This window comes from Podarcis raffonei, chromosome 3 (assembly GCF_027172205.1).
Source record: "Podarcis raffonei isolate rPodRaf1 chromosome 3, rPodRaf1.pri, whole genome shotgun sequence".
NCBI classification, from domain to species: domain Eukaryota; kingdom Metazoa; phylum Chordata; class Lepidosauria; order Squamata; family Lacertidae; genus Podarcis; species Podarcis raffonei.
The window spans coordinates 113,979,533-114,051,621 of NC_070604.1; positions in this window are offsets into that span (position 1 = coordinate 113,979,533).

Here is a 72,089-nt window from a genome sequence, read left to right on the forward strand (position 1 = left end):
GCTCTGGTTGAGGCTAATCTGACTTCCTTAGGGCCAGGGACCTTTAGGGTGTTGCTATTTATGGACATTAAAGTCCTCTGTGGGGCATATCGGGAGAGGCGGTCCTGTAGGTATGAGGGTCCTAGGCCGTGAAGGGCATTAAAGGTCAAAACCAGCACCTTTTATCTGACCCTGTACTCCACTGGGAGCCAGTGCAGCTGGAAAAGCACTGGGTGAATATGCTTCCATGGCAGGGACCCCGTGAGGAGACGGGCTTCAGCATTCTGCACCCGCTGGAGTTTCTAGTCTAGCAACTTGTTGTCCATGATGGTCACTATCTCCAGAAATCCCACAAGCAAGCCATGAAGGCAATAGCCCTCCATCGTTGTCCCACCTCTGACCATAGAGGGGCAAAATGACGTCAAGGCTGAACAGCCACTGAGAGACTCATCCTCCCAGAATTTCTCTTTGTTGTTGTTGTTTAGTCGTTTAGTCGTGCCCGACTCTTCATGACCCCATGGACCAGAGCATGCCAGGCACTCCTATCTTCCATTGCCTCCCGCAGTTTGGTCAAACTCATGCTGGTAGCTTCAAGAACACTATCCAACCGTCTCGTCCTCTGTCGTCCCCTTCTCCTTGTGCCCTCCATCTTTCCCAACATCAATCAGGGTCTTTTCCAGGGAGTCTTCTCTTCTCATGAGGTGGCCAAAGTATTGGAGCCTCAGCTTCAGGATCTGTCCTTTCAGTGAGCACTCAGGGCTGATTTCCTTCAGAATGGATAGGTTTGATCTTTTTGCAGTCCATGGGACTCTCAAGAGTCTCCTCCAGCACCATAGAGAATTTCTCTAATCCCTGTTTAAAACCATCCGTGCAGGACCTGATCCCTACATTTTATAGCAGACGACTGTTTAACCTGTGCTGATAACGTTGCTATGGTTATTATGAGATCTTAAAAATAACCATGGCGGATATCTGGGATGAGGCCATTCGTTGCCTTCTCCCTTGAGTGTCATGTGATTTGCTTTTGGGAAACACAGGTTCTATGAGACTAGATTTGATTTATGAAGCTTTGTGCTGCCCTCGTTCAATTATTTTGCTCACTCGGATCACAGAACCTGCATTGCTGGAAGGGTTGAGGTTTTTCCCCTCTTGTGAATCCACAATAGATTCCTATTAGCAATATTTGTAGCCTGCCGGTACGGTTCCACACAAATATGAGTTTATTCCTGTGTGTCTCATTGAACTATTTTGAACTTTGCCAGTTCAGGCAGAACAGAAAAGAGGAGGGGAACCCACTACACACAATCAGCCAGCTATCAATGTTATTAATCAGAGAGTGGCAGCCTTTTATTTTATTTTATTTTTCTCCCCTTCCCCAGGCATACATTCTTGCAGGGCCTTTAAAATCTCCCTTGCTCCAATATTTCAAGCTGACAGAGTCTGGCTCGCAATAGGAAACTCGTGCACGCTTGATTAATGCTTTGATAAATGATTCAAAGTGACTGTCCTCCTACCTTGGGTGCCGTCGCATCCTCGCCCGTAAGGTCTTTTTACAGAAGTCTCTCTCCCGGCAGTTTTACATGGGCTGTGGGAATTGTGGGATGCGTCTCCCCTCCTCTCACCGGTCTGGGTGCTTAAGTAATAAATCAAGGTCAAAGAGGTAAGTTGATGTTTCTAAATGATGGGTGAGGAACTGCAGGTGCTCCAGAAACACCATCTCGTTTAATGCAACATTGCCTCATGGTTGTTGGAGCTGCTTTCCTGAAATGGATTTATGACAGGTTTATAAACGGGGAGGCGGCAAAAGCTGCAATTTTCATTTTATGGGGGAAGGAAAGCAGTATATTCACAGCTGTGTGCAGCTACCGGCATCAGGGCTGGACCGAGACATTTTGCTGCCAGAGGGACAAGAAGATAGCCTGTCCTGCCCCCTTCATTCCATGTGCAAAAGCCAAATGGAGCGGCAGTTCAGTCTGCTCTAAGAGGCTGTGATGGTCACCAACTTCAATGACGTCCAATGAAGATTAGGCAGATTCCTGGAGGAGAGGGTTATCAATGGCTGCTAGCCTGGATAGCTAGGCTCCACCTCTGCAGTTGAAGGAATCAATTCTTCTGAATATCAGTACGGTGTTACCTCGGGTTAAGAACTTAATTCGTTCTGGAGGTCTGTTTTTAACCTGAAACTGTTCTTAACCCGAGGTACCGCTTTAGCTAATGGGGCCTCCCGCTACTGCCGCACCGCCACCACACTATTTCTTTTCTCATCCTGAAGCAAAGTTCTTAACCCGAGGTACTATTTCTGGGTTAGCGGAATCTGTAACCTGAAGCATCTGTAACCTGAAGTGTCTGTAACCCGAGGTACCACTGTACAGTCATACCTCTTCTTACGTTCGGTTCGGGTTATGTTCTTTCAGGATACGTCCCTCGGTGACCCAGAAGTAACAGAACGGGTTACTTCCGCGTTTCGCCACACTCGCATGTGCAGACACTCAAAACGACATCATGCGCATGCGCAGAAGTGGCGAATCATGACCTGCGCACGCGCAGACGCAGGTTGCGTTCTGCTCATGTTGTGAACGGGGCTCCAGAATGGATGCTGTTCACAACCAGAGGTACCACTGTATCTGGAAATCACAAAATGAACACTCGCACTTTACATTGTGGGTGCCCTTTGTGGGATCGTGTGTGGTGTTACAATTCCCAGGAAACCTTTAAAGCCCTATACGGCCAAGGACCCTCGTACCTACGGGACCGCCTCTCCTGGTATGCCCCACAGAGAAGCCTACGGTCTGCAAATAAAAACATCCTGAAGGTCCCAGGCCTCAGAGAGGTTAGGCTGGCCTCAACTAGAGCCAGGGCCTTCTTGGCTGCGGCTCCAATCTGGTGGAACGCTCTGTCACAAGAGACTAGGGCCCTGCGGGACCTGACATCTTTCCGCAGGGCCTGCAAGACAGAGTTGTTCCACCAGGCCTTTGGTCAGGGCGCAGCCTGACTCCCTCCTCTGGCAACCTGCACAGAATTTTGCTTAATGGTTGCCATCAACTTGATTTTAATTAATTTTTATAATGAAATATTTTTAGAATGTTGGATTATTTGATTGTTTAATTATTTGATTGTTGTTAGCCGCCCTGAGCCCGGCTTCGGCTGGGGAGGGCGGGATATAAATAAAAATTATTATTATTATTATTATTATTGGCAAACACGGGCTGGCCTGCCTCTCAATGTTATTATTTGGAGGTTCACACTCAGCCTCAGTAGTCAAGTTACATTGCTGGGAGTTGGGGCCAGCCCCATTTATAAATAGGGGTGGAGCCGACAATAGCCAGGCAGGAGAGCCACCCACCCTTACCCTCCCTTGGTTTAATGTTTTCTTGTTTGCAGGTTAACTTTTCCTTCCTATTTAGCGGGCGCTGCCACGGTCTTTTACTGATTACTGTTGAAGGACCAGAAAGAAATTTTCCTGCATTGGCAGATTTCTGCATTGCAGAGGGTTGGACTAGATGACGCTCGGGATCTCTTCCAACTCTACATTTCTATGATGCTATGCATTTTTCCCTTCACTTTCCCCAGGTATATCCCCTAGTGTGGAGGACTCCCTGGTCCTGAATGGGATAACTGTGCCCCTGAAGGACCAAGCGCAGCCTGGGAGTCATTTTGGACTCACAGCTGTCCATGGAGGCGCAGGTCAATTCTGTGTCCAAGGCAGCTGTCTACTAGCTCCATCTGGTATGCAGGCTAAGACCCTGCTTGCCTGCAGACTGTCTTGCCAGTGGTGCATGCTCTGGTTATCTCTTGCTTGGACTACTGCAATGTGCTCTCCGTGCGGCTACCTTTGAAGGTGACCCAGAAACTGCAACTAATCCAAAATGCGACAGCTGGACTGGTGACTGGGAGTGACTGCCGGGACCACATGACACCAGTCCTGAAAGACCTACATTGGCTCCCAGTATGTTTCCGAGCACAATTCAAAGTGTTGGTGCTGACCTTGAAAGCCCTAAACGGCCTCGGTCCTGTACACCTGAAGGAGCGTCTCCACCCCCATCATCCAGCCTGGACACTGAGGTGCAGAGGGCCTTCTCGGTAGTGGCGCCTGCCCTGTGGAATGCCCTCCCATTAGATGTCAAGGAAATAAGCAACTATCTGACTTTTAGAAGACATCTGAAGGCAGCCCTAATTAGGGAAGTTTTTAATGTTTGATCTTTTATCACTATTTATTATTATTATTATTATTATTATTATTATTATTATTATTCTGTTGGGAGCTGCCCAGAGTGGCTGGTGAAACCCAGCCAGATGGGTGGGGTATAAATAATAAATTGTTGTTGTTGTTGTTGTTGTTGTTGCTGTTGTTGTTGTTGTAAATGGACCCCTGACCATTAAGTCCAGTCGCAGACGACTCTGGGGTTGCAGCACTCATCTCGCTCTATAAGCCGAGGGAGCTTCCAGGTCATGTGGCCAGCATGACTAAGCTGCTTCTGGCAAACCAGAGCAGCGCATGGAAATGCCGTTTACCTTCCTGCCAGAGCGGTACCTATTTATGTACTTGCACTTTGATGTGCTTTCGAACTGCTAAGTTGGCAAGAGCAGGGACCAAGCAACGGGAGCTCACCCTGTCGCGGGGATACGAACCACTAACCTTCTGATTGGCAAGCCCAAGGCTCTGTGGTTTAGACCACAGCGCCACCCACGTCCCTTATTAATATACAACTTTGCATATATTACTTTGACAGAGAACTGTATTGCAAAATTCAAAAAAGGAAGGGTTTCGAAGGATAGCTACGCTTGGGGTTTGTGTATCATTTCAGAAAGCATGCATCAGGTACATTTGCCTTGAAATGTGAACGGAAGGCAATTTCTACCCCACCTCTGACCGCACCCTTCACTATGACATGAGGTAGGTCCCTGGTGCTGAAACCATTGTGATGCTACAAGGCTGTTACATCTCTTTGAAGTGAAACACCTGCTTCCAGGAGCTACCTGGTGCTTCGAAAGATATCCTGTTCCCTTGCCAGCTCGGAGCTGACATTTTTTCCGCATCTCATTGGCAGTCTGGGAATGGATTTCCATGCCAACAGTGAAAATGAGTATATTTTCTTTAACAGCTGAACAATTCTTAGGCCCACTGGGACACTGCTGCTAGACTGAACAATTATGAGATTAGTGGTGTTTCATAGCAATATTTCCATCTTAAAAAAATTGCAAGGATCAAAACAGGCAACACGGGTGGCAAGAAGTAAATGGGGAAACCTGAATAATGCTAAAGAAGAACCAGGATATGGGGAAAGAGGGAAGAAGAGGAAACAGTTGTGCGACTGGAGGATTTTCATTCATTCATTTTTTAAGAATTTACATACTGCTGAATTGTAAAACGAGCAAACTTCAAAGCAGTTTGCAAAGACAATAAAACAATGTTAAAATCAAAACACAATATATATTTTTTTAAAACAACAACAACAATACAGTGGACCCTCGGGTTGCGAACGTGAGCTGTGCAGGATGCACGTTCGCAACCCGCAGCATTCACAACCTGTGTCTGTGCATCTGCACACATGCGGGTTGCAATTCACTGCTTCTGCACATGCGCAGAGCGTGATTTAGCGCTTCTGCACATGCATGACTGCCGAAACCCGGAAGTAACCTGTTCCGGTAACTTCCAGGTTTCGGCGGTCCGAAACCCGAAAAAAACACAACCTGAAGCGGCTGTAACCCGAGGTATGACTGTAATAGTAATTAAAATGAATGATAAGCCAAAAACCAGATTAAAACACCACAGTCTACATGGCTTGCCTAAACAAGAATGTTTTTATCAGGCACTGGAAAGAGCGCAGGGAAGGCACCTGTCTGATGTCAATAGGTGGACAGTTCCAAAGTGTAGGTGCTGCCATACTAAAAGGTTGAGGTGATACATAGAATCATAGAATTGCAGAGTTGGAAGGGATCCCAACGGTCATCTAGTTTGAACCCCTTGCAATGCAGAAATCTCAATGAAAGCATCCATGACAAATGGCCATCCAACCTCTGCTTAAGAACCTTGAAGGAAGTAAAGTCCAGCACTTTCCGAGGGAGCCTGTTCCACTGTCAAACAGCTCTTAGTGCCAGAAAGTTCTGCCCAATGTTTAGTTGGAATCTCCTTCCTTGTAGGGAACAGTGCCAGTTCTGCAGATTGAAGCAGTCGAGTGGGCATATTTCGCAAGAAAGCTAGTCCTAAGCTGTTAAGAGCCCTAATATATACTATTAGTATATACCAATCGTATATACCTTGAACTTGGCCCAGTAGCAAGTCAGCAACCAGTGTGGATCTTGGAGCATATGCTGACAAGGCCTCGCTCCTGTCAGCAATCGTGCTGCAACATTCTGCACCAACCGGAACTTCTGGATCGAGGGGAATCTTCTAGATGTATGCATTCCTATGTAAGTGCATCTTTGCAATTTTTTTAAAAAAATACTGAATATGTATTGTTCTGTTATCGTATGCATGGTTATGTGTTAGTTTGTACATCTCTTTATGATGAATTAATAAAAAATTAGTAAAAAAAAGGAAAGGAAATGCAGCATTTTTGGGGTTGGCGCTTCGGGTAAGGTTTGGGGCGAACTGAACTGTGGGGGGACTAGCGAAGGGGTGATGGGTTAGGTTTAAAGAGTGGAGTTGGTCAGGTGTGGGGGAATGGCAAAGGGGTATGCAGGATTGGTTCATGGAGTGAATAGAGGCATCAACCCCTAAATAATAAGAATAAGAATAAGAATAAGAATAATGACATTTCTATATTTATTTATATCCCACCTTTTCCCCGATAGGGACGCAAGGTGGCTTACAGATAAAGATAAGAACAGCTAAAAACATAGGAAAAAAATAAGTAAAAAGACAATTAAATAGTGTTAGAATTAAAACTAGAATCTATTAAAAACAAACAGGCAATTACAATAAAAACAGGGAGTTTCAAAGTCTTGGAGCAGTGCACATGTATTAAAAAAAGACTTTTCCTCCAATGAGGCATTTAAGTCAAAATTTCAGGATCCAGAATGCAACATTGATTGTTTTCTCCACTTTCTTGCCATCCACACCTTAGACTAATAAAGGAGAATGAGGTGCTACGCTGTAAATAACAAACTGTGTTTCATTTCTTGGAAGCAGTTGTGGTACCCACTGTCCGATGGCCACAGAATTGAGTGCAAAGCAGAATTTCTTCTCCAAATCATTGATCTCCGGAACTGCATAGTCCATGGGTTAAATTGCAAGGCACTAAGTTAAAAGGTTCTTTGACCCGGTGTCAGACAGATCCCATTAATTTCCCCTGCCCTGGTTACTGGGAATTATCATAATTGGCAACTATCCTCTTGCCGTGTTCCCAAGCAAAATGCAGAGCAACGGAGCAATAGATTGTTAGTGAACTGGGGATTTGACCCGCATATAATTAGATTCTTGTCTCTAATTGTTGCAGACATGATGGGAGCCTGGTGCAACTAGAATATAGGAACTGTCTTCCTGAATCAGACCAAGATCCTTATCAATTATATTTGCACCTCACCTTTCTTGCAAGGAGAGCAAAGTATAGGAGCAGAAAGACCAGTCTTGTGCTTCCCACAGGCATATGGTTGGCCACTGTGAGAACAGGATGCTGGACTAGATGGGCTGCTGGCCTGATCCAGCAGGCTATTCTTATGTGGGCTGGGCCCAGGGCTAACCCGAGTAACGCGGTCCAGGTCCGGTCCCGAATCCAAGGGTTCCACGAGGGGTCAGTGCGACAGGGCCAAGGCAGGACACGAGGCAGGAAACCAGGCAAGGTAAGGCACAGGATCACAGGCAGGTTCTGGCAAACAGTAACGTTGCTCACACAACCTGGTGCGGGGTCCAGCAGCCTTCTATGTCTGCCAGGGTCACACAGCAGCTGCATGTGGAGGAGCGGGGAAGCAAACCTGGTTCACCAGATTACGAGTCCACCACTCTTAACCACTACACCACACTGGCTCTCTGATGTCAAGTATAGGAGTTCTCCTCTCCCTTCTGGTGGCTCACTGATGAGAATTAACAAGCATTTGGTAGATTTATAGTCCTTTTATTTCAGCATTATGCAAGGATATCTTACTCCTCCTTACTTCCACAGCAAGAAGTGCGCCAATGGGAAGTCCCTACTCCCTGCGTCTCCTTCGTTCTCTGACACACTCAGACCTGCGAGTTCGGGGGGAGGGAGGGGGTTCCCCCACTCTTGATTGATGTGTCACCCAACTGTTCCCTCCCTTCTGGTTGCTTAGCTACTGTATCAAAGCTCGGTAGCTCCTCTCTCAAATGTGCAGCTTCTGTGTTTGCCTGTCTCTCTGATTCTGGAAACGCTGGGCTCGGGGAGGGGAGCTGTGCTGGGCCTGGGGGTTAACCCGAGCAATGTGGTCCAGGTCCGGTCCCGAATCCAAGGATTTTGCAAGGAGTCAGTCTGACAGGGCCAAGGCATGACACAAGGCAGGAAACCAGGCTAGATCAGGTCCAGGGTGTCAGGCAGGTTCTAGCAAACAGCAATGTTGCTCCCGCAACCTGGGGCGGGGTCCGACAGCCTTTTATCTTTGTCGGGGTAACGGCCGGTCCTAATCCCCTGGTGACTCACCTCCCTGTCTCACCCGAAGGCGAGCACTCCTCCTGCGAGTACTCAGGTCTCTCCTTCTCTCAGACCTGAGTCTCTGCAGCTTGGGAGATGTCGGTGGGTTACTAGACCCAGAGGCCACCTCAGCCTCTCCTGACCAAACCGGTAGTGGAGCAGCTGTAAGTGATGGCCCAGCTGAAGGCAACGAGGTAATCCCCGCATCTGGAGCCAGGGCAGATTCAGGCCTCTGACTCAGCCCAGCTGGTGCTTGTTGCGGGGGAACCTGTGCAGACTGGGGCTCTCCAGAATCAGGCCCCAGACTTGATTCAGATGCCACCTGAGGCAAAGGATCCGGTGCAGACTGAGACTCCTCTGGCTCCAAGCCTGAGCCCGAGTCCCAGGCCAACACATTATGTACACTGCTCTCCCCAGAACTGTATCCAAGTGAGAGTGACTTGTATCCAGGTGAGAGCCATGCCTGAATGAGGATTTGAAGCTGCATTTCACCATTCTGAGTCCATTCATCCATGCTGTTTCCATTCACCAAATCTCACATTCTGTATTCCACACGGATTAGCAGTTGTAAAAAACAGCTTTCACCTCACTGTTTTAACAGATAGGGCAATAAGCTGCTGTGAATCAAACTGGCAACACAGATTACGTGGGCAAACTTCTATTATGTCATAGGTCTTCATTACCATAAAAAGGTAAAGGACCCCTGACAGTTAAGTCCAGTCGCGAACGACTCTGGGGTTGCAGCGCTCATCTCGCTTTACTGGCTAAGGGAGCCAGCGTTTGTCCGCAGACACTTTTTCCAGGTCATGTGGCCAGCATGACTAAGAGTTTACCTTCCCACCAGAGCGGTACCTATTTATCTCCTTCACTTTGATGTGCTTTTGAACTGCTAGGTTGGCAGGAGCAGGGACCGAACAACGGGAGCTCACCCTGTCGTGGGGATTCAAACCGCCAACCTTCTGATTGGCAAGCCCAAGGCTCAGTGGTTTACACCACAGCGTCACCCGCATTCCACTCCATAGTTGATATTAATAACAATGTCTTTGCGCTGATCAAATACTTCACATATATTGTCTAAATATATGAATGTGTGAATTTTTCCTCTTCCCTTCCCATTTCTTTTTCCTTTTGTGTCATGTCTTTTAGATGATAGGCCTGCAGGTAGGGACTGCTGAATTTTAAAGGATTATGCATAAGCTGCTCCAAATTTATCTATCATCTATCAACTATCTATCTATCTATCATCTATCTATCTATCTATCTATCATCTATCTATCTATCTATCTATCTATCTATCTATCTATCTATCTATCTATTTGGGTCATTTTGTAGCTTGCTGTTTTTGGCTGAAGCAAGGCACAAATGCTGCAAATAAATTAGGCCCAGGCAGGGTGCCGTGGTAAGACAAACAGGCAACAGTTACCTCTAGCAAACCTGCCTCCTTTTAGTAAAAAATAAACTTGTTCACATAGCATATGCTGAAGTTGATCTTATTTCATAGAATCATAGAAACATAGAGTTGGAAGAGACCACAAGGGCCATTGAGTCCAACCCCCTGCCAAGCAGGAAACACCATCAGAGCACTCCTGACATATGGTTGTCAAGCCTCTGCTTAAAGACCTCCAAAGAAGGAGACTCCACCACACTCCTTGGCAGCAAATTCCACTGTCGAACAGCTCTTACTGTCAGGAAGTTCTTCCTAATGTTTAGGTGGAATCTTCTTTCTTGTAGTTTGGATCCATTGCTCCGTGTCTGCTTCTCTGGAGCAGCAGAAAACAACCTTTCTCCCTCCTCTATGTGACATCCTTTTATATATTTGAACATGGCTATCATATCACCCCTTAACCTCCTCTTCTCCAGGCTAAACATGCCCAGCTCCCTTAGCCATTCCTCATAAGGCATCATTTCCAGACCTTTGACCATTTTGGTTGCCCTCCTCTGGACACGTTCCAGTTTCTCAGTGTCCTTCTTGAACTGTGGTGCCCAGAACTGGACACAGTACTCCAGGTGAGGTCTGACCAGTGCAGAATACAGTGGCACTATTACTTCCCTTGATCTAGATGCTATACTCCTATTGATGCAGCCCAGAATTGCATTGGCTTTTTTAGCTGCCGCGTCACACTGTTGGCTCATGTCAAGTTTGTGGTCAACCAAGACTCCTAGATCCTTTTCACATGTACTGCTCTCAAGCCAGGTGTCACCCATTTTGTATTTGTGCCTCTCATTTTTTTTGCCCAAGTGCAATACTTTACATTTCTCCCTGTTAAAATTCATCTTGTTTGTTTTGGCCCAGTTCTCCAATCTGTCAAGGTCGTTTTGAAGTGTGATCCTGTCCTCTGGGGTGTTAGCCACCCCTCCCAGTTTGGTGTCATCTGCAAATTTGATCAGGATGCCCTTGAGTCCACCATCCAAGTCGTTGATAAAGATGTTGAATAAGACCGGGCCCAAGACAGATCCCTGTGGCACCCCACTAGTCACTCTTCTCCAGGATGAAGAGGAACCATTGATGAGCACCCTTTGGGTTTGGTCAGTCAGCCAGTTACAAATCCACTGAGTGGTAGCATAGTCAAGACCGCATTTTACCAGCTTCTTTACAAAAATATCATGGGGCACCTTGTCAAATGCCTTGCTGAAATCAAAGTAGGCTACATCCACTGCGTTCCCTTCATCTACCAGGCTTGTAATTCTGTCAATTTCTTAAAGGCAAATACTTATTTTTCTGGTACCTGTCTCTGATAAAGGGATTTCTATTCCCACTTTGCCTTTGGAGGTTGCCTTACTCAAATTTTATTAGTGTTAATTTCTCAGGGTAACACTTAGGTGAGACTGTAGCAGGAGGGTATCCCATCGTTGAAAAGCAGCCACCAAGCTCACCTTTACATTAGCATAATGACTCCACACAGAATCCTCAGAGTGGCTTAACAATCTGTCTCTTCCCAAGGAACTCTGGGAATTGTGGCTCTGTAAGGGGAATCAGGGTCTCCTAACAGCAGTCAGCACCCTTGACAAACTACAGTTCCCAGGATTCCTTGGGGGAAGGAAGCCAGGACTGTTAAAGCAGTAAAGGAGTGTCTTAAAAGTATGGTGCAGATATAGCCTGCATTTCCATGAATGAAAAACTAGCACTTGCTGAATTTCTGTCTTTCATGAAGACATAGGAGTCTTATCAGGCAGAACAAAAGATGGCAACCCCTTTATGGCAGCAAGACTTGGTTGTTCTGAATTCTGACAAGCCAGTTGGGCAAAAAAAAAAGCAACCTAGTTGAGTGTAACATAACCCAGAAGATTTGTAAGCATTATTACAAGGGAAGCTAAGAGCTTAACAAGGCCTTTGAAGGTATAGTTAAATTTAGTGACGTTTTTACAATCCCCCAGTATGCATAAAGCGGGAGGGAGGGAGGAAAGGTTATCCAACAATCTCTCGCTTTGCGATAATGATATGCAACTGCATGATGAATGACAATGAGAGGAAAATTATGATCTGTAAGCATTTCCAGCTGGGAGAGAGAGCCTGTGGGGATTCAGCCAGGCTTAACAGGGCAGTACGTATACACAGGTCTTCATCATATCCTTATTAATGATCCATCATATATGAGACCTGCCTCCTTCCCTATTGCTATGTTGTGCTTTTTGGCACTGAGCTGTATGGCCTTTTCAGTATACAGTAAGGAACTTGGCTCCCATGGTTTAGAACACTGAAGCTCTGCTCTGATTGGCTAGCTTAAGATGCCAAAGTTACATCACAGGAAGAAGGTTAAAGGTAAAGGGTAAAGGGACCCCTGACCATTAGGTCCAGTCGTGGCCGACTCTGGGGTTGCGGCGCTCATCTCACTTTATTGGCCGAGGGAGCTGGCGTTTGTCCACAGACAGCTTCCGGGTCATGTGGCCAGCATGACTAAGCCACTTCTGGCAAACCAGAGCAGCACACGGAAACACTGTTTACCTTCCCGCTGGAGCGGTACCTTTTTATCTACTTGCACTTTGACGTGCTTTCAAACTGCTAGGTTGGCAGGAGCTAGGACCAAGCAACGGGAGCTCACCCTGTCGCGGGGATTCAAACCACTGACCTTCTGATTGGCAAGTCCTAGGCTCTGTGGTTTAACCCACAGCGCCACCCGTGTCCCTAGGAAGAAGGTTAGGGAGAAGTTAATGCAGAGAGAGGTCGTTGGCGTATCTGTGCAAGAGGAAATGTGAGAGCGATAGGCCACAGCAACTGCTAGTCAGAGGCACACTGCCTCCAATGCTGGTGGTCAGTGGCTCTGACTTAAATAAAAAGTGGTTCCCTGCGTACAGCCAGCGTACAGCTTCCGGGTCATGTGGCCAGCATGACTAAGCCGCTTCTGGCGAACCAGAGCAGCGCACGGAAACACCGTTTACCTTCCCACCGGAGCGATACCTATTTATCTACTTGCACTTTGACATGCTTTCAAACTGCTAGGTGGGCAGGAGCAGGGACCGAGCAACGGGAGCTCAGCCCGTCGCGGGGATTCGAACTGCCGACCTTCTGATCAGCAAGTCCTACGCTCTGTGGTTTAACCCACAGCACCACTCTAAAAGTCTGATCAACTTACATTTGGCTTCATGTGTCACAAGGTGTGTGGAGGCACACAAAAGAGTTTTAAAAGGTGTGTAATGCAAAGTGTTTTTCATGTATAATTATAGCTACCAGGACCCTGTTCCAATAAATTAACCCAAATCTTATTTTCTATAACACAGTGTTATGCGAGGGGGGAAAATACCTCCCAGAAATTAGAAAATGACAGAACATTAATAATCATTAAGCCCTGTTGTGTTCTTTGAAGTTGGCCTCCACTCTGAGGAATGTATCCACTTCTTTTTGCTTTAAGTTTACACAGAGCTTATTTTTTTTGCAGGCAATTCTTTTTATTGGACAATTGGGCTTTGCACCAATGCCCCGATGTGTATATATGATCCTGACATTCCCCTCATCCCCACTGGTGCAATGAGTAAGATATAGTGTCTGGGTTGCGCAGTAATTAATCTGCGTTCGGCTGGCACAGCACACCCTGCATAATGAGATGGGTCAGAGATGAGGAGAACCTAAAGGCAGTGTTCCTCTGCAGAGCAGTTGCTGTGAATCACAGGGTGGGGGTGGAGAGTGCTGTTGCTTCCCATAAGGCACCTGGCTTCCCATAAGGCACCTGGCTGGCCATTGTGAGAACAGGATGCTCGACTAGCCAAGCTTTTAGCCGGATCCAGCAAACAATAAACACACAAGACATAACCGGCTGTACATTTGAAATATATACTATTCATTGTATTGAAGTGTAGATTTCAACAGAAGTAGCTCATAAAGTTCAATTAAAAAAGTAGAAGACCCTGTAGATCAGTTCATTCTCTAATCAGTTTATGCATAAGGTCCATATATGTGAAAGTGTCTATTCCACCTGTATGTTCATAGAGTCCAACAATCCACATGAAAGGTTGTTGCAGTTCCACAGAATCCTTTCACGGAGTCTAAGACAAGGATTTCCAGAATATTAGCCCTGTTTCACCGTCCTAGGCTTCATCAGTAGTACAAATTTTGTACTATGGATGAAGCCTAGGACGGCGAAACAAGGCTAAACAAGTCTTGTGTGTTTATTGGATCCAGCAAACAGGCTCTTCTGGCCAAATACCAAATACACGTCCCACCAAAACATGAGGCAAGTTGAGGCAATTGCCTTGGGCAGCAAAATCCCATGGCCTCCAACATTTCTCCGATGAAAATAGGGAAATCCCATTCCATAATGACAATTTTACTATTTGTACCACACACATCTTACTGGGTTGCCCCAGCCACTCTGGGCAGCTTCCAACATATATCAAAACATAATAAAACATTTAAAAGAACTTTCCCATGCAAGATTGCCTTCAGACAGCTCAGGAGTTGGATAACTCCATACCGTCTAAGAAGAAGAAGAAGAAGAGTTTGGAATTGATATCCCACCTTTCACTCCCCTTAAGGCAGCGGTTCTCAACCTGTGGGTCCCCAGATGTTGTTGGACTACAACTCCCATCATCCCTGAGCTCTGGCCTTGCTAGCTAGGGGTGAAAGAAGTTGTAGTTCAACAACATCTGGGGACCCACAGGTTGAGAACCGCTGCCTTAAGGAGTCCCAAAGTGGCTAACAATCTCCTTTCCCTTCCTCCCCCACAACAAACACTCTGTGAGGTGAGTGGGGCTGAGAGACTTCAGAGAAGTGTGACTAGCCCAAGGTCACCCAGCAGCTGCATGTGGAGGAGCAGGGATACGAACCCAGTTCACCAGATTACAAGTCCACTGCTCTTAACCACTGCACCAGGCTGGTTCCCAACATTTCTCCAGTGAAAATAGGGACATCCCAAGGGAAAGCGGGACATTCTGGGATCAAATCAGAAACCAGGATGACTTCTGTAAAAAAGGGACATCCCTGGAAAATAGGGACACTTGGAGGGTCTGGATCCACAGGTTCAACCTTCTATGATGCAGAAATCACAGCTGAAGAATCCCTGGCAGGTGGCCGTCCAACCTGTTTAACAATCTCCAATGAAGGAGAGTCCATCACCTTCTGAGGTCATATGTTGTGGTCAGAAGCTCTTGTGGTCAGAAGGTTAAGTTGATAATTTTCCTGGGCAACTGATAAATAAGATAGGAGAAAACTGGGGGTGTTATTTGGAGCATTTAGCCCTTGTATTCAATAAATAACTTTCCCTTTTTTGAACAACGTAAATTCCACAGCCACGTTTTGGGGTTTTTCCCTTACTCGCAGACACATTTTGTTCTATTTCCTACTGGCAACCTGAACAAGAATAAATCGTTCAACTTTGTCTTGGTTAATTAACTCAAATGTAATTTGACTTTGCAGGAAAGAATAATGATTTCTGTGTGTATGTGTGCACAGAATATTCTACTCAAGGAAGCAGTTGGGAGCAGATCAAACTAAATTGCCAAGGAAATGGCTGGTTTCTACCCTAAAAGCTAAAGCAGATGGTCTTCATTTCTGTTCAAAGATTAACTGGATATATAACACACAAGCTTCTTGGTCTGTACCGACACAACTATATCTCTAATGAACAACTCCAGCAATCTCAAAATCTGACGGTTTCTATTTTGAACTTAAAAATCAACATTTCTCTTTTGGTCCATGTGCCAATGCTGGCCCTGCAGAGATGGTTTAGATACATGTCCACATGTCCACTCAGAAGCAAATCCCACTGAATTCAAGGGGACATTTCTAGGCAGACAAAATAAAATACTTCTTCACACAGCACATAGTTTGATTATAGTATTTGCTGCCACAAGATGCCGTTATCACCTTGGGATAGTAGTGAACAGCTTAATGAAGATGTTGACCCACTGGAAAGCCTGTCGGAACAAAAGTAAATTCAGTTGTTTCCAGAAAGTGCAGATAGTGGGCTCCTGCTGTATAGAATAATAATAATAATAATAATAATAATAATAATAATAATAATAATAATAATAATATCTTTATTGTCATTGCCCCCTCTCGGGGGACAACGAAATTACGAATAATAGAAATATAGAGTTGGAAGGGGGTCAAAGGGTCATCTGGACTTAACCCCTGCAAGGCAAGGAATGTGATTCCACAAAACAAGGGCAGCCATATTGAAAGCCCTGCTCCAGGTCTGAGTGCATCAAAGCAACATTAAACGCTAATAGAATTATTGCATACCTGATTACTATAGTGGTACCTTGGGTTAAGAACTTAATTCATTCTGGAGGTCCGCTCTTAACCTGAAACTGTTCTTAACCTGAGGTACCACTTTACCTCAGCTGCGCCGCCACTGCACAATTTCTGTTCTCATCCTGAAGCAAAGTTCTTAACCCGAGGTACTATTTCTGGGTTAGTGGAGTCTGTAACCTGAAGCATCTGTAACCTGAAGTGTCTGTAACCCGAGGAACCACTGTACATTCTTAGTTTTTTCTACCCAAACCAGAAACTGCTCCAATTACCGCTATCCTATCCTAGTCTTTGGGGTGTTATGGATGTTAGAGGAAGGGTAGTACCTCTGGCGGGGGACATGTCATGCTCCTTCTGGGGTAGTTTCCTCACCTTTGGTCCTCACCCTGCGCTCAGTTCTCACCCATGGCTCCTAGAAGTTCAGCATGCGACAGCAGTTACACCCAGGGAAACTGCTTCGATTGGCCGGCTAAACCAGGGGGAGATAGCCAATGGGTCTCAAACCCTCAGTGAGGAACTTCCCCTGCATGTGAAGACATTGATTGAGCGGATGAGACCAACAGTAGGTTCAATGGTCATTTTCACACAAGCTATAGAGGGAAATGATGGGCAGATGGGGTTTGCCAACCTGGGAAGGTTGGGAGAAGGAAAACTCTGATCCTAAACTTCTGCTGCCTTGTGGGAGATCTTTTTTTAAAAAAAATATTTATTAAATTTTACAAAAACATAAATACAGAACCACATAAGAAAAGAAAGAAAAAGATCAGGTCACGAGGTCTTGGTTTCTATCCAGAAACTGTTCTTTATCTTGCACTGTTTTAATTTTGATTTTTTCCCTTTGTAGGACGTTTTTTATGTATGCTACAACAGCAGCAAGAGTTCTACTAGCAAAGTATTGGAAGACACAAGAACTACCCACGCTGGAAGAGTGGCAGACGAAGGTGATTGAATATATGGGACTAGCAGAGATGACGAGCAGAATCCGTGACCAAGGGAAAGAGATGGTGGAGGAAGATTGGAAGAAATTTAAATTTTATCTTAAAAACTCTTGCAAAATTATCGAGTGCTAAAATGTCATGGGTAAAGCATAGCAGATTTGCAGCGATAAATGATTGGAAAAGAGGAAAGAAAAGGGTTAAAGAAAGGAATTTATAAGTAATTTAGACCAGGGGTTGCTGAAAAAAGTTTAAAACAGGGATGCAGAAAAGGGAGGCATGGGGAAGTCCTTGAAATTGGGTACACGAAAAAATATATATGAAACTATACATGTTTATATGTTTGTTTGTTAGGGTTTGTCGTTTGTATTGTCTTATATGTTGAAAAACCAATAAAAATTAAAAAAAAAAGAAAAGAAAGAAAAAGAGATACATCAAAAAAGAAAAAGTAAGAATATATTAAAAAAGTACAACTTACAAAGATGGTAATAAGAAAGCTGCATTCAAAAAACAAAGAAACAATGAAAAAAAATTAAAAACAATACCAATTTTCATAACTCTAAACTCCTTAACTTGTTTCTTTGACCTCCTCACACCTCCTCTTTTTGTATTCCCGTTTACATAATCAAGTCAGCAAATCCTTACCGTCTTTCCTTTACCTTCACTCTGTTTCTTAACATTTTATAGCTCTATAATTTCGTCTAATATCTATTCATTTTTACATATTCTTATTAATTTTGTTGTTAATACCACTTATTTTCAATCCAACATCATTTTAACATTCATTAATTTTACAATGTTTCTGCAAATAGTCTTTAAATTTCTTCCAATCTTCTTCCACCAACTCTTCTCCCAGGTCTTGGATTCTGCCAGTCATTTCCGCCAATTCCATATAGTCCATCACCTTCATCTGCCACTCTTCCAGGGTGGGTAAATCTTGTGTCTTCCAATACTTTGCAATCAGTATTCTTGCTGCTGTTGTTGCATACATAAAGAAAGTTCTGTCCTTCTTTGGCACCAATTGGCCGACTATGCCCAGGAGAAAGGCCTCTGGTTTCTTCAGGAAGGTATATTTAAATACCTTTTTCATTTCATTATAGATCATCTCCCAGAAAGCCTTAATCTTTGGGCACGTCCACCAAAGGTGAAAGAACGTACCTTCATTTTCCTTACATTTCCAACATTTATTATCAGACACATGGTAGATTTTTGCTAGCTTGACTGGTGTCATGTACCACCTATATATCATTTTCATAATATTCTCTCTTAAGGCATTACATGCCGTAAATTTCATACCGGTGGTCCACAACTGTTCCCAGTCAGCGAACATAATATTATGGCCAATATCTTGTGCCCATTTAATCATTGCAGATTTAACCGTCTCATCCTGCGTATTCCATTTTAGCAGCAAGTTATACATTCTCGAAAGTATCTTAGTTTTAGGATCTAACAATTCTGTTTCCAATTTTGATTTCTCCACCTGGAAGCCGGTTTTTTTGTCCAAATTATAAGCTTCCCTTATTTGATAAAAATGAAGCCAGTCTCGCACTTTATCTTTTAATTTATCAAAATTCTGCAATTTCAATTTATCTCCATCTTGTTCCAAAATTTCCCAATATTGGACTTCCGGGTTAGCGCCATCGCCTAATGGCGGATTCCCTCCGAGCTCCGGAGGGAATCGGCTTAGTAGGGGTCGGGTCCTGCCGCGGCGGCGACGCGGGGACCCTCAGAAACCACAGGCGCTGAAGCCTGTGGACCTGGTGACTCGGCGGGCACCATTTGCGCCCCCGACCCGCGAAGGAGCCTTTTTAAAGGCTCCGGAATGGGGGACGGAGAGCGGTGCGGTGCTGAGAGTCGACTGCTTCCCCTACTGAGTGAAGCCGCATGCCATGGACGGAGAGCGCTGACTTCTTTCTCTGAACATTTGGACTAAAAGTAACAACCCGTGAGTAATACGGAAATTGGACTTAAAAGGGAAATTTTTTGGGGGGAATTAGGCACGACCGGGTAAGGTGTAAAGAGGAAGTCCGCCTACCCGCCTTGTAAACATCTTAAAGCAAGGATTTTACAACTAAGGTTGAGAGAATACCTTTCTTTTTTGTGGATAAAAGCAATTAACTCCACGTTTTGGCAATATAAGTGATTGTGCTGGAGGATAAGAGCTAACATTGAGAGCGGAATTCACCTCTCCCCCAAGACCCGGGAGCGATTGGTGAGAGAGCCTGCGGAAGAGACATAAAGACTTTGACAGCTGTCAAATTAGCTGCTTACTTACTTTTTCCAAAGTTCCAAAGATTTTTTCTAATGCCGAGGCAATTGAACCTTCTTCCGAAGTCATTCCTTTGAGTCCTTGATGGCCTGGCTCTTCCTCTGTTAGACCAGAGGGCCCAGATACTGATGCTCTTCTCAGCTGCTGCTGCTGCAGTTTAGCTTTTGTCGATCTTGTTGCTCTTTCTGGCGGCTGACTTGCCATAACACCTTATCTGAGGTTCAAGGTCAGTCTCACAGTCCAAACTTTTTTATCAGTGAATTCCCAGCCTGTTGAGAGTGGAAAATGGAAAGTCCCCAGAAGCCAGTTGTAACAGTTTCATAAATCCTCTAGGGGGACACAATAACAATTAAAGTTTGTAACTATAAAGTTCGGCTTTTAAGCTTCTGTTAAATTTCCCCTGGATAAATAGCCACAGTATCAGTCATAAAAACCTTCAGATTTTAAGTATCCTTCTTGCAGAGTTAACTTTCAATCAATTTGTAACAAAGTCCTTAAAAAAGTGCACAACACTGTAACAGTCCCATTAATCTGGCATTCCGATTCCAAGGATTGAGTGATGGTCTTTTCTTTTAAAACTCTTTAAAACAGCAGTAAAGTCTCTTAAAGATCTTCCCTCCCTCTTCTGAGGGGGGAATTCTTGTGCAGATGTCAGAAATAAGATCTTTTAAAGCTCACAACACAGGCTTAGTGGACACAGTCTATGCCTTTGATCTCTCTACAGAAGCGGAAGGCGGACTTCCTATTTTACACCTTTCCACTTCGGTCCAAACTCTTCTTAAAAAATTTCTCTATAGTCCAATCTTTACATATAACCTACTCACGGGTTGTTGTTTCATGGCCAAATTTTCAGAGGAAAAAAGGTTGGCGCTCTCCGGTAACAGCTGCGCGGCTTCACTCAGCAGAAGTAGTGATCAACCCACAGCACCGCGCCAACCCCGCTGCGAATCCGGAGCCCGTTACCGGGCTCCTTTGTCGTTCAGGGAGGGTGCTATTGGTGCCTGCCGGGCCCCAAGACCACAGGCTTCTCCTGCCTGTGGGTTTTAAAGAGGGTCCCCGCTTCGCCGCAGCGGCAGGACCCAGTTTCTGCTCAGCTGGTCCCTCAGGAACGGAGGGATTCCGCCATTACCGATGGCGCCGCCTCCGGAAGTCTAGACTCCTTGCCTTTTGGAGCAACCTTCACCTTGTTCTCTGCACAAGATACACATTTCATGTGAAACTTACAGGGTTTGATGTTCAAACCTTCAACCAACCCAGGCATCTTGGCCACCGCCTGCCAAGAGAGGTGACAAAATCTTCGATGTGCATCGTGAATGCATCCTGCATGAAGAACTTTGTTAGTTTGTGCAACACAACAAGAATCAGCATTAGACACAGCAACATTGTCATCATAAGTTATACAGAATAAGCCATCCATAAACTTTGCATGCAAAATGTCCTCTTTGCTTTTTCTGATGACACAGACGCTCCTCTTGAAGGAAATCTCAAAGCCATGCCCAGTCAGCTGTGGGACACTAAGCAAATTGTCCGCAGCGCCTGGAACAAAAAGTACAGCTCTGATGGTAGTGTGCAGACTTGCAAGTTTCACAGTCCCTACTCCTGCAATCTGCAACGTCCTTCCATCAGCCAGGTGGATCTCTCAATCTTGAGGTGTGAAGGAGATAAACAGGTGCTTATCTTTTGACAAATGGAGGCTCGCACCAGAGTCTACAACAAATCTGGCCTTTGGAGCAGCTTTTGCAGCTTGCCCCCCTGCTCCTGGCCATCAGACTTGCCTTTAGTCTTTGGTGAATCTGTGCCAGCAAACAAAGCCTTGTTTTCCACTGGCGTGGGCTCTTCACCCTCCCTCTGCTTCGGGCCATCTGCAGGCATCTTGCTCTGTTTACCTCTGGCCTTCCGGCCTCTGCAAAGGCGATGACCTTGGTTTCCACGAGAAACAGAGCTCTCAGCTGCCGACTCCTCTGTTCCCCCTGGAGGCTGGAATGCTGCCTGGGATGACGTGACAGTCAGCTCCCCCTGCAGCTTGCAAACGGTGCCCTCAGCATCCCTGCATTCACTCGCATTCTGGGAAACAGCCAGGACCTCCGATGCAGTCAAACTCTGGGCTGGGATGATTGGCAGATGGGCTTTTTTCAAAGCATTCCACATCTTACGTGCAGTCGTGTTGCCAGCTAGCGTGGCAATTTCCTCCAGAGAGACGGACAAGACTATTACGTCTATGGCCCTCAAATTCTGGGCTCTCCATTTCTCTGACAGAGGAACTGGAGGGGCTTCAGACACAGTATGCCACACTCCAAACTGACGCAGCAAACTCTCACACCATTTTGCCCAGGTCTGATAATTGTGCCGATTTAACTTTGGGCACTCATTGGCCTCAGAAGCTTGGAGAAAACCCCATTCCAGCTTTTTGCTTTAGCCGTGAGCCTTTATGCCTTCAAAGACGTCTTATCTCGGCAGCTCATAAGTCACGAAGCCTGCTTGGCTCGGCTCCCAGGCCAATTAGACCAGCCGGAGTTCAAAGACTCTTCCACGGCATTCAGAAAAGCCTCTGCTTTCGCTTTTCCAACACATACCTTTCAGCAGTCTGTCGCAGTCTTACTCTCCTGTAAGTGCCGTGAATCTGGGCCCAAAACCTGTTATTGGGATACTGCCAGGGAGACATGGGTCCATCTGAGCCCCCAAGCCAGCTGCCGGACGATCCATCAATCTCCCGTAGACACACAGTATCAGCAATTAGCGACACGAAGCCTCAGAAACAGTATTCCACATTCTTAGGCTGGTGCACACTCTGTCAGCAGAATTCACACAGCGAGAGATGCACAGCAGGAGAGCATATTTACAGTTTATTTAGCGTTGGTCAGAACAAAGAAAAACATGACCGCCTGCATCGGTATGCAGCAACAACAAAGAAACAAAAGCAACTGAAAACATAAACATCCTGTGAACAGGAAATACGCAGACTCTGTGACTCACAAAGCCTGCTCCCTTTTAAGGTGGAACGGAAATATCCTAACAGCACTCACCTCGCTTTATTGGCCGAGGGAGTCGGCGTACAGCTTCCAGGTCATGTGGCCAGCATGATTAAGCCGCTTCTGGCGAACCAGAGCAGCTCACCATTTACCTTCCCGCCAAAGCGGTACCTATTTATCTACTTGCACTTTGACATGCTTTCGAACTGCTAGGTTGGCAGGAGCAGGGACTGAGCAACGGGAGCTCACCCCGTCGTGGGGACTCGAACCACTGACCTTCTGATCAGCAAGCCCTGGGCACCTTCAGTACTAGACTACAACTCCCTTCAGCCCCAGTCAGTATGGCTGATGTGAATTCTTCTCCGGGACATGTGGAGGTTTTTGTACCCTAACAGGCATATAAACACAAAGCTTATCTTTGAAATCTGTTCTGCAAAAGAAAAACCGCTGGCATGTTTCAAACAAGACTAAAACAATACAGAGTAGATACTCATGGCGAAGACCCATTCAGCTAGCTGATAATGGATAGGCTTGTTGGAGCAAAAATGTATTCAGTTGTTTTGAGAAAGAACAGATAGGGGGCGCCAGTTGTATCTTGACAGGAATGTTGTTCCATGAAACAGGGGCGGCCATAATGAAGGCCCTGCTTTGAGTTACTGTGGAGTGAGTTTTTGAACACATTGAGAAAAACTATCCCACAGACTGTGATGGCCTATAAGGGATAATACAGTCTCTCAAGTATAAATTGCAATGTATTAGGGAAATTATCCCAGTAGTGATGTATGGAAGTGAGAGCTGGACCATAAAGAAGGCTGATCGCCAAAGAATTGATGCCTTTGAATTATGGTGCTGGAGGAAACTCTTGAGAGTCCCATGGACTGCAAGAATTTCAAACCTCTCCATTCTGAAGGAAATCAGCCCTGAGTGCTCACTGGAAGGACAGGTCCTGAAGCTGAGGCTCCAATACTTTCGCCACCTCATGAGAAGAGAAGACTCTCTGGAAAAGACCCTGATGTTGGGAAAGATGGAGGGCACAAGGAGAAGGGGACAACAGAGGACGAGATGGTTGGACAGTGTTCTCGAAGCTACCAGCATGAGTTTGACCAAACTGCGGGAGGCAGTGGAAGACAGGAGTGCCTGGCGTGTTCTGGTCCATGGGGTCACAAAGAGTCAGGCAAGACTAAACGACTAAACAACAACATTAAGGAAATTTAATGTAAAATGCATTTTATTAGGAACACTCGCTTGCACAAATGTGTATATTAGGAAAAAATCATACTGAAATGCTGGCAAATTTTCACGAGGGTACGTCACAAATTGCTGCAGAAATATGGAGAACTGACGACAACAAGAAATCGAGATCAACCATGATCATCTGTCCCTAGTAACACTGCAGTGAGGCTATAAAACAGTGGTAAAAGAGCCCAGGGATAGGATACTGTATCCTTCTCTATGACAGGAGGTTACCAGTTTTCTCAAAGTGTAGGAATAAACAAGGATCAGATGAACAATCTCCGGATCGTTTGGGTTCTGGAAAGCACAGGAGGCACTTCATGAATAAGTCATTAATACCTTGTCACTTGCCAGCAGCTGTCATTGGGGTGATTTAAGAACAATCAATGGACTGGAGCTGTACTTAAAAGTTGCTGCATTTCGAATATTGCGGTCTTAAATAACCAGGAAAATTAAAGCGGGGACAGATTGCGTCGCAGACATACATAATCAGATGATCAACAAACCACCCGCTCAATGAGCAACGAATAAATTTGGTTGATGGGGAAAGGGAAAGCGCTGAAAGAAGCAAAAAAAGGAGAGGACCTTTTATGCTTTCCTCGCTCACAGCAATGCAAAAGTCAAATGAGGATGTGTGGAAGCCCTTGGAGAAAGGGGACTGAATTTCTCCCCTGACTTTCAAATGGAAAAGATCTGCCTTTTCCCAACTATAAACTCCAAGAGTTTGAAACCCATATTCCAGCCATGGTGAACTTCATCCGTTAAGTTATCCTAGCTCATCTTGGAAATTTATGTTCACCAGTCATATAGACTGATAGCGAACTTAGTTCTTGAAGTGCAGGTCCTTATGTAGACAAAACAGCACCATTCATGTACATGGAGGAGGTATTAGTACAGTGGTACCTCAGGTTAAGTAGTTAATTCGTTCCGGAGGTCTGTTCTTAACCTGGAACTGTTCTTAACCTGAAGCACCACTTTAGCTAATGGGGCCTCCTGCTGCCGCTGCACTGCTGGAGCACGATTTCTGTTCTCATCCTGAAGCAAAGTTCTTAACCTGAAGCACTATTTCTGGGTTAGCGGAGTCTGTAACCTGAAGCGTATGTAACCTGAACTGTATGTAACCTGAGGTACCACTGAGGGGGGGCGGGGATTCTTCAGCGTTTCAGTGCACTCTGGCTTCCATCCCGGTGTTCCATTGTGCCAGAAGCGGTTTAGTCATGCTAGCCACATGACCTGGAAAGCTGTCTGTGGACAAACGCAGGCTCCCTTAACCTGAAAGCGAGATGAGCGCCGTAACCCCATAGTTGCCTGTGACTGGACTTAACCATCCAGGGGTCCTTTACTAGATGAACCTTGTGGTCCCTTCCAGTTCTATAATTCTGTGACCAAGGATCTGACTTGGTATATGGAAGCTTCTTGTATTCCTTGTGTTGTGTTCACACAGTTGACTTTGTCCAGGGCTCTCAGTATGTCCTGGATGGTCTGCAGAATCTTATTGCTCCCACCAATTTGTGCATTCCTATCCGTAGATGATCACTGCAAATGGTGACAGCAGTCACGAAATTAAAAGACGCCTGCTTCTTGGGAGAAAAGCGATGGCAAACCTAGACAGCATCTTAAAAAGAAAAGACATCACCTTGCCAACAAAGGCCCATATAGTTAAAGCCATGGTTTTCCCGGTTGTGATGTATGGAAGTGAGAGCTGGACCATAAAGAAGGCCGATCGCTAAAGAATTGATGCTTTTGAATTCTGGTGCTGGAGGAGACTCTTGAGAGTCCCATGGACTGCAGGAAGATCAAACCTCTCCATTCTGAAGGAAATCAGCCCTGAGTGCTCACTGGAAGGACAGGTCCTGAAGCTGAGGCTCCAATACTTTCGCCACCTCATGAGAAGAGAAGACTCCCTGGAAAAGCCCCTGATGCTGGGAAAGATGGAGGGCACAAGGAGAAGGGGATGACAGAGGATGAGATGGTTGGACAGTGTTCTTGAAGCTACCAGCATGAATTTGACCAAACTGCGGGAGGCAGTGGAAGACAGGAGTGCCCGGCGTGCTCTGGTCCATGGAGTCACGAAGAGTTGGACACGACTAAACGACTAAACAACAACATCCATAGATATGTCACCTAGAAAGTTTAGTGCCTATCTTCCTGGTTTTGGACTCTCTGCCTTGCCCATTTTTATTTGCTTCAGAGAAGCTCCAGCATATTGAACAGGAAGAGTCAGGGATAATGACCCCTGGAGCTATCTATAGCCAGAGCATCTTGTCTGTGCGCCAGAGCATGATCTGCTGATTACAGAAGCTTTGAAGGCAAACACCCAGGGAAAGGGGTTGTTGATCAGAGTCTAATTGGGAGACTCGAAAGGGGAGGAATCAATGAGCAAGGACACTAACTTATTGAGTTCTTGCTTGGAGACACAGACTACCCTTGTGAGAGACTTTATTGCACAGCTGTAGCAGAATAAAATACACCCGGGAACCCTCCGTGGTGGAAGTACCAGAGCCGGCGGTGAAATTCTATAAGGGAAGCAGCTTTCTTACGTTTGGCATGGGGTACAGAGCAAAATATGGTCTGAAGCTCAACATCAAAAAAACGAAGATCATGGCCACTGGTCCCATCACCTCCTGTCAAATAGAAGGGGAAGAAATGGAGGCAGTGAGAGATTTTACTTTCTTGGGCTCCATGATCACTGCAGATGGTGACAGCAGCCACGAAATTAAAAGACGCCTGCTTCTGGGAGAAGGGCAATGACAGGCCTAGACAGCATCTTGAGAAGTAGAGACATCACCTTGCCAACAAAGGTTCGTATAGTTAAAGCCATGGTTTTCCCAGTAGTGATGTATGGAAGTGAGAGCTGGACCATAAAGAAGGCTGATCGCCGAAGAATTGATGCTTTTGAATTATGGTGCTGGAGGAGACTCTTGAGAGTCCCATGGACTGCAAGAAGATCAAACCTCTCCATTCTGAAGGAAATCAACCCTGAGTTCTCGCTGGAAGGACAGATCCTGAAGCTGAGGCTCCAGTACTTTGGCCACCTCATGAGAAGAGAAGACTCCCTGGAAAAGACCCTGATTGATGTTGGGAAAGATGGAGGGCACAAGGAGAAGGGGACGACAGAGGACGAGATGGTTGGATGGTGTTCTTGAAGCTACCAGCATGAGTTTGATCAAACTGCGGGAGGCAGTGGAGGACAGAGGTGCCTGGCCTTCTCTGGTCCATGGGGTCACGAAGAGTCGGACACGACTAAACAACTAAACAACAACAACAACAACAACAACAACAGAGCTGATGTTTCTGCTGCTGCTGCTGAGTCAAGTATTTGGCTCTTAAAACATGAATCGACCCAAATTCACAAGCCCAGCATCGAAATAATAATAATAATAATAATAATAATAATAATAATAATAATAATAATAATAATAAAATAAATAAATAAAATTTTATTTATATCCCGCCCTCCCCAGCAGAAGCTGGGCTCACAGCGGCTAACAACAATAAAAGTAACACAGCATTCTAAAATCAATTCATTTTAAATTCAAATCAGAATCAAATTAATGGCAACCATTGGGCTAGAGTTCTGTGAGGATTACCAAAGGAGGGGGTCAGGCTGTGCCTTGGCCAAAGGCCTGGTGGAACAGCTCTGTCTTGTAGACCCTGCGGAAAGATGTCAAGTCCCGCAGGGCCCTAGTCTCTTGTGACAGAGCGTTCCACCAGATCGGGGCCACAGCCGGAAAAGCCCTGGCTCTGGTTGAGGCTAGCCTAACCTCTCTGTGGCCTGGGACCTCCAAGATGTTTTTGTTTGAAGACCGTAAGCTCATCTGTGGGACATACCAGGAGAGGTGGTCCCGTAGGGACGAGGGTCCTAGGCCATATAGGGCTTTAAAGGTTAAAACCAGCACCTTGAACCTGATCCTGTATTCCACCGGGAGCCAGTGCAGCTGGTATAGCACCAGGTGAATGTGATCCTGCGGCGAGGACCCCGTAAGGAGTCTCACCGCGGCATTCTGCACCCACTGGAGTTTCTGGGTCAGTCTCAAGGGCAGCCCCACGTAGAGTTGAGCTCTAAGGCAGGGGTGGGGAATCTAAATCCCAGGTTGGGAGGGGGGAGATACAGCCCTCCAGGTCTTTTAATCTGGCCCTTGAGACTCTGCCTAGGCCACACCAGCCATGCTCCATACTCTCCTTCCTTGGAGGTTTCTAAGTAGAGGCTGGATGGCCACATGTCATGAATGTTTTAGTTGAGATTCCTGCATTGCAAGGGGTTGGACTAGATGACCCTTGGGGTCCCTCCCAACTCTACAATTCTATGATTCTACATCAGAATAGGCTTCAGTTTTCACTTTGATGCCTCCCCCCTCCCATTGATTGGTCTGAGTGGACTTTTCTGGTGGTGGCAGAAGTAGTGACAGCATCAGAATTTATGTGCCAACGTGTGATTTACTCCCAAGTAAACACCATCTTCAGAAGAAGGTTCCACGCTCTCCTCTTTTCCTGGCTGAAATGTATTCTTGTCCTGTGATAAGGCATATTGCTTGTCTGGATGGAGGGGGTTTATGAGTTTGTGCATAGAAACATCTGGATGTATTGGCTGCGCTGACTGGCAGTCTCCAAGCCCTAAAAGTAGAGAGAGGTGGGCGGGTGTTCCGAATGCACACGCTGAAAGAGGAAGCTCTGGGTCACGCACATGGGCATAAATAGGTCCCTCGAACCATTTGAACTGCGTTCCATTGGCCAGATTGCACCCAGCTTTGAGGGACCTACAAATCGGGTGTTGTGGCTGACCAATTGTACCCACCCACAACACAGGGTGTCGGTTTTCCAGGTGTCACTGCAATACATGCCCTCTTTAAGGGAGGACCTGATTACTCCAATGAAATTGTCCAATGTTAAACTGTTAGCAATATCCATACAGACTTTCTCCATTTTAAACAATTCTTCTTTACACTTGCTGTGCCACAGAAATCAGGTCCATTAAAGTTTCTGTTTAGTAATAGCAACGGTAGAAAGTAAAGTGTTGTTTTCTGCTTCTGTATCATTTTATTATTTTTCTAGCTTTTCATGTTTTTCAAGTAATCTTGGACATCTGGTAAGGTATTGCTTCACCCTTGGAGACAGCTCCAGCTGTTTAAGAGTGACCAAGTCTGGATATTAAAACTGTGCTATCAGTCTACCTTTGTAGATTAATGCCAAACATCCTCCACTGAGTGGAGAAGACTAGCAATTAAGCCAGCGTTTCAAAGGTATCTGATGGGGAAAAGAAGAAAAAGGATGAATATCACCCCTGTTGCTGCTATCAAAGCATCCTCACTTGAAAGAGCCGACCGAAGCACATGTACAAAACTGAAGGAGACATGAACCAGTAGGATTCTTAATGTGTATTAAAAGATCCAGGGAGTCACTTGAGGTCTTACACAAAATGAATTGCTCCTTGGTCAATTACGTAATACCTAATCTGCTTTGGCGAGGGCTGGAGTTTTAATCAGTAGCCAATGTCTGTGTTCCTTAAATGTGGTAGGGTTGATTAGCACGGTGCAAGATTTAATTTGTGCAGAGGAGAGAAAGGGGCTTTTTATACAGTTCTGGTCTCCTCCCATCAAAATGGATGTTTTAGAGTAGGGGTGGTAGTGGGGGAAATCAGGAAAGCCCCACACATTTTAAATCTGGGCACCAACTGGTTTTCCCCCAGTGTTCACCAAGGCATGCTGTTTAGTCGGTTAGTCGTGTCCGACTCTTTGTGACCCCATGGACCAGAGCACGCCAGGCATTCCTGCCTTCCACTGCCTCCTGCAGTTTGATCAAATTCATGTTCTTGGCTTTGAGAACACTATCCAACCATCTCGTCCTCTGTAGTCCCCTTCTCCTTGTGCCCTCCATCTTTCCCAAGGGAGTCTTCTCTTCTCATGAGGTGGCCAAAGTATTGGCGCCTCAGCTTCAGGATCTGTCCTTCCAGTGAGCACTCAGGGCTGATTTCCTCAAGAATGGTTAGGTTTGATATTCTTGCAGTCCATGGGACTCTCAAGAGTCTCCTCCAGCACCATAATTCAAAAGCATCAATTCTTCAGCGATCAGCCTTCTTTATTGTCCAGCTCTCACTTCCATACATCACTACTGGGAAAACCATAGCTTTTACTTTACTATATAGCTTTATCAGCAAGGCGATGTCTCTGCTTTTTAAGATGCTATCTAGGTTTGTCATAACTTTTCTCCCAAGAAGCAGGCATCTTTTATTTCCGTGACTGCTGTCACCATCTGCAGTGATCACGAAGCCCAAGAAAGTAAAATCTCTCACTGCCTCCATTTCTTCCCCTTCTATTGGCACAAGGAGAAGGGGACGACAGAGGACGAGATGGTTGGATAGTGTTCTCGAAGCTACCAGCATGAATTTGACTAAACTGCGGGAGGCAGTGGAAGACAGATGTGCCTGGCGTGCTCTGGTCCATGGGGTCACGAAGAGTCGGATACGACTAAACGACTAAACAACAACAACAGTATCTAAAGGATTAAATATAATTAGCATTTCCTTTTACTCATTGGTGTAGCGAGGGGGGTGCCAGGGGTGCCGGTCGCACCGGGCACAACATCTGGGGGGGTGCGAGTCCAGAGGGCCCAGCCGCGTCGTGCTCTTGGCCCGCCCCTATTGTCAGAGCGGCCGGCCAGCCTCCGCCTGCTCCTACCTTGCCCACCCGAGGACTGCGGCAGCGCCTGCCCCCGTGGCCACCTACTCCGCCCCACCTCGCCCATTGGCTCTTCTCCCTCGGCCCCGCCTCTCTCCGATGGCCGCAGGGGGTGTCCTGCTCGGCGCCGGTGCCTTTTTTCAGGAGATAGGGAGGCTGGACAGGGAGGTGGGGTCGGAAGCGGGCAGAGAAGGAGGGGAGCTCGTAGCCAAAAGGGCTGCACTGGCCGGCAAAGGGCCGGAGAAAGTTTGGAGAGGAGAAATGCACCGTCATGATTTCCCGGTGGAAGTGGCAGGATTAGGGATGGCGAAGCGTAATTACGCACGAATTTCACTGGGTGAGAGCTTCGGGGATCAATCGGCAGAAATGGGAATCAATTGGAATATGAGAAAGAGAGAGAGAGAGGGACCATCATTCATAGGCATAGATTTGTAGGGTTAGGGGGCGCAAATCCACGGGTTAGGGGGCGCAAATTACTTGCCTTGCCCTGGGTGCTGACAACCCACGCTACGCCACTGCTTTTACTGTTTCCCATCAAAGAGAACTCTCCCCCTCCTGTGGGATATTTAGAAGCTTTTTACTGTTTCTGAGCATGGAGGAATGGCCTAGCTATAATGATTAGTTACTATTGACTGTCCTCTCCAACATGAATTTGTCCAATCGTTTTTGAAGCCATCCACTTTGCTGGCCGTCACTGCCTCTTGCCAGAGCGATTTCCACGTCATTTTTATAGGAAGCCCTCCAGAAAATGCAGCCCAAATCGTAGGCAACCACCTGAGCATGGTTAATTGTGGCTAAGGGATCTGCTTCCAAGTTTGGTCACAGCTGGCACATCCATTGAAACTGATGAGAAGCGCTTTAAGCCACAGAAACTACTTGAGCATCAAATGACCATGCTGGCTCCAAAAGCAGCCCCAGAGAGAGGATTTACTGTGGGATCTCCCCCCCCCCCCAAGCAAATCAATCACAAGGATGAGCTGTTTTTCTCTTATTCTTAAAAAAGACCCTTTTAAATCTGAAACAACCAGTGAAACTTAGCTTGACTATTACATATGCATTTGTATTTTGAGAATGGCTTTGAGCTGCACACTTGCCTCTGTTGCTCTTCCTGATAACAATATTTGACGTAAAATATATTTAGGCCCACAAAAACTTTTTATATATAAAAAAACAAAAACCTTTGGCTCATCTGTATGCGGTTGAGTTTGTAATACTGATGATACAAACCTGGAAGGGGAAAAGCCATTTGGAAGAATTGCTTTGTCAGCGAGTGTGTTGTTTGCTTGTTTGTTTGTTTGTTTGTGTGTGTGTGTGTGTGTGTGTGTGTGTTTGGGCATTCAATAATGAATGAATCCACTTAAAGCTTCAGGCATCCAGTTTGCTCTTTCTTCCCTACGCTCAGCTTTGGCTTTTTATCCTATTTCTATACCTCGTAACTATTTGGGGGAGATACATTTTGTGGGGAAATTAGAGAGTGGAAAACACAGAAGGCTGCCTTCGCTTGAGAAAAATCAAATGGTGTTTTATAAAACTTGGGTGAGGAGAACTCATTTGTGTGCCCTCAGGATCAGGGCTGGATTTCAGTTTGATGAGGCCCTAAGCTACTGAACGTTATGGGGCCCCTTATATGTCCAGCTGTCCTTTGTCAACAATGAATTGTCACTGTTTTTCTGTGTTGAATATATGTGATATGGTAATTTATGGACCTAATAGGGATCTAAAGCCATTTGCCCGTGTTGCCCTGCCACAAGTCCATGCAGAATGTCTTGTTGTTGTTTAGTCGTTTAGTCATGTCCGACTCTTCGTGACCCTATGGACCAGAGCACGCCAGGCACTTCTGTCCTCCACTGCCTCCTGCAGTTTGATCAAACTCATGCTGGTAGCTTCAAGAACACCATCCAACCATCTCATCCTCTGTCGTCCCCTTCTCCTTGTGCCCTCCATCTTTCCCAACATCAATCAGGGTCTTTTCCAGGGAGTCTTCTCTTCTCATGAGGTGGCCAAAGTATTGGAGCCTCAGCTTCAGGATCTGTCCTTCCACTGAGCACTCAGGGCTGATTTCCTTCAGAATGGAGAGGTTTGATCTTCTTGCAGTCCATGGGACTCTCAAGAGTCTCCTCCAGCACCATAATTCAAAAGCATCAATTCTTCGGTGATCAGCCTTCTTTATGTCCCAGCTCTCACTTCCATACATCACTACTGGGAAAACCATAGCTTTTACTATACGGACCTTTGTTGGCAAGGTGATGTCTCTACTTTTTAAGATGCTGTCTAGGTTCTTTTTAAGATGCTGTCTAGGTTCTTTTTAAGGTTCTTTTTAAGATTTAGGTCTTTTTAAGATGCTGTGCCCTTCATGGATCACTGCCTTGCCGTGGCGAAGCGGCTTGAATAACTCAGAGAAGCTATGAACTATGCCGAGCAGGGCACCCAAGATGAACAGGTCATAGTGGAGAGTTTTGACCAAATGTGATCCACCTGGAGGAGGAACCGGCAAGCCACTCCAGTATCCCTGCCAAGAAAACTCCATGGACAAAGACAACAGACATGCAGAATGTAGGCACCCTATATATAGAAATGAGCAAACCAGTGATATTTGAAGGAGCAGGCTAGCAGGCGGGGCCCATTACTTACATCATAGGAGCCTACACAACACAAAACACTGTTGCTGTATGTAGCTTTTATTTGATTTGTTTTTAATCTTTATTTTTTTAATCTTATTTTTTTGGAAATGTACATCCAGGTTTTTTTTCCTTTATTTTTTTGCGGTGCCCTCAAGAGAGTGGGACCCTAAGCTATAGCTTGTTTAAAGGTAAAGGTACCCCTGCCCGTACAGGCCAGTCGTGTCCGACTCTAGGGTTGTGCACCCATCTCACTCTATAGGCCGGGGGTCAGCGCTGTCTGGAGACACTTCCGGGTCACATGGCCAGCATGATGAAGCTGCTCTGGCGAGCCAGCACCAGCGCAGCACACGGAAATGCCGTTTACCTTCCCGCTATAAAGCAGTACCTATTTATTTACTTGCACTTAGGGGTGCTTTCGAACTGCTAGGTGGGCAGGAGCTGGGACCGAAAGACGGGAGCTCACCCCGCTGTGGGGATTCGAACCGCTGGCCATACGATCGGCAAGTCCTCAGCACTGAGGTTTTACCCACAGCGCCACCCGCGTCCCTGCTATAGCTTGTTAAAAGGTAAAGGTAAAGGTACCCCTGCCCGTACGGGCCAGTCTTGACAGACTCTAGGGTTGTGCGCCCATCTCACTCTATAGGCCGGGGCCAGCGCTGTCCGAAGACACTTCCGGGTCACGTGGCCAGCGTGACAAGCTGCATCTGGCGAGCCAGCGCAGCACACGGAACGCCGTTTACCTTCCCACTAGTAAGCGGTCCCTATTTATCTACTTGCACCCGGGGGTGCTTTCGAACTGCTAGGTTGGCAGGCGCTGGGACCGAGCAGCGGGAGCGCACCCCGCCGTGTGGATTTGAACCGCCGACCTTTCGATCGGCAAGCCCTAGGCGCTGAGGCTTTTACCCACAGTGCCACCCGCATCCCATAGCTTGTTTAGGAAACTGCAATTAATCCAGAATGCGGCAGCTAGACTGGTGACTGGGAGTGGCCACTGGGACCACTTAACACCGGTCCTGAGAGATCTGCATTGACTCCCAGTACGTTTCCAGGCACAATTCAAGGTGTTGGTGCTGATCTTTAAAGCCCTAAACGGCCTTGGCCCAGTATACCTGAAGGAGCATCTCCACCCCCACAGTTCAGCCTGGACACTGAAGTCCAGTGCTGAGGGCCTTCTGGTGGTTCCGTCGTTGCGAGAAGTGAGGTTACAGGGAACCAGGCAGAGGGCCTTCTTGGTAGTGGCGCCCACCCTGTGGAACGCCCTCCCACCAGATGCCAAGGAAATAAGCAGCTGTCTCATTTTTAAAAGACATCTGAAGGCAGCCCTATTTAGGGACGTTTTTAATATTTAATGCTATATTGTTTTTAACACTCAATTGGGTGCCACCCAGAGTGGCTAGGGAAACTCAGCCAGATGGGCGGGGTCTAAATGATAAATAATAATAATAATAATAATAATAATAATAATAATAAAATCTGGGACTGCTCAGGATGCACCAGCAGATTACCTTCTTCCATGGGGGAATGTGAGCCTGTGTTGCTCCCGTTGGATTTCTCAGTAGTATTTGATACTACTGACAATGGTATCCTCCTGGACCTAAACTGAACCATGGAACAGTGATGGCCACTAGCTTGGATGGTTTTAAAAGAGGATTGGACAAATTCATGGAGAGGGCAATGGACTAGACATGATAGCTATAGGGACGTGGGTGACACTGTGGGTTAAACCACAGAGCCTAGGACTTGCCGATCAGAAGGTTGGTGGTTTGAATCCCTGTAACGGGGTGAGCTCCCATTGCTCAGTCTCAGCTTCTGCCAACCTAACAGTTCAAAAGCACACCAGTGCAAGTAGATAAATAGGTACCGCTCTGGTGGGAAGATAAACAGCGTTTCTGTGCACTCTGGCATTTGTCATGGTCCTTTGTGCACCAGAAGTGGTTTAGTCCTTCATGATCAAGGTGTCTCCCCTGCCAGGTAAGTATTCTCTGTCAACAGTTTCTATGTATTCCAACATGGAAACCAGAGACTGAGGTTAAGTAAAGGTAAAGGGACCCCTGACCATTAGGTCCAGTCGTGACCAACTCTGGGGTTGCGGCACTCATCTCGCTTTATTGGCTGAGGGAGCCGGCGTACAGCTTCTGGGTCATGTGGCCAGCATGACTAAGCCGCTTCTGGAGAACCAGAGCAGAGCACGGAAACGCCGTTTACCTTCCCGCTGGAGTGGTACCTATTTATCTACTTGCACTTTGACATGCTTTCGAACTGTTAGGTTGGCAGGAGCAGGGACTGAGCAACGGGAGCTCACCCCGTTGTGGGGATTCGAACTGCAACCTTCTTATTGGCAAGTCCTAGGCTCTGTGGTGATACCCACAGTGCCAGGTTATGCGCTTCTTATTACAGGGGAGAGACCAGGAAATCACCAAGACAGTAGCTAATTTCCTCTATCTGAGTCAAAGTATGCTACAGGATTCTGCCCTTGCTGGAAACCCACAGAGATGAGGCAGATTTCTTGCCTCTATTGTCCTTTGGCGGGTGACTGTGCCATTGGGGTGGTGACGAGATTGCACTGGCCTATCTATTCTGAATGTATTCTGAATGTTCTTATGTGATGCCAATAAAGGTTACTTGACTTGGTTTTAGTCCTGCTGGCCACATGACCCGGAAAGTTGTCTGTGGACAAACGCCGGCTCCCTCGGCCTGAAAGCAAGATGAGCGTCACAACCCCATAGTCGCCTTTGACTGGACTTAACCGTCCAGAGGTCCTTTACCTTTATCTTTACCTAAGACCATTGTTCCAGCTAGCTTAATATTGCCAACACTGGGATATTTTACAGCTTTACCTGGAGGAACTTTTGGCATTCAAAGCATGCGCTCCACCACTGAGCTACAGCCTTTCCTCGATTGATAAGCCCTGACACTCTTCTGAAAATCTACATAATACAAGTAGTCCTTTAAGAAAAAATAAAAATGTACCTGCCTGTCAGGTTGAATGCTATCAAAAGAGATCTGCAACATAGTATCAACCGCTGGCTGTCAGATATGTCTGATATAGTTTTGCATTTTAATTGTAAATCAAAATGTTACTCGTCCCCCCCCCCCCCGCACAGCAGCAAATCTGGAATTATTCAAGACAAGGATTGTTTGAAAGATCTGATGGCATCTTAGCCCGCTGAGAATGACTTGAAAGAGATTTTTTATTTTAAAAAAAGAGAGAAGGAGAAGGGGGGAAAGTGGGAAGACCCTTAACAGATGAAAAACGTTATGATTTGGTGTGGGGGTTTTTGGGGTGTGTTTTTTTACAGTCAAGGATACTCATTATCATTTAAAAATAGTTTTCCACTCTAAAACGGGAGAATTAAAATTGCGCAATGAAATATGCATGGGGTTAATGCTGGATACGTTTTGCAAAGCTGTTTTCGATGTGTGCTTCAACAAAAAAGGAACAGCAACAGCAGAAAGATTAGCGCTTGTTATGAGAAAAAACTGCTCCTTTTCCCGTATGGGGTACCCAAGAGCCCATATAGAGTCCTTTTGTAGGTTCTCTATTGGTAGGAGAAAATAACAGAAGCCAACCAGAGAATATTGAGAAGCAAGGCAGCTAGTAAGCCTGATCTTTATTAAAGCTGTTGCAACAGGGTGCTCCCCCCCCACACACACACAAGGGGGGGGGAACGCCGAGCTATGTGTGCAAGCCCTTCTATAGACATTTTAAATTGCCTGCCTTGGAGTCCAAGACCACCTCCAGAAACATCATGCATACATCACAGAAGGGGCAGACTACAACAGAAATCTGAGTGCGTTGTTTATTTCTCTTGTCTGCTAGGCAGCTTGACTGGATTACCTGGGCATCCTGGTCACTCTTTTGTGACTCAATGCCTAAATACAGGTCACAGGCTCACACCCTATTCATCTCTTAAATGTGCCCTTAAGACAGGATTTGTGAGCACAGAGACAATGGGGAGATTTCCCATTTCCTTCGACCTTGCAGAGAAATATTTGAGGTCATTTTGGGAGAGAGAAAACAGTTTCAGGACTTTCCTGTGGCTTTCAGACCTGTGGTTTACATATTTGTAGGTGTTTGCTTGGTACATTTATGAACATCTATTTTATATATATGAATGAATTTTATTATTTCGGTCACAGACCAGTTCCAGCCCACATACAATATCAAGAAAGTCATAAAACACAATAGGGATACATTTGAATTTGCAATTAGGTATAACAGGGACAATACAGATATAGCAACAGTTAAAAATATATATAAATTAAAACTTAGCCACTAACATATAACCTAAAATTATCATTTAAAACCTTAATCACTATGATAGCACAGCTTGTTCCCTAAGTTTTATGGCAATCGCACAGAATTTGGCTACCCTTAACGTGATCTCATTTTATATATATATAAGACCTTAAAATTCTTATAACAGCGGTGATACGTAGAGCAGCATAAACTTTCAGGGACTGGAGAAGGGTTTGTGAATGTGGTACCCATGGGTGCCTGTGGCAGCTGCAAACAATATCACTGAATATTCCAAACAAAAATGTAGAGTTCGCAGCAGGCAGTTCCTGTTTGCTGTGGCTCTCCATCGCCTGTACTGAGCACACTGGAACTCTTAAACGTTCTCACGTTTCATGGGATGCCAGGATTGGAACACTTATCTCTCTGTGAGTGAGGCTGATGGTGGCTGACGTAGCTGCCTTTTCCCATTGAGAGATAGGACTGTGGTGTAGCGATTGCAGTAATTTGGAGACACTTCCTTCCTCTTTGCTTTTCAGTATTGTTTTGGATGATGAACCAAGACAGCATCTTAAAAAGCAGGCATCACCTTGCCAACAAAGGTCCGTATAGTTAAAGCTATGGTTTTCCCAGTAGTGATGTATGGAAGTGAGAGCTGGACCATAAAGAAGGCTGATCGCCGAAGAATAGATGCTTTTGAATTATGGTGCTGGAGGAGACTCTTGAGAGTCCCATGGACTGCAAGAATATCAAACCTAACCATTCTTGAGGAAATCAGCCCTGAGTGCTCACTGGAAGGACAGATCCTGAAGCTGAGGCTCCAATACTTTGGCCACCTCATGAAAAGAGAAGACTCCCTGGAAAAGACCTTGATGTTGGGAAAGATGGAGGGCACAAGGAGAAGGGGACGACAAAGGTCGAGATGGTTGGATAGTGTTCTCGAAGCTGCCAGCATGAGTTTGACCAAACTGCGGGAGGCAGTGGAAGACAGGAGGGCCTGGCGTGCTCTGGTCCATGGGGTCACAAAGAGTCGGACACGACTAAACGACTAAACAACAACAACAACAATGCTTAATGTTTTAGTATGTTTCTATATATGTTGGAAGCTGCCCAAAGTGTTGGGGCAACTGAGTAATATGTAATATGGAATGAGACGTCCCTATTTTCATCAGAAAAATGCTGGAGGGTATGGAATCTCTACATTTAAGCTTGCCTCCAAATATGCATTTTATCTCAACGTACAAGTTTCTAAACTGAATTCATCACAAACTATTTATTTCTTTGTTTATTAAATATATACCCCCCCTTCTTTCCAAAGGAACACATGCAGGCAAGCAACAAGTGATAAAACAATTAAAACATTTTAAAAATGATTCCAATAGAATCAAATGCACCAACTTTTGATATGCATCAATAAGAATAAGAATAATACCTTTATTGTCAATGTACAACCTGTGTACAATGAAATTAACCAAGTCTCCCTCCCTGCCCCACAAACACTCAATCTCATTGCACTCTGTGTGCTTGTCGCACAACACACCAACCCCGAAAGTCAGTTGCACTATATTATTTTCTGTTCAGCAGCCTAACAGCCCACGGATAAAAACTGTTTTTTTTAAATACCAGATAGGCTTAGGATTTAAATTTGTAACGAGATGAATTAATATGTTTAATGTCGAACCTGAAAGAAAGAAAGATGTTAAGTGATTAAGTTAATTTTCTTAAGAATTCAGGATTGGAAAAACCGTTAAAATGATATAGATTGAAATTCAACCAGGGGGACACAAGGAAGTCACTTAACAATGTAATTAAGTTTGATTTAATAAGGAGAAGATTTATGCTTGTTTATTTGTTTGTTCGTTTAAAAACTTGTGGGAAAATTAATAAAAAAATGGGGGGGGGGAGAGAAACTGTTTTTTAGCCTGTTGGTACGACTGATTATACTTCTATATCTCCTGCCCAAGTGTAGAAGATTAAAGAGGTGCTGGCCAGGGCGTGAATCATCGCTGAGAATTTTTCTCGCTCTCCTAAGGCAACGATCCCTTGCGATGTCATCTAGCAGGCTCAGGGGACAGCCCATGATATCATGCGCTGTGTTCACCACCCTTGATATGCATTTGGGGTATCTCCCCTCCCAAAAAACCCAGACCTCAACTGGAGAAATGCAAAATCAAAGGATTGTTACATCCTGTTATGTATAATAATTCTGGAGGTCGTGACCAGCTCAGGTCACACTGGAGTTCAGCAAAATTGAGTTGTGCCTTTTAAAGCCTGCCCCCAGGAGGGGGGGTTCAAGCCAAAAGTCATAGGAATTGGTCACCCTCCAGGTGCCTGGCTTGAATCCTTGTTGACCTCCCTGTCTGCGACTCCCGGCAAGATCAGGCGAGATCTCAATCGGCGATCCTTCCCAACGTGAGAGAAGAAAACACCATTCCTCCCCCTCCATTCCCAGGGAGGGGAAAGAGGCAGACAGAAATGTATTTACATGCCTTTATTTCTGTCCTTCCAGCAGTACAGAGAAAACGTGACTGCACTCTCTCATCACCAACAGCAGAGAGAGAAAAAACTCCTCCCATGTACTTCCAGTACAGGGTCATGTGACACTCTGAGCTAACATCCGGTGCTCAGTGCACTGAATAGACTGTCCCTTTGTTCCCACGGTACAGTCCCATAACGTCAACATCCTGTTTGGCTTTCCAGCCATCTGGAGCACTCAGCTGCATTGCTCCTTTTTCGTAACACATTTCACCCACCCCCTCCAGCATCACTGATGTTTATTAGTTGTTGTGGGCAGAAGGACTTTTTCTTGGCTGCCAATCAATTTGGTTGACTCTCAGTTCTTGTTTAATGAGCAAGGGAGAAATAGTTCTCTCCATCCGCTGCTTCCACTAATCATCTCTGAGCAGGCATCATGACAGCAAAATGAATTTTCGCAAGGTCAAACGGGCTTAACAAAGCTGTACCTACTTTTTTTTTCTTTTAAAAAAATGATACATAAAAACAAATATAAATTCTACTAATGGGCAAAGGCCAAGATTAATACCCATTTGTCGAATAGTTAGAGGCAATGCTGTCATAGTTAAAATCCCTTGAAATACAATTATATCTCGTGCTAATAGGTTTTTCATTGCTGAAAAGCTCCAGAATAATTTACTGAAGGAGCATTTATGCCAGGAGAACTCTTTTAACATTTACACTCTTACCGAAGATTACTAAGTGGTTGAATATAATGGAGGGAAGAAAAGGTTTGGCTTGTGCGTGTAATTATTTTTAACGGTGGTTGTATTTGAAGCGTCCAAAAGCGAATTGCAGGGAGATCAGGACCATTATGCTACAAGTGTCTGCAGAAAAGGAGAGTGAGATACAGTCATACCCCATGTTACGTCCGCTTCATGTTACGTTCTTTCAGGTTATGTACCGCGGCGACCCAGAAGTACCGGAAAGGGTTACTTCTGGTTTCGCCGCTCGCACATTCTCAGAAGCGCAAAATTATGTCATGCACATGCGCAGAAGCGGCGAATTGCAAGCCGTCGCAATCAGAGGTACCACTGTATAGACAGAGGTGGATTTAAGGTAGTATGACTGGACAGTGGAATGGTCTCCCTCAGGAAGTAGTAGACTCTCCTTCTTTGGAGGTTTTTAATCAAAGGAAGGGAGAGCTGGACCATAAAGAAGACTGATCGCCAAAGAATTGATGCTTTTGAATTATGGTGCTGGAGGAGACTCTTGAGAGTCCCGTGGACTGCAAGAAGATCAAATCTCTCCATTCTGAAGGAAATCAGCCCTGGAAGGACAGATCCTGAAGCTGAGACTCCAATACTTTGGCCACATCATGAGAAGAGAAGACTCCCTGGAAAAGACCCTGATGTTGGGAAAGATGGAGGGCACAAGGAGAAGGGGACGACAGAGGACGAGATGGTTGGACAGTGTTCTCGAAGCTACCAGCATGAGTTTGACCAAACTGCGGGAGGCAGTGGAAGACAGGAGGGCCTGGCGTGCTCTGGTCCATGGGGTCACGAAGAGTCGGACATGGCTAAACGACTAAACAACAACAACAATCAAAGGTTGGGTGGCCACCTGTCATGAATGCTTTAGCAGAGATTCCTGCATTTCAGGGAGATGGAGTAAATAGCCCTCAGGGCCCTCTCAGTTCCTCAATTCTATGATTCTATGAAAATTCCTGCTTTCATCTGTTCTTTCCCAATCCAAGGGCTGCCCAAATCAAATCAACTCCCCATACTGCACTGGTCCTGGTGGTTAATGTCCAGACCAGGAAAGTCCAAAGTAGGAAGAAGAGAAGTCCATACAAATCTACATTTGGCGTGAAAGCCTGATCTATCTACCTCTGCTGAGAAAGTCTTCAGCAACCATTTATTTCATTTACATAATAATAACTTTGGAGTGAATACTGGCCTTCAGTTTCCAAAAAGCTGAGGAAGGAAATTCTAATATTGCAGTACTGACTGCAGAGAGTAATGAGAGATCCTACAAGCCCTCTGGTCACATTTGCAAGTACTTCTACTAGGCTTCTACCAGGCGGCATGATTGATTTGGAAAGTGCCCGCCTATCGGTTACAGGCAACGCAAATGTTTCTGGGAGCAGGAAGATTGATTTCAGTCTCAAACGTCTCCAGGATAATAGTAATAATAGCCAAAATACAGTGGGAAAATATGAAAACCTTCCCCTTTCCCAGCAGACATGCTAATGGGGCTGTATTAAATTAACTCTTCTAGGGAACAAGGCATGATCAAGACTTACAGGCAGTTTGATTTTTGTCAGGGAGGAAGGAGTCGTATTTTAATATCTTGGGGTCAATCACAGCATTATAGGAGAGCAGCGAATTGATGCTGCAGATGATACAAACCATATACAGTGGTACCTCTCTTTAAGAACAGTCCTGTTTATGAATGATTTGGTTTACGAACTCTGCAAAAACTTTACCTTGCTCTAAGAACGGAATCCGAACAGTGGAAGGGCACCGGTGGCGGGAGGCCTCATTAGGGAAAGTGTGCCTCGGTTTAAGAATGGTTTCGGTTTAAGAACGGACTTCTGGAACGGATTAAGTTCGTAAACCGAGGTACCACTGTGCTGTGCCTCTTTGCATCCCAACCAGCCAATGAGGCAAGGCAGGAGGCAGGGAAACAACTTGCACAATGATGTCACATGACACATCATCAATCCATCAGTTCAGTCATGGTATTTGTATTCAAGTGGGGTTGGGCGACATTCCCTCGAAACCATGGGTTCTCCTGGATTTGAAGCAAGGCATTTCTCCCCAATAAGGGGCCAAAGGCTGGGATTTGGGGTGGGGGTGGGCTAGGTCAATGAGAAGTGACACTCTCATTGGGGTATGGTAATGGAGGAGACTTTTATATGCCTGTTGTCTTTGTCCATGGAGTTTTCTTGGCAGAGATACTGGAGTGGCTTGCCGGTTCCTGCTCCAGGTGATCACGTTTGGTCAAAACTCTCCACTATGACCTGTCCATCTTGGGTGGCCCTGCATGGCATATCTCATAGCTTCTCTGAGTTATTCAAGCCCCTTCGCCATGACAAGGCAGTGATCCATGAAGGGATTCCATGTCTCTTTGACATCTTGCAGTGAGGGAACCACCAGAAGACCCTCGGTGCTGGACCTCAGTGTCCGGGTAGAACGATGGGGGTGGAGACGCTCCTTCATGCAAGATATTGCTTGATGATCTGGTCCTCATTGGCCACTCAACCATGCCCATTGGGAAAGGTAGAGTGTAAGGCAGAGCCAATGGCAAACAGCTAATTAATTCTAGTTTTGTTCCCCCCCTGCTCTCTGCAGAGTTCTACAAGTGCAACAGTGAGACTGAGGAGGAAGAGGTTGGGCCACCTCCTTGGTTGGTTGGTTGTAAGTAAGAAGGCAGGCATGCAGGTGAGGACTGACTGAAGACAGACTGTGGTTGATGGACCAGTCTCCAGTTTCATCAACATGCAGGTGTGAACCTGGCCTTTTCCCCCTCTGGAAAGCTGGGAGACATTCCTAGAAGAACATTACAGTCAAGGTTGTGTGTCAAAGGTAGCCATGCTTCTGAATACCAGTTGCATGCCGAAGTCCCCAAGCTACCCCCTAGATAATTCACAATTGACACAGAATTTTTGTGTAAGGTTTTTGGCATAATTTTGGCCACAACTTTATTAAAATACACAATGTGAGTGGTTGCGGTTAGGCATTGGTTACGACTATCTGTCTCTGCCCTGGGACAGAACTGACTTCCAAATCCCAGCGAAAGCCAGTAAGGGAAGACAATATTGGGGAGAGAATGGGGTTGGGCATCATACTGTCACTTCTCCCCGCATGCTCCCAGGGGCTTGCACGGCCCAAGCCCCTTGCCAGGGATTTGGACAAAAGCATGGCAAACCCCTGGATTCCTTTAATGGAAGACCCTTGCAGCAGCAGCATTGGAGGGGAAGGCACAGCCAACTCTTACCCCTCCACCAACCAAATTTTAACCAATGCCTAACCGCAACCTTACAAGTGATGATTTGCTATGCAGTTGGCAAAAACCAAATGGCACCAGCCAATCTGCCAAATGGACAAAATTCCTACCAGGCCCCTGCCCCAAAAGCAGACGATCCCATGACAGGCATAGCAAGGTCAAACGCAACAGTCCTAAATTAGGAAGGGTGGGCGGGCGATCCGTTGCACGCAGCAAAAGAGACTGTAGCAAGCTGCGTGCCAAGAATGTATAACCTTTGGGCCAACCCTCTAAATTGTAACATCAAAATCTCCCCAAAAACCCAAATTGGCCCAATCACAGTCATGGCCATCCAAACGGTCAAGCCCAGCAACCAAGAGGGGGTGTCTTGCTAGACCCCACTGCAACACGTGCTCTCCATGAAGGAGAACACGCTTTGCAGGATGGGAGAATGCTCTTGTGTTCAGGCTCTGCTTGTGGGTTTCCACAAACCTTTCTGATTTGCCACTGTAAGAACAGGATGGTGAATTAGATGGGCCACTCACCTTATCCTTCCTATATTCTTAAGGTAAAGGTAAAGGTAAAGGTAAAGGGAACACTGACCATTAGGTCCAGTCGTGATCGACTCTGGGGTTGTGGTGCTCATCTCACTTTATTGGCCGAGGGAGCCGGTGTACAGCTTCTGGGTCATGTGGCCAGTAGTCATCTAAGCCGCTTCTGGCGAACCAGAGCAGTGCACGGAAACGCCGTTTACCTTCCCGCCGGAGCGGTACCTATTTATCTACTTGCACTTTGACGTGCTTTCGAACTGCTAGGTTGGCAGGAATTCTTAAGGTACTCAACCTTTAAATCATGTAGACTAAAGTTCTAAATAGTTTTTTAAGTGGCTCATCTGGTTTCCATAAACATCTGCATGTTGCTTTAAGACTCCATTATCTGTGTTTTCAGAAAACATTAATATTGGGATGAATCCATCTGAAATCTGCAGTGCAAACAGGAATCCTTTTGGAGGCATGGATTATGGCAGAACAACAACAGTGTTTATTCTGAAGTGGCCTTGAGCATAATAAAATTAACAAATAATGCACTATTTTCAGGAGATGAGCAACTGTAAGTATACTTTTAACAAAATTAGGGGTTGAGGCATTATGCACTTATACATGCAGATGAAATTAATATGCAATATCGGAGCCAGGAAACAGCAAGTTGGCTTCTCATTACAACGCAGATGGGTGCTGATGTAGCAAAATAAGATTATCCTTCACATTTTTTTATTGGACACCCCTTTCATGTTTTTTTTGGGGGGGAAGCAAGCTAGTCTTTGAAGTCTCTCATCAAAGGTTAAAAATCCACTCTAATTGTACATCTCTGCCGACATTTTCAGCCTTTAATTTATCCTTCGTAAGTATCATTTACCAAACTTTTAACTGAGGAAATGACCGACCTAAGAAGCCTCTGGAATTGTAGAAGGTCAGCAAGCATGTTTGCAATGGCCTCTGCACATTTTAGAAACAGACTATCAGTAACTACTAGCCATAGCTGTCAAGCGTCCCTTATTTGGCGGGACAGTCCCTTATCCCAGCGCCATGTCCCGCTGCTGTCCCTTATTGATGATGTCCCTTAAATAAACTACTGAAGGTAATGGGGCCCTTTCTATGTCCAGCTGTGCTTTGTCAACAACAAATTGTTGCTTTTGTGTGTATTGAATATATGCTATATGGTAATTTGTGGACCTAATAGGTATCTAAAGCCATTTGCATGCAACAAAATATGTACTTTATCAAAGTAATTGTTGATCCCTTATTTTGGCTGCTGATCCCTTATTTTCGAGGCTGCTGGTCCCTTATTTTCAAATTTGTAAGTTGACAGCTATGCTACTAGCCACAATGGCTATATCTTCCCTTCCTCTGCTGCAGACAGCATGTCTCTGACTTCTGGTTTGGGGGGCAGCAGTCCTCTCCTCACTCACGATTCCTGAAATCTGCCCTGAACCACCAGGGCTTTTAATGCTCTTATGTATTTCAGATTTTTTCCTGAACTTAAACTGCTGTAACTCAGCCTCCTCTCACATCATTAAATATGTATTTACTCTGTAGATGCTTAACAGCTTCACTGATGCCTGTATGGATTACTGCTCCAGCTAAACAATTTGCATATTAAAAATAAGCACAAACACTCGCAAAACGGTAAGGGCCATTTGCATCGATAATCCATGGGCAATGCGGCAACCCTGTTTGTGAACATTTGGATCTATTTGCTTCTCATTTGCGGCGGCAGCGCAGCTCCACTTCATGGTTTCGGTGGTTCAAACACTTTAGTCTGTCATGTCAATAATGTCTCTTTCAGCAATTAACATTTGGGAGAGCAAGGGAAATCTTTGCTCGGTTAATAAGCTTATTAAAATAGAGTGCAAAACGACGCCTCCGGAATATATTTGATACATGGGCACCCCATTTGTTTTCCCGGCACAAAATATTTTGTTTCCTGCTGTTAAATAATGCTGAGATGAAAGTTGTCTGGAGAAATGGGACTTGCTCTCCAGTATGTGTAAGCAGAAGAGGACTCGGCAGAGAACTTTGATTCAAGATGGAGGTGGGGGTGAGGGAAAGCCACTTCCGCCCTGCAGAGGAGGTGGGGTTGCAGGCTGCACCCCCCCACGTGATTGGAGAAATCCATGGCCGTGTCACCCCCTGGCCAGCCAATCAGCTGGCTCTGGGGGCATGGCCTGCCCTATTTAATGCAGGTGCGGCTGGGGATCTCCCTCTTTTCCTGCCTACCAGCTGTTCACTGACCACCCCAACATCCAGTTCAGCAAAGTGGCCCTCTACTGATGCTGGAAATGATGTTTGGTTGGATGATACAACTTCTGGGATTAGGGATTGGTTGCAGGTCTGAGGGTATTGGCGGTGAGCTTTTGCTCGAGTGGCGGTTAGTTGTTGATATTGGTATTGTTTTGTAGATGGAAGAGGGGAGGAAGCACCATCACCTGCCTCGCATATTGAAGGGTAGTCCGATAAAGGATTCCGGGGGGCGTGGCCCTGTCTGAAGCCTATGGAGGTGAGGGCCTAAGGCACGCCCCCGAGTGGTGACCCCAGGGGAGTTCCTAGTTGATGTGCATCAGCAGGACTCCCCCTACTGGTGGTTAACCCTTCCCGGACTTCAAGCAGACAGGCTGAAGCTGGATATAGTCGGTTAGGGCCAATGCCTAAGCCAATACCGCTCATCACCTGTAACCAATAAAGTTGTGGACTTATTTAGCCCATTAACCTTAATAATTGTGCCATGTGTCTTTATTTCCACTGGGGGGGGCGGGAACTCGCCACGCAATCAAATTTCTTTTAGGAACATAGGGAGGCAGGAAGCTGCCTTGTCAAACCATTGGTCCATTGCCTACTGTGACTGACAGCTCCTTCTCAAGGGTTTCCAAACAGGGATATTCTCAGTCCTACTTAGTGATGATGGGGATTGAACCAAGAAACTTCTGTTGTGACATCTGTCGCCTTCGCAGTGCTCATAGGTTCTCCCACAAGGATGATACTGTGTTGTACACCAGTTCTCCATGTGGGGAAAATTCAAGGAGGTCACAGCTAGGACTGGGTACTAGCCGCAATGACTATACCCTACAATCAGGTATCAATACTCTTTCTGGCCCCATTCCTGACAATTGTGAAAACACACACACACAAACCTTTGCCACCTTTCCTTCCTGCATTGGAACATTTTGAAACAAGGAGGGGGGAAAAAACTCCAGCAAAGTTATACTGAATAAGTGTCCTTTTGTTCCAGTCCAGATTCTATGAGCTAGTGCTCTATAACGTAGTTGACCAAAGTGACCCATGTTCTCAGACTTGGAAAACAGCCATGCTGTCACAGAGCAAGACAAATGAGCCATACTTCCAAGACTGACTCGTGCAGATACTGTCTACAGTCTGACATTAGGAGGTCAAGTTTAGCATTTGGGCAGGGTTCTTTGGCCAAATTAAATCATCATGCTTCCAGCTGAAAGGCAAACTGCTGCTATGACTTGCTGGCTTTCCAAACGAATCCAAGGCCCCTTCATCTTCCTTCAGTATCACAGAGACAGAACATGACTCAACTCCACCAAGCACTGAAAGTTGGAATGACAGCTTTATTAAAGATTACATTTTATAGCTGACTGGAAGCAGATATAAAATATCACGTATTATTCACTCTCTGGAGCAACAAACACAGAGCTCAAAATGTCAGGAGTCACCATTAAGAAAGACTCTTTTATAACGTTTTTAAACAAAATAATCAGAACATCAGGAACATCAGAACATCAGCAACACTTCATCCAAGGACATTCAACCATTTATTTTCTGTTCTGAGAGGCTCTGGTCTGTACAGATCATATGACTATTATCATAAGCATAATTTATTGCTTTCCAAAAATACAAATAGAATACCTTACAACTATATAGATTGTCCCTCTGGATTTGCTTTGTGTTCCAGCTCTTCTGAATTCCAGTGAAACTAAAGTGTTCTTCAATTGTTTTATCCTCCCACCAATCCTGGTTCTGCTCTGTTTCCACCTGAAGACAAAAGTATTGCAGTATTCAATAGAAAATCAAAATGGGTAAGAAGCAAATTTCATATCCAAGGAAGCGTTGAATATCCTAGCCTGTGGAGATCATATATTTTCAGTGGTAAAGGTAAAGGAGTAACATAACAGAACACAGCATAAATCATATGAAATAACTGACAAATCATCAATAAAACAGTTAGAACCTATGGTAAAGGACCCCTGGATGGTTAAGCCCAGTCAAAGGTGACTATGGGGTTGTGGCACTCATCTCGCTTTCAGGTCGAGGGAGCTGGCATTTGTCCGCAGACAGCTTTCTGGGTGATGTGGCCACCATGACTAAGCCGCTTCTGGCACAAGGGAACACCATGACAGAAGCCAGAGTGCACGGAAACACTGTTTACTCTTCCGCCACAGTGGTACCTATTTATCTATTTGCACTGGTGTGCTTTTGAACTGCTAGGTTGGCAGGAGCTGGGACAGAGCAACTGGCGAGAAGGTAAACAGCGTTTCCATGCGCTGCTCTGGTTCGCCAGAAGCAGCTTAGTCATGCTGGCTACATGACCACCTGTACGCCGGCTCCCTTGGCCAATAAAGCGAGATGAGCGCCGCACCCTCAGAATCGGCCACGAATGGAACTAATGGTCAGGGGTCCCTTTACCTTTTACTATCCTCCAATACAATATTACCTACAATATTATTGAATTTGTGATGTGTCCTTATTGTTTTTTTTTTAAGTTAGTCTGTACTGTGCTGATAGTTTCCAGGCCCATGCAAAGGGGGTGGGAAGCCAGGTATACTTTCCCCAGGCCTTGGAGGGTTAAGCTGGCCAGGGGTTCCCACCAGGGACCAGCTGCTATTTTTGGTTGAGTTTATAACTTTATTCTAGGGATGCAGGTGGTGCTGTGGGTTAAACCACAGAGCCTAGGACTTGCCGACTTGGTCAGGGGTCCCTTTACCTTTATAATAATAATAATAATAATAATAATAATAATAATAATAATAATAATAAATTTTATTTATATCCCGCCCTCCCCAGCCGAAGCCGGGCTCAGGGCGGCTAACAACAATAAAACAGTACAAAAGTACAACACAAACAACACTCTAAAATCATTCATTATAAAATTAATTAAATTCAAGCCAGTGGCCACCATTGGGCCAGAGCTCCGCGAAGATTGCCGAGGGAGGGAGTCAGGCTGTGCCCTGGCCAAAGGCCTGGCGGAACAGCTCTGTCTTGCAGGCCCTGCGGAAAGATGTCAAGTCCTGCAGGGCCCTAGTCTCTTGGAACTTTATTCTTGTCTCTTAGAACTTTATTCTAGCAAGACTCCTGACCCAGGCCTCAGACAAGCTTTCCATGGGGCCTGGTAGGGCCCAAAGTCTCATCCTGCACTCTCCTCTCCTCATCCAAGGCTTGAATACCTGAAGAGGCTTCATACTGAGTGGGTATCCTGTGGCCTGTCAGATCTTGTTGCGCAATAGCTTTCATCAGCCCCAGCCGGGATGGCCAATGGTTGGGGATGATTTATTTATTAAATTGATAGACCATCCTTCACCACAAGACCAGAGTTCAGTTTGCAACACAGAGCTCAAATGTCCCTGCAAAATATTTAGACAATATAAAACATCTAAACAATTATATAAACAATTATAGTAAGTATTACGTTATAACATGCATATTTTCTTAACAGCAACAGCTTAAAAATAAGGGAGACAAATAAATAAATAAACACAGGGTATCTAAAATACACTGTATTTTTTCCCCCAAAGGTAGTTTTTAATTCTGGCCACCCACAGAAAATGATAGACCTTCCCAGTTCTCACCTGGGATCATAGAATCATAGAATCATAGAGTTGGAAGAGACCACAAGGGCCATCGAGTCCAACCCCCTGCCAAGCAGGAAACACCATCAGAGCACTCCTGACATATGGTTGTCAAGCCTCTGCTTAAAGACCTCCAAAGAAGGAGACTCCACCACACTCCTTGGCAGCAAATTCCACTGTCGAACAGCTCTTACTGTCAGGAAGTTCTTCCTAATGTTTAGGATCTTTCCTTTCCTCTCTCAGTCTCTCACCCTGGGAGATCTTACCTGCCTTTCACTCAGGGTCCTTAAACCATCTATCTGCCATTTTCATCTGGGTTCAACCCTTGACCCCTAATGATATCCCAGAAAGGCGGGGGTCTTCCCCTTGAGGTGAAGGTAGTTGTAAACCAACAACATCTGGTTAGAAATTCTTCTAAGATAGGGTTAGGGCTAGGGGGCGCTGGTGGCATTGTGGTCTAAACCACAGAGCCTAGGGATTGCTGAGCAGAAGGTTAGCGGTTCGAATCCCCTCGACGGGACAAGCTCCCATTGCTCAGTCCCAGCTCCTGCCCACCTACCAGTTCCAAAGCACGTCAAAGTGCAAGTAGGCACCACTCCGGTGGGAAGGTAAACGGCGTTTCCGTGCGCTGCTCTGGTTCACCAGAAGCGGCTTAGTCATGCTGGCCACATGACACAGAAGCTGTCTGCGGACAAACGCTGGCTCTCTCGGCCTATAGAGCGAGATGAACGCACAACCCCAGAGTCGTCCGTGACTGGACCTAACGGTCAGGGGTAAAGGTAAAAGTAAAGGGACCCCTGAACATTAGGTCCAGTCTTGGCCAACTCTGGGGTTGTGGCGCTCATCTCGCTTTATTGACCGAGGGAGCCGGTGTACAGCTTCAGGGTCATGTGGCCAGCATGACTAAGCCGCTTCTGGTGAACCAGAGCAGTACATGGAGACACCGGAGCGGTACCTATTTATCTACTTGCACTTTGACGTGCTTTCAAACTGCTAGGTTGGCAAGAGCAGGGACCGAGCAATGGGAGCTCACCCCGTTGTGTGTATTCGAACTGCCGACCTTCTGATTGGCAAGTCCTAGGCTCTGTGGTTTAACCCACAGTGTCACCCACATACCTTTACCTTTACCTAGGGTTAGGCCTAAAATTAACTCTGTAACAGGGGCATGCAAAATTTATCTCAATCTATTACTAAGTACCAGTTCCTGGAGAAGAACAGTAGAAGAGGCCTGTTGCTACCACATGGTACTTGTGGACTTCCTGAAGGCATCTGATTGGCCGCTCCAGCAGGGCTCCTTTTAAATTAACATAAATTGTGTATATGGCTTGTGAAGTAGGAAATCAGAATGAACACTTCATAGGATTCCATTTATCCAAGACAGCTTGCAAAGAAAAATGCATGTTGCAAGAGTGTTTTGTCAATGATAAAATGTTCTCTTTGCAGGCATTTTAGTTGTTAATGGAGTCATTTTCCATAACGTTTTGTTCATTAACGTCGTTTTCCATGGTCTTCTAATCCCTCTGTTATTTTTGTATCAATTAAGAAATAAGGATTTACCATAAACTGGTTTTTTAAAAATTGGGACATTGCTCTGCAATAACAATTATGCTACTCAGAAACATAATTTTTAATCTGAGTCCAGAAGGATTATTTCACAGTGATTTAAGAGCGTAATGTTAATTAATTCCCATTAATGCTACACAGAGAAATAGTAAAATACAAAGCTGTCTTGCACTGAGTTAGACCACTGATCATGAGAACATAAGAAGAGTCCTGTTGGAACAGGTCAAAGACCCCTCTGCTCCAGCATCCTATTCCCACAGTGGCCGATCGGAAGCCAACAAGCTGCAAGTGAGTAGAACAGCAGTCTCTCTGTGTGTAATTGCCAACACACCTAAGAAGGGTCAAGAGGCACAACTACTTCGGGGGGAAAGTTGTCTTTATTAAATAACAATTCAGAGGATCTGCAACAAACCAAATTCATCAAAATTACCGTATTTTTCCATCTGTAAGACACCTCCATGTATAAAGATAAAGGGACCACTGACCATTAGGTCCAGTTGTGACCGACTCTGGGATTGCGGCGCTCATCTCGCTTTATTGGCCGAGGAAGCCGGCGTACAGCTTCCAGGTCATGTGGCCAGCATGACTAAGCCACTTCTGGCAAACCAGAGCAGCACACGGAAACGCCGTTTACCTTCCCGCCAGAGCGGTACCTATTTATCTACTTGCACTTTGACGTGCTTTCGAACTGCTACGTTGGCAGGAGCAGGGACCAAGAAACGGGAGCTCACCCCGTCGCAGGGATTCGAACCACCAACTTTCTGATCGACAAGTCCTAGGCTCTGTGGTTTAACCCACAGCGCCACCCATGCCCCCCCGCATGTATAGGATGCCCCCTATTTTTTGGGGATTCAAATTTAAGGAGATGGGCGGGAGATGGCTCAAAGTTGCTGAGCTTTTTTGAGGAAGATTGCCCAGAGATGTTGAGCTTTAGGGGGAGGGGGATTGCACAGGGTTGAGCTTTTTTTAGGGGGAATTTCCAAAAAATGCTCACCTGCACGCAGCGCAAAATCTACCTCTATCTGTTGATATTTTCACCCCTCCCATTGACAGAATCTCCTGATCTGATGTTTTCAGAAAGCAGGGGGCAGAAACAGCTCTTCTTCTCTTCTGCTCCTGACTGACTGCCTGACTCTGTGTGTGAAGAGAGACTTATCTATGTAGTGACTAGATGGCTGATTGGGAGATGTAACACGCATGCAAGCCAGTAGCTTGTTAGTTTGGAGTCGCTATTAGAAATAAAAAGAGTTATGCTTCACAGCTAGCTTCCGCATTATTTATACTGTGCATGAGTCTGGTGCTCAAAATGCACAGTTGTGGGTCCAGTGTACTGGGATAATAATAATAATAATAATAATAATAATAATAATAATAATTTATTATCTGTACCCTGCCCAACTGGCTGGGTTTCCCCAGCCACTCTGGGCGGCTTCCACAAAGAACAAAAATACACTAAGATGTCACACATTAAAAACTTCCCTGAACAGGGCTGCCTTAAGATGTCTTCTGAATGTCAGGTAGTTGTTTATCTCTTTGACATCTGATGGGAGGGCGTTCCACAGGGAGGGCGCCACTACCAAGAAGGCCCTCTGCCTGGTTCCCTGTAGCTTTGCTTCTCGCAGTGAGGGAACCGCCAGAAGGCCCTCAGAGCTGGAACTCAGCATGCGGGCAGAATGATTGGGGTGGAGACACTCCTTCAGGTATACTGGACCGAGGCCGTTTAGAGCTTTAAAGGTCAACACCAGCACTTTGAATTGTGCTCAGAAATGTACTGGGAGCCAATGTAGGTTTTTCAAGACCAGTGTTATGTGGTCTCAGCAGCCGCCCCCAGTCACCAGTCTAGCTGCTGCATTCTGGATTAGTTGTAGTTTCCGGGTCACCTTCAAAGGTAGCCCCACGTAGAGCACATTGCAGTAGTCCAAGCGGGAGATAACTAGAGCATGCACCACTCTGGCAAGACAGTCTGCGGGCAGGTAGGGTCTCAGATTTCAGGGATCATGAGTGAGGAGAGGACTGCTGCCCCACAAACCGGTATTCAGAGACATGCTGTCTGCAGCAGAGGAAGGGAAGACATAGCCATTGTGGCTAGTAGTTACTGATGTTGTTGTTGTTTAGTTGTTTACTCATGTCTGACTCTTTGTGACCCCATGGACCAGAGCATGCCAGGCACTTCTGTCTTTCACGGCCTCCCGCAGTTTGGTCAAACTCATGTTGGTAGCTTCAAGAACACTGTCCAACCATCTCGTCCTCTGTTGTCCCCTTCTCCTTGTGCCCTCCATCTTTCCCAACATCAGGGTCTTTTCCAGGGAGTCTTCTCTTCTCATGAGGTGGCCAAAGTATTAGAGCCTCAGCTTCAGGATGTGTCCTTCCAGTGAGCACTCAGGGCTGATTTCCTTCAGAATGGATACGTTTGATCTTCTTGCAGTCCATGGGACTCTCAAGAGTCTTCTCCAGCACCATAATTCAAAAGCATCAATTCTTAGGCAATCAGCCTTCTTTATGGTCCAGCCCTCACTTCCATACATCACTACTGGGAAAACCATAGCTTTAACTCTACAGACCTTTGTTGGCAAGGTGATGTCTCTACTTTTTAAGAAACTGTCTAGGTTTGTCATTGCTTTTCTCCCAAGAAGCAGGTGTCTTTTAATTTCGTGGCTGCTGTCACCATCTGCAGTGATCATGGAGCCCAAGAAAGTAAAATCTCTAACTGCTTCCATTTTCCCCCCTTTTATTTGCCAGGAGGTGATGGGACCAGTGGCCATGATGTTAGTTTTTTTGATGTTGAGCTTCAGACCATATTTTGCATTCTCCTCTTTCACCCTCATTAAAAGGTTCTTTAATTCCTCCTCACTTTTTGCCATCAAGGTTGTGTCATCTGACCATATAAGAGGGATTCATCTTCACCCTCTTCTGATTTTTTCTTGCCAGGTGGAGCAAATCTCCCCCATCTCCTCCCCCTGTGTGCTATTCTGGGGGTTTGCCTATCCTCACAGAGTGGATTTGGGGGAGGCACAAGGCTCATGTGGGGGAGGAGAGAGGGGAAACCCTGTTGCACTAGCATGGACCTAGCATGTTGGGTTAGTTGAATCCAGGTGCATTCTGCCACATACATCATTATATTAGACATATATCAAGAATGTGCAGTGGCGATGTCTGCACTGTGCTGAAGATCTTTGGCATTATGTATGTACAGAATTGTTGATAATTGTAGATCAGGTGACTTGAAGTTCTTATTCTTATTCTCTCAAAGGGATCATTTTGGCTTCTAAGAATGGTTTGCTGATTTTGCAAATGAATCTTGATAATCCCCTTCTGTTTTCCCATATAAAAATATTTGATAAGGTGTTTTGAACTAATTAAGCATATAGATCATATTTGTAAATGTACGAGCTTTATTCTCCAACAGTTAATAAAAGGCATCAGATTTGAGTAGCTAGCCCCATTTGTGTAATTCATCCCATTAATCTTTATAACAGATGCGCTTGTTTACTCCTTTTACTAAGGATGTTAGTAAATGTGCTTTACTAGGACAAATATAACTCCCCCTTCAACTTCAGTCAAGACTGGTATGGTCCAAAATCCATTCTTCATAAGGCATTGAACAGCTCTCAGAAGTGGACATCTTCAAACAGAAAAAAAGATAATTAAACATTGATTGCATTAGAACTATTTGCATGCAAAGGCCCCGGGCCCCACAGTTCCCTTTGTTAATAAACACATGGACACGAGTGTTTAGGTTTATGGGATAAAATAAGACACAACTTTATTGGTTACAGATGTGAGCGATTTGGCTTAGGCATTGGGTGAAGCCTGGCTATATCTCAACTCCTGCCCATCTGTAGTGAGTCCTACTAAGGATAAACCACCTATTGTTGTTGTTGTTGTTTAGTCGTGTCCGACTCTTCGTGACCCCATGGACCAGAGCACGCCAGGCACTCCTGTCTTCCACTGCCTCCCACAGTTTGGTCAAACTCATGCTGGTAGCTTCGAGAACACTGTCCAACCATCTCATCCTTTGTCGTCCCCTTCTCCTTGTGCCCTCCTTCTTTCCCAACATCAGGGTCTTTTCCAGGGAGTCTTCTCTTCTCATGAGGTGGCCAAAGTATTGGAGTCTCAGCTTCCGGATCTGTCCTTCCAGAGAGCACTCAGGGCTGATTTCCTTCAGAATGGATAGGTTTGATCTTCTTGCAGTCCATGGGACTCTCAAGAGTCTCCTCCAGCACCATAATTCAAAAGCATCAATTCTTCAGCAACCAGCCTTATTTATTTATTTATTTACTTTAATTGACTTAAGAAAATTATACAGGCAGCAAAACAAAGAAGTCTGAGTTAACATTGCCTTCTACCAATAAGAAATAATAATAACTGTTACAATGATGAAAATAAATAATGGGAAATAAAATAATATAAGGGACAGCAAATGATATTATAATTCTTATAGAATAGTAATATATTATAACCAGAATAGAAGTTGAAAAGGAGAAGTAAATGTATTTTTAGTATTTTTGGCAATCAGCCTTCTTTATGGTCCAGCTCTCACTTCCGGCCATTGGTGTACCAAAGCTCTAAGATCTTGGAAGTCTAGTGCCATATGCCTATTTAATTTGCAATAGTTCCATTCTGTTCTTCCTTCAAAGGCAACATGGGTCTTCCATGGAATCTCACATCCAGATGCTGCAACTAATGAAGGCCTTTGTTTCTGAGAGAGCAGATGTGTTTATGTTTTATGAGACAGAATTGCAGAGGCTGGATTGGACATTCATTAAGAAGCTAAGTTTATTCACGTCTAAATCCATAGTTCATTCAGCCTACGCTACAAATGTAGCTCATTCATGCAGCGATTAACTGAAAAATTATATCTTTTCATCGGTGGGTTCAACATGCCATGCTCATGAATCAAACTTCATTGGCAGGGGGAAACAGGATCAAAGTCTAGTGAAATGTACAAACCTTTCCTAGACACTTGGCTAATTTAATGTAAATACCAGCCACAAATCACTTCCATTAATTGGATCTTCAATCTTCTATAAATGAGAGGGCATCAGGTGCATACACTAATGCCATAAACAGTGCAAGCAAGACCGAAGGATTGTGAGTGGCAGCAATAAAATCAACAAAGAAGCTTCCAGGAAAACACATATTATTCAGCTTGGAACAGCCATTTTCTTACAACAAGTCAGTATTAAAAGGTGATTTTGCAACAAATGCTTTGGGGGATGTTCCTTGGGGCTTTTGCTGTGGGGTATACTTATTTGTAAGTAAAAGGAACAGTGGAGGAAATTATTTCAATCAATACTGAAAGGCCCATCATCACATATAAAAAAAGATAAAGGACCACTGGACGGTTAAGTCCAGTCAAAGGCAACTATGGGGTTGTGGCACTCATCTCGCTTTCAGGCCAAGGGAGCCAGTGTTTGTCCACAGACAGCTTTCCGGGTCATGTGAGCAGCATGACTAAACTGCTTCTGGCACAATGGAACACCGTGACGAAAACCAGAGTGCACAGAAACACTGTTTACCTTCCCGCCACAGCGGTACCTATTTATCTACTTGCACTGGTGTGCTTTTGAACTGCTAGGTTGGCAGGAGCTGGGACAGAGCAATGGGAGCTCACCCCATTGCGGGGATTCAAACCACCAACCTTCTGATCGGCAGGCCCAAGAGGCTCAGTGGTTTAGATCACAGTGCCACCTGTGTCCCTACATTTTTGTAGTGAATCCCATAATACGGAACTGGGGAACGTCAGGACATGGGACTCAATGTGGCCCTCTGGGCCTCTTTATCTGGCCCTTGGGTTTCTTCCCAGGTCACACCCACTACCCTGGCTTCATTGCATGAACTATGTTAATGTCGGAATCAGGGGACGAAAAGCCAACTGGCTGGGCCCCAGCTGGAGCGTCTCCCTCTCAGCCTTGCCACTGCGGAGATCCATCGACCTCTGCTCCTCCAATGTGCGTCTGTGACTCAAGCTGAGCATCCTTGAGCACACAATTACTCAGCCGTGTAATCTGCGCAGCAGATGAGGCTTGAAGCGTGAACACATACTAAACTATGCATTTATTACACATAAACCAGGACAAAGAAAAACATGTATTCTCTTCTTACCGTCTTCTTGGAGAGAGAGTGAAAACAAAAGCAATACAGAGCGGAAGTTCTGCACACGGACTCCAGCAATCTGTGCTGGAATGTAAATAGACATGTGACATGCAACAGTCCACATATCTGCAGCTCGGGAGGAGTGTAATGCCAACAGTTAGTGCCTCTTGCTTGACTGGATGCAAGATGAAGTGCATGAAGTGGTGGTGTAAAAATCCTTGGTTTTTGCATACAGGAATGCATACAAGGGTAAGAACTGCATCCAATGTTCTGCCCACCGTTGCCTCTGACTCTACCCACTATTGGAATGCAATCATTGGAAGTTGTCCAGAAAGCAATTAGACAATGGGATTAGACTGTGTCCAGTTCTACGTGCCACAGTTTAAGAAGGATGTTGACAAGCTGGAATGTGTGCAGAGTAGGGCAACCAAGATGATCAAGGGTCTGGAAACCAAGACTTATGAGGAACAGCTGAAGGAGCTGGATATGTTTAGCTTGGGAAAGAACAGGCTGAGAGGAGATATGGTTGCCATCTTCAGATATCTCAAGGGTTGTGACATGGAAGATGGAGCAAGCTTGTTTTCTCCTGCTCATGAGGGTAGGACCTGAACCAAGGAATTCAAGTTACAAGAAAGGAGATGCAAACTAAGAAGAAATAATTTTCTGACAATCAAAGCTGTTTGACAGTGGAACAGATTCTCACACAAGGTGATGGACTCTCCTCCCCTGGAGGTTTTTAAGCAGAGGTTGGATGACCATCAATCATGGTTGAGGCTCCTGCATTGCAGGGGGTTGGACAAGATGACCCTCAAGATCCCTCAAGAACTCTACAATTCTATGATTCTATGGAGATAGAGGCTATCAATGGCTACCTGTTGTGGTGGCTATGCTTTGTCTCTGTTAGAATTCCTGCTCCATGATTGCAGTCATAGGATTGTTGTCTTTCACATGGCGGTATGTGTTTTGACTCCACAGAGTGGGACGTGACAGAGACAGGATGTTTGTATTACTGTGTTCCGTGAAGTGGGACTATTGTCTTTTGTTCTTTTTCTCTTTGCTGTCTGATGCTAGAGAGAGAGGGAGCCATGTTGCAGTGCTCTGTGTATGTTTATATGTAAATAAAGTAGATTAGCCCAAATGCTGAGTTGCTGAGGTATGTCACGCGCATGATGCGCAAACTTTGCGGATTCCTAAGTGTGCCGGTGTCTGTTGGCATCGGTTGCTGTGATGTTTGGGCTGAAGAAAGCTTTTGAAGCCCCTGAATGATCGACCAGGAGGGAGGGAACATGCCAGTCAGGCATGTGTCTCTGCCAGGGTCCTACTCGAGTGTAGGCTAAACTCCTGACAGTCTCCATGGTCAGAGGCGGTATGCTTCTAAATATCAGTTGCCAGAAACCACAGGAAGGGAGGTTGCTCTTGTGCTTGGGCCCTGCTTCCAGGTTTCCCCCAGACATCTGGTTGGACTAGATGGGTTACTGGCCTGATCCAGCAGGCTTTCCTTACATAAGGCAGTCCATAGACTGAAAAGGGCTTCCTGCTCCTGCCATAATCTAATAGAATAAGTTATATCACCTAGTAGAATAAGTCATATGAAGAAATACTGTCTTCCTTTTGCCAGACACAAAACTGCAGCTACTCAGCATCACCGGGTGGTCCTGAGTTTTGCTATTATGATAGAGAGAGAAAATGGTAAACAGCATGTGATGTATTTTTTCACAGGCTTAATTTTATCTGTTGCATTGATTTTCCCATTCAGTCTTTAATGTCAGTACAATTAAAGCCCACGTTCACCTGTACAAGAGAGGATAATCGATGTGCTGGTGCAGAGCAATTTGTCTGAGCATTCCAGAGTGCTATGGCAGCCCATATATCAAAAGAAGGTCTCTCTTTCGTGGTCTTCTTAAAATATCGTTTTGTTACATGGAAGATGGAAGCTGATAGAACAGAATCTGGTAATTAGGTTGAAATCATATCAATCACGTGCTTCATGAATACAGTGAGTAAAAACATAAACAGATCCCAGCACATATGTGAAATGAGACTTCTTGTTAAGATAACAGGACACTTGGGTTTGTCAAGAAAGGAGATATTTTGATCACATACTTTATTAGAAGAGGAGACAAACAAATTCAAATTATTTATGAAGTCATTCCTTCACTTACTCAGATCAGTAAGTCTCACCGTCACCGTTCTATCTTTTCCCGATCCATATTTCAATAGACTTGGTTTCCATCTTCCACTTGGAAGCGATTTCATTTCTCGCTGTAATTAACATATCACCAATTCTCCATTTTCCTGTCTTAGGGCATGCTTGACAGAAGCCAGCTGGATAACCACATATTACAGGGGAGGTCTTGCCCCATTATTTCCCCAGTTACAACTATTATTACTTCCCCACAAAGAAGCAACTTTTTAATAGCACCCAGCAATTTGGGATGTGTGGAAGTCATCAGTTGATGACAACAGACCAGTGGCCTGAACATCAGCTGTGTTGTTCGAGTCAAGTGTGGTGTAGTGGCTAAGAGAGCCAGTGTGCTGTAGTGGTTAAGAGTGATAGAGTCGTAATCTGGGGAACCGGGTTCGCGTCTCCACTCCTCCACATGCAGCTGCTGGGTGACCTTGGGCCAGTCACACTTCTCTGAAGTCTCTCAGCCCCACTCACCTCACAGAGTGTTTGTTGTGGGGGAGGAAGGGAAAGGAGAATGTTAGCTGCTTTGAGACTCCTTAAAGGGAGTGAAAGGCGGGATATCAAATCCAAACTCTTCTTCTTCTTCTTCAAGCTGTTAAGAAGCCTGGATGGCTTTGAAACGTGAAGGGCTAGAGAAATGATCAGATTCCATTCCTGTTGCATTAACTGGTCCTCCAGAGGTTACTGAACTACTACTCCCATCAGCCCAAATAAATCATGGGCAGTGACCAGGGATAATGGAAGTTGTAGTTCAGGAAAATTTAGAAAGTCAAAGGTTTCTCATACCTGATGGAGGAACTAACCGGGACTACTCCATTCTCCTTGGGGAACTGTGTTGCTCTGTGGAATTGAACAAATCCTGACTTCCAGTCTGACTATTCTGATGGTATATTGAAGTAGAAGCTTTCTAGGTGTCAGGCATCAGGGAATCCAATTCCAACCCCCCATGGTTGGCTGCCAGGGATAGATAGACAAGGAAAGGCTCTTACCAAAGTCTTTTATTCAATATTCACAGAAAAAGGCTTAGAAAGGCAGCCTTTTGGAGTAATGGCATTGCTCCAAGTAACCCCCCCCCCAATCATCAACAGCACCATCACCCTTAGAGTGGCTGCTTAGGGCCATTTGCCTCTTAGTTCTTTGCTCTCCTACTTTCACTGTTCGCTAGGTTCTGGAAGAAGGGGGGTCTGGAATGCTTTCCAGTGATAAGGTGTCAGCCATGTGCTCCAGCTCTGCTTCTCTCCCCTCCTCTTCTCCCATTATCTCCCAACTTTGTCTCTCTTCTATCTCTGAGCCATGAACTTCTGCAAACCACTGTTGTAAATCTATACCAGGGGTCAGCAAACCTTTTCAGCAGGAGGCCGGTTCACTGTCCCTCAGACCTTGTGGGGGGCTGGACTATATTTTTTTGGGGGAGGGGGAAACGAACGAACTCCTATGCCCCACAAATAACCCAGAGATGCATTTTAAATAAAAGCACACATTCTACTCATGTAAAAACACCAGGCAGGCCCCACAAATAACCCAAAGATGCATTTTAAATAAAAGGACACATTCTACTCATGTAAAAACACGCTGATTCCTGGACCGTCCACAGGCCGGATTTAGAAGGTGATTGGGCCGGATCTGGCCCCCGGGCCTTAATTTGCCTACCCATGATCTATACTGTCTTCCTCTTCTCTGGAAGGTTCAGGAGGAGGAGGAGGCGATCTCCACCATTCCTCCTCAGTCCAGTCCCTGAGATCAGGACAGAAATCTTCGTCATGGCAATCACTGTAAGATTTAAGTTGGATGGCTTAATTAGTCCCAGAAAGGGTTCTATTTTGACCAGCAGGGTCATTCTCCCCAAGCCACACCCACTGGCCTCACACGTACTATATGGTGTCATGTGTGGGGGAGGTAACAGTGGATAGTTAAATTATGGAATTGGCTCCCACTACAAGAGGCAGTGATGGCCACCAATCTGGGCAGTTTAAAAATAAAATTCTTCTTCTTCCTCTACAGTATCTCACATCCATCTTGGGACATAAGCAGTGGCGAAGCTGCATGCTCTGCTACCGGGGGCAGAGAGCAGGCGGCGGCATGGCTGGCACCCCGGGGGAGTGGTACACTGCCTGCAAGGGCGTGGCGTGCCGCCCGCAGGGGCGTGGTGTGTGTTCTGGGGGCGTGGTGCCTGGTGTGTGGGGTGTGTATGGAGCGTGTCCAGGGGGGCGCCGTGATGACACCCTACCGGAATAGTGGTCTGGGGGTGGTCCACTCCCTCCACATCCCCGTTCCTCTGCCAGTGGACATATGCCTCTTCAAGTGCTCTCTGTTGTTTGCTCCCTGCATCACCATTATCATTATTAGTATACTTAATTTTATTATTAAAATTTGTATACTGCCCTCTACCCTTAGAGGGATGTGGGTGGTGCTGTGGGTTAATCCAAAGAGCCTAGGGCTTGCCGATCAGAAGGTCGACGTTTCAAATCCCCGCGATGGGGTGAGCTCCCGTTGCTCGGTCCCTCCTCCTGCCAACCTAGCAGTTCGAAAGCACGTCAAAGTGCAAGTAGATAAATAGGTACCGCTCCGGCAGGAAGGTAAACGGCGTTTCCGTGTGCTGCTCTGGTTTGCCAGAAGCGGCTTAGTCATTCTGGCCACATGACCTGGAAGCTGTATGCCAGCTCCCTTGGCCAATAAAGCGAGATGAGCGCCGCAACCCCAGAGTCGGTCACGACTGGACCTAATGGTCAGGGGTCCCTTTACCTTTACCTTTACCTTTTACACTTAGATCTTAGGGCAGTTTACAACATAAAATTACAATATACAAAAAACACAAAATACATTAGAAAAATAAAAACAAAGGCAACCTACTAATACCTCTATATCTCTTCCCACAATAAATTTAAAAGGGCATTGGATGTTAATCAGCCGAAGGTCTGGTTTAAAGAGGAACATTTTCACCTGGCACCGTATAATGAAGGTGCCAGCCACACCTTCCTGGCGAGAACATTCTACAACTGGGAGCCACTGCAGAAAAGGCCCGTTCTTTTGTTGCCACCCTCCAGACTTCAGAGGATGGAAATTGTACCTCTTTGAAGGGACTAGGAGTCTTCTAACAGCTGTCAGCTGATCACGGCAGATGGTGACAGCAGCCACGAAATTAAAAGACGCCTGCTTCTTGGGAGAAGGGCAATGACAGGCCTAGACAGCATCTTGAGAAGTAGAGACGTCACCTTGCCAACAAAGGTCCGTATAGTTAAAGCCATGGTTTTCCCAGTAGTGATGTATGGAAGTGAGAGCTGGACCATAAAGAAGGCTGATCGCCGAAGAATTGATGCTTTTGAATTATGGTGCTGGAGAAGACTCTTGAGAGTCCCATGGACTGCAAGAAGATCAAACCTCTCCATTCTGAAGGAAATCAGCCCTGAGTGCTCACTGGAAGGACAGATCGTGAAGCTGAGGCTCCAGTACTTTGGCCACCTCATGAGAAGAGAAGACTCCCTGGAGAAGACACTGATGCTGGGAAAGATGGAGGGCACAAGGAGAAGGGGACGACAGAGGACGAGATGGTTGGACAGTGTTCTCGAAGGTACCAGCATGAGTTTGACCAAGCTGCGGGAGGTAGCGGAGGACAGAGGTGCCTGGCGTGGTCTGGTCCATGGGGTCACGAAGAGTCGGACACGACTAAACAACTAAACAACAACAAACAGCTGTCAGCACCCTTAAGAAACTGTTCTTCCTAGGATTCTTTGGGTGGAGCCATGCCAGTATTAAATGGCATGATAGAGCTTCAAATGGGGCCTCAACTGAAGACATGCCATACTTTGGTCAACAGGCATTTAATACATCAATCTCAACTCAACTGCTTATAGCACTTGTACAGCATTTTATCTCAAAACTGGTTGATGCATAATATTTGATTCCTTGCACATCTGCTTACTCACACATGTCTTCCATAATATTTCGCTTTAAATTCATCATACTCTCACTTCTGTCACATAAATATCATATATCTATTATCATGTCTGTATGTTCGCTATCAACTCCCTGCATCACCACCCCAATTTATCAAAGCCCTGGTTATATATATGACATTGAGCGTTCTTTCTGTTCCTTTCCTCACTATCCTCCTTGTTCTTGGCATCCTGAGCAGGCGGGGGCCTGGAACGTTTGCGAGCAGGTTTGAGGCGTGCTTCAATCATGCAAATGCCATGAGTTCCCCCCACTTTCGGTGTACAGGAGTCGTTGCAGCTTCTCATCCTTCAGGCCACCGACGAGGCGGTCACGAAGCATGTTCTCCAGCTCTGAGAAGTTGCAGAACCGGGCGGCTTGGCAGAGGGAGGTCACAAACCCAGTTATGGTTTCCCCAGGGGCTTGCCTCTTTGCGTAGAAGACATTTCGACGAGCCACCACCGAGGGCTGCGGCGAGAAGTGCCCCTTCAGCCGTTCCATTATTGTTCTGTAAGGAACAGTAGCAACGTCTTCAGGCACAAGGAGAGCCCAGATGATTTCAAACGTCTCCTCTCCGCAGACGCTGAAGAATATCGCCCTCTTCTTGGCATCTTCTTCGTCGGTGACCCCTTTGGCTTCTAGGAGGAAGGTGAAACGGGAGGCGTACGCTTCCCAGTCTCTGGATGCTGGGTTGAATGGCGAGAAGCTACTGTCGGTTGCCATTCTGGGTTCCTTGGATTCTGGAGCTGAAGCCTGGATACACAGTGCAAGGCAGCGGTGCGGCAGGTGGCGGTGCTGCAGTGCTGTGTGTGGCAGTCAGCACAGCGGAATCCCATCCTCGTCGCCAGTGAAATATACTCGGAGTCGAGTGTGGATTTCATGCTCTTTATTCAGCTCATGGTACAGTGGTACCTCGGGTTACATACGCTTCAGGTTACATACACTTCAGGTTACAGACTCCGCTAACCCAGAAATAGTGCTATAAGTTAAGAACTTTGCTTCAGGATGAGAACAGAAATCGTGCGGCGGCAGCAGGAGGCCCCATTAGCTAAAGTGGTGCTTCAGGTTAAGAACAGTTTCAGGTTAAGTATGGATCTCCGGAACGAATTAAGTACTTAACCCGAGGTACCACTGTAGTGAGGAATGCAAGTTCCCCCGAAATGTCTGCTTTATATACATTATTTACACAATGGGCCCCATGTGATTGGCTATTTCCGGGATTCTCCTGTAGGCCAATCAGGTTGCGGATTCACTTCCACCTGGAGTTGGATTGGGTGGCTCCTGCGGACCAATCAGGCTGCTGCATTCTGAATCCTGTTGTTCTAGGACCAATCAGTCTGCTGCATTTTGGATCCTATTCAACTCAGTACATAACAGCCATCAACATTCATGACAAGCAGAGGGATAATCATGCATCTCCCAAGTGCTTCATCACATGCAAGTCAGTTTTGGGTAGAAAGCCAATTAAGAGCAAGGGTGGGAAACATTGCCCTCACTCTGAATACTCAACCCCCTGAAAATTCACTGGAAGGGGGGTGCCCTATTTCCCCACTACTTTTTATATCGGTCCTGGAGGTTTTGCTTAATATGATCAGGAGGGACCAGTTGGTTAAAGGGATTCAGGTCGGAGTCAAACAATACAAATTGAGAGCATTTGCAGATGACCTGGTACTTACATTACAGGAGCCAGAAGCTAGCACGAAAAGAGTTTTGGAAATAATCCAAGAGTTTGGTCAATTGGCAGGATTTAAATTGAATAAGTTAAAAACTAAGGTATTGGAGAAAAATTTAACACAGATAGAAAAAGAAAGGTTTCAGAATGAGACGGGGTTGACTGTGGTTAAAAAAGTGAAATATCTGGGTGTGAATATGACAGCTAAGAATGTGAATTTATTTAAAGACAATTATGAAAAAACTTGGACAGAAGTGAAAAAAGATCTAGAGATTTGGTCAAACTTGAAGCTTTCCTTGTTAGGTCGAATTGCAGTTATAAAAATGAATGTATTGCCAAGAATGTTGTTTTTGTTTCAAGCACTACAAATAATGGACAAAATGGACTGTTTCAAGAAGTGGCAGAAAGATATATCTAAATTTGTCTGGCAGGGCAAGAAGCCCAGAATAAAATTTAAGATATTAACGGATTCAAAGGAAAGAGGGGGGTTTGCCCTGCCAGACTTTAAATTGTATTATGAAGCAGCAGCTTTCTGCTGGCTAAAAGAATGGCTGCTTCTTGAAAACACAGACATTCTGGATTTGGAGGGATTTAACAATATTTTTGGGTGGCATGCATATTTGTGGTATGACAAGGTTAAAGCGCATAAAAGTTTCAAAAACCATATTGTCAGAAAAGCACTATTGAATGTTTGGGTTAGATATAAGGACTTGCTGGAAAATAAGACTCCAAGATGGTTATCACCAATGGAAGCTAAGGCAGTTAAAAAGCTAAATATGGAGTCGAAATGGCCAAGATATTGGGAAATTTTGGAAAAGGAAGGGGACAAACTGAGATTGCAGAGTTTTGAAAAATTAAAAGGGAAGGTGAGAGATTGGTTACATTATCATCAAATAAATGAAGTGTTTAAACTAGACAGAAAAATAAGCTTCCAGGTGGAAAAATCAAAATTAGAGACTGAACTGTTAGAATCCAGTACTAAGAATTTGTCAAAAATGTATAATCTGCTGCTGAAATGGAACACACAAGATGAAACGGTTAAATCAACTATGATTAAATGGGCTCAGGACATTGGTCATAACATCATGTTTGCTGACTGGGAAAAGTTGTGGACCACCGGGTTGAAGTTTACGGCGTGTAACGCCTTAAGAGAAAATATAATGAAAATGATTTATAGGTGGTACATAACCCCAGTCAAGCTTGCAAAAATCTACCATTTGCCTGATAATAAATGTTGGAAATGTAAAGAAAAGGAAGGTACATTTTTTCACCTCTGGTGGACGTGCCCGAAGATTAAGGCATTCTGGGAAATGATCTATAATGAACTGAAAAAGGTATTTAAATATACTTTCACCAAGAAACCAGAGGCCTTTCTCTTGGGTATTGTCGGCCAGGGGGTGTTAAAGAAAGATACAACCTTTTTTATGTACGCCACAACAGCAGCTAGAATACTCATTGCAAAGTACTGGAAGACACAGGATCTACCCACACTGGAAGAATGGCAGATGAAGGTGATGGACTATATGAGCTTGGCAGAGATGACGAGCAGAATCCGAGACCAGGGAAGAGAAGCGGCGGAAGAAGAATGGAAAAAGTTCAAGGACTATTTAAAGAAACATTATAAAATTAATGACAGTCAGAAGGATGCTGGATTAAAATAAATGGTTACTATTAGTAATGGTCATGACAAAGAGAATAAGGGTGATTAGTATAAATTTATAACAAAATAAGGCAAGATTTCGCTGAATAACTGTAAGAATCTGGAATACAGAAACGGGAAGTAAGAGGAGGTCGTGGAAGTAAGGTTTAGAAATTGGGTTATGAAATGGTACTTGTTTTATGTTTTACAATTGTTTGATGTTTGTTTATGTATGTTTTGTTTCTGTTATATAAAAAACTGTTCAATAAAAATATTATAGAAAAAAAAAAAAAAAGAAAATTCACTGGAAGGTGAAGTGCTGTTTCCAGGGGCAGAAGTATCCATAAAAAGCACCCCATCATTTTCCTCTACGCCCTGCTAATAACTGCATTTTCCCATGGCGCTCATTCCCCCACTTCGGGAATGCCAGACTGTGCTGCATCCTTCATTCTGATTCACAAAAAACAGGCCTGCCTCCTTCAAAATGATGTGGAAATTGGCACGTCGCATCCCTTTTCTGCTGGATTACATGCTATACGCCATGTAAAGGGAGAAAGCAAAACAACACGCTCCTTTGTGTGAGGCGTGTTTGAAAGAAAACAGAAGGGTGAGCTATTAAATATCACGAAGGCTGCACAGCCTTCTGCCGAAGATGGACGTGATAGATGGTCCAGGTCCAGCGCTTCTTGATCTCATGATAATGCCCACCAAATTAAGATAAACCATTGGCAAAGTGTACACAGAGCATGTGCCAAAAATCAATCATGTTTAGATTGAGCTCCATTCATCAGCCTCTTCTATCCCCATTTACCTCTACACACGCTGCCTCTAGTGCCTTTTCTCCTATTCCAGGCGCCGGGCATCTATTTATTGTACTGGCACAGCTTCCAGCAGGTTGAACAAAGTCACACACCATGGAAGAGTTCCTCCCATTCATTTCTCTGTTTCTCCCTCCCTGTTGATGAATGCAGCTCCCACAATGCCAAGTGGCTGGAGCCTTTGAAAAGGATCGTCATCCTTGCATCATTCTAGCATGGGAGGGAAAGCAGAAAATATCCCCCCCAGACCACTTTTCCTTAAAAAAAAAAGTATACCTTACTAAAAAGTAAATGCACGTTTTCTCATGAATGATGACAGTGAAAACCACCGCAATACAACATTTATACTTTTTAATGAGCTTCGTCACAACCTTTGATTTTTTTAAAAAAAAGGGTATTCAAATCCTGCCTTTCTCCCGAGTTAGGATTCAAGGTGGTTTAAAGAGCATCATTTTAAAATACAAAGTAATAATGCTTTTGAGTTATGGTGCTGGAGGAGACTCTTGAGAGTTCCATGGACTGCAAGAAGATCAAACCTCTCCATTCTGAAGGAAATCAGCCCTGAGTGCTCCCTGGAAGGACGGATCCTGAAGCTGAGGCTCCAATATTTTGGCCACCTCATGAGAAGAGAAGACTCCCTGGAAAAGACCCTGATGTTGGGAAAGATGGAGGGCACAAGGAGAAGGGGACGACAGAGGACGAGATGGTTGGACAGTGTTCTCGAAGCTACAAATATGAGTCTGACCAAACTGTGGGAGGCAATGGAAGGCAGGAGTGCCTGGCGTGCTTTGGTCCATGGGGTCACGAAGAGTCGGACACAACTAAATGACTAAACAACAACAATGAAAGCAAATGAATTTATTGCATTTCCGCCCCCTTTTCTCCAGGGAACTGAAGGAGGTGTACATGGTTCCACCTTCCTCATTTAATTCCACACAACAACAACAACAACCTTATGAGGTAGGGTAGGTGACATGAAAGTGAAGTAGTGACTGGCCCAAGGTGGCCCATTGTGGCCCATGCCTGAAAAGAGTGGAGGAAAGGCAATTTTTGAAAGCTCTCCAATAGATGGGGCTTCCTATGTCCCTGTTCCCAGTGCTATCTTTCTTGAAAAAGAGGTGCTGGACCTCACCATGAACGCCACCTTTGTTCTCTTATAATGGCAATGGCGCCCACCTAAGAGGCGGCAGAAATCTGTTCCTGCAAGTTCCAAATGATAAAAGCCCTGCCTGTCCCACTGTGCCAGGCTGTTGTTGCCAACTGTTACTTGAAAAAACAAGAAGGTGTGCAATAGCTAATAGGTAAGCGCGGGTGGCGCTGTGGGTTAAACCACAGAGCCTAGGGCTTGCCGATCGGAAGGTCGGCGGTTTGAATCCCTGTGATGGGGGTGAGCTCCCGTTGCTCGGTCCCTGCTCCTGCCAACCTAGCAGTTCGAAAGCACGCCAGTGGAAGTAGATAAATAGGTACCACTCTGGCAGGAAGGTAAACAGCATTTCCGTGTGCTGCTCTGGCTCGCCAGAAGCGGCTTAGTCATGCTGGCCACATGACCCGGAAGCTGTACGCCGGCTCCCTCGGCCAATAAAGCCAGATGAGCGCCGCAACCCCAGAGTTGGTCAAGACTGGACCTAATGGTCAGGCGTCCCTTTACCTTTACCTTTAAGCATCTTCTAGCCATCGTTGTTCATGAAAGAGGTTACTAACAAAAGAGCCTTAGTAATTAGCGGTCCAAAACCCCATGGGTGATTTTAAAAAGGTCTTTACAGTGGTACCTTGGGTTACATACACTTCAGGTTACAGACTCTGCTAACCCAGAAATAGTACCTCAGGTTAAGAACTTTGCTTCAGGATGAGAACAGAAATTGTGCTCCGGCGGTGCAGCAGCAGCAGGAGGCCCCATTAGCTAAAGTGGTACCTCAGGTTAAGAACAATTTCAGGTTAAGCCAAGGTACCACTGTACTTCACTTCACACAACACGAGAGCATTCTTGTTACTATCATTCCCAAATTGGAGAGAGGGGGAACCCTGTGGCAATCAAAGCCTTGATTTCAAAACACTTAAAAACAACAACGAAAAGCCCTGCTTTAGCTAATACCTGTGTAATAAGAGGCAAATCTCCCAGCTGCTGTGTTTCATTTAAATGGGCACACTGATCAGCTAAAAACAGAAAGGAGACTTGGAAGGAATGTTTTGTTGTATAGGGAGGGGGGACGGGCAATCCGATCCACGGGGCGAAAAGAGGACGCTCTACGCCTCGTGGAGGGAGTTTTAGCATTTCTGGCTGTCAATCAACAAATGGCAACATTAACTTCTTCCCAACAACAAGGGAAGCCATATCACATCAGTGGCCAGCAATCAATTAGCCCGCCCCACAACTTTGGAGTGTCCTGTCGGCCCCAAACACAACACGTGCTCTCCATGAAGGAGAACACACTTTATGGGAAATGGGACAGTGCCCAACCAACACTGCCTGTCAGCTCCCTGCTCCTTTGTCTCAGTGTTGCAGAGAGGAGGGTGCTTATCATTGGCCGTAACTCCACCTGGCAGTGGCGCCACCTACTGTTGATCTTCTTGTCCTCCAGCCTACCTGTCTCAATGGTTACCAGGCACCATTTACTCTTATGAATGAGCCCTTTATCTGTAGGGTGGTACAGCTCCCTTAATAGATTCCACACCCCCATCCCCTGCAAATTATTTTGCTTTTCCTTCCCCCACTGTATTTTGGAATTAAATCAGTTGAGGAAGTGAGACAGGGAATTTCAATGTCTCAATGCCATATAAATTGTTCACCAGGCACTGTGGGTGGGGCTGAGTTTCTATTTTAAGCTTTTCCTGCTTTAAAAAGTAAGTTAAAAAAAATGCAAAGGAGTCCAAAGGATTCATTCCAATCCGCATATAATTTGTGTTTTTGTTTTGTTTTGTTTTGTTTTTTGAGGGAGCTGATCTTATTTGAATTTTATGGAACATACAACATATCACTGACCAGATAATATCTTCACTCACTGATACCGGGGTTTGTAACATGACATATTAAATGTAATTCATTGTCATGTCTCTGATCTACTGTGGCTGTGCAGAATTGAAAGCTTGAGGGATTTTGCTATAATAACTGCTTAATCTCTTCCTTTGTCAATACCCTTGCTTTTAGTAATATTCTCCCCCCATCTTTCAATTCCTTCTTCTTTTTAAAGATTTATATCTACACCAGATTTCATCTGGCTGAGATCATTAAAAACAGACCAGTCTTTCGGTATGCAAATGCATTCTGCTATATTATTTGATCTCTCTTCCAATTAGCCATTCCGCTATGGAAATAAGGATTTTAGTACACTTCGGGTAACTAATTGGTAGTGCTGTCCATCAAGCTCTCTGCCACTGCTTATCGGCAAAGATCCCCACAGAGGGATTTCAAAGATTTTTATTTTTTTAAAAAAATAGAATAACCAGTTTTATATTTAAAATGTTGTGTCACACTTGAGTGTGACCAAGAGACTGAACCCACTACGACGCTACACAGATGGGGCAGGCAAGTTTTATTCTCTGTGACTGGAGTCTCTGGAAGAAGCTGCTTGCAAAGGAGCAGGATTGGTGCCTCCACTGAACAGCTGGACAACCCCATAGCCAATAAAATAAAATAAAATAAAATATTGAGATCTACAGGTAAAATCCAACATATGAAAACGCAGTAAGCACAATCTAAAGTATAGATCACTGCAGATGGTGACAGCAGTCATGAAATTAAAAGATGCCTGCTTCTTGGGAGAAAAGCAATGACAAACCTAGCCACCATCTTAAAAAGCAGAGACATCACCTTGCCAACAAAGGCCCGTGTAGTTAAAGCTATGGTTTTCCCAGTAGTGATGTATGGAAGTGAGAGCTGGACCATAAAGAAGGCTGATCGCCGAAGAATTGATGCTTTTGAATTCTGATGCTGGAGGAGACTCTTGAGAGTCCTATGGACTGCAAGAAGAGCAAACCTATCCGTTCTGAAGGAAATCAGTCCTGAGTGCTCACTGGAATGACAGATTGTGAAGCTGAGGCTCCAATACTTTGGCCACCTCATGAGAAGAGAAGACTCCCTGGAAAAGACCCTGATGTTGGGAAAGATGGAGGGCACAAGGAGAAAGGGATGACAGAGGACAAGATGGTTGGACGTTGTTCTCGAAGCTCCCAGCATGAGTTTGACCAAACT